Source organism: Salminus brasiliensis, chromosome 7 (assembly GCF_030463535.1).
Source record: "Salminus brasiliensis chromosome 7, fSalBra1.hap2, whole genome shotgun sequence".
Taxonomy (NCBI): Eukaryota; Metazoa; Chordata; class Actinopteri; order Characiformes; family Bryconidae; genus Salminus; species Salminus brasiliensis.
Window position 1 is genome coordinate 32,722,583 of NC_132884.1, and position 72,089 is coordinate 32,794,671.

A 72,089-nucleotide genomic window follows, 5' to 3' on the forward strand; every position below is an offset into this window, starting at 1 on the left:
AAGCATACATGTTTATTGCGAGCAGAATCCCTTCATCAGTGTATAACACATGCCTAGTAAGACATAACGACTGAGTGTAGTCACAGCCAGACCAAACTCAAAAATATCTTGAAACATTCTTGCAGTCTTCAGGCTTGTCATTTTTCCATAGATGTTCTCCTTGGTTTTTTCAGATTCCTGCTTTTGCCCTTTCCCTCTCTCTCTGCTCTGTGCTTTCCTCCTTTGCCTCATGCACTCCATTTAAACCCTCTTCCTCTCCTCTGTCTTGCTTTGCACTCTGTGCCACGGTGCCTCTCGGCCTCAACTTTGAAGGAGCAATCACAATCCGGCAAGCACAGGCAGCTCCTCCAACTGTCTACCGCCGACTACTCCTCTATTCAACCCCCCAAACCTGCAACCTTTGCCTTCCTCTTCAACCTTGAGCTAGAAGTTGACTGCCATTGTCAAGCAAACAGGTTATGTGACTGAACACCTTCCTCCAACCACTGAGCTTCAAGTAGGTCAGAATGGGACACTGCATTCGTTTGAGTGGTAATCACAGTGTTATGTTGAAATCCTGCTTCACCTGTGTTACCTAATACACCAAAGGAAAGCCGCAGCACTGTCTGTTATTTACCAGCATTCCTGAGGGCTTACATTATTTGCCTTAACACTTATTTTGCCTTTTGTTCCTTCCTTTAAGGGAGGCCTATTACCTAAGACCCAGCTTTAGTGTGATGATAAACCATTTCCTTGAGTCATTTTTGGCCGGCTATCTTCAGTTGATGATATTAATAAACAGAGTATTTTCAAATGGAAAAACTGCCAAGAAATGTAATAAACATGTAGAAAAATATATTTATTAGTAATCTTTCATTGTCATTACATTGTGTACGCCTGCATACACACTTGTAGCATATTCTGTAATTGTTCAAAAGCTTGACACTTGATATTTTTTGACAAGATGTTAAAAGCATTTGTTTATGGTAGAATTCTTTGGCTGTGAGAGTTTTGGTGAAAGCTTTTACTGGCTGTGTCACAGTGTTGTTTTTTTTTATATTTCTCCAAAAGCTACACACTACATACAGTCATATACACTTAAATACATTAAATTATTACATTAAATTAAATTAATACATTAAATTGGCTTCTGCTCAGGTTTCGTGGGAACACAACACCTTGCAATAATGACAGTTTGCACAGTAGCCTTAGTTAAGCATCTGTATGTTCCATACACTAGGCAATAAATAGTTAACATTATAGTTAATGTAGCAAATATCTGTCTTAAATAATTAAACTTTACACCCTTCTCTCACAGACTTATTCTAATATCAAGTTTTCAAACAGTCAGATCTCACTGCATCTTCTCCAATCCCGTGATGATGTCATTGATTATCACCCCTCCATCAGTTCTCCCCAGTATTATGGCTTCTGAAAGGGAAAGAGATACACAGATAGAACGATCTTTAAGTCAATATGTTTATATATATATATATAGTTAGTTTTGCATAATAACTGAATAATACCCTCAGGGTTCAAAAGAGTAAATTAAAACTGTTGTTGACTAATCCACTCACTTTTAATGGTACTGTAATAAAGCACTCAAGAAAAGTGTTTAAAACCATACTAGAATAAATATAAATAAACATAAATAGAGTATAAAGTATAAAGAATGTATTGTTGTGAGTGATGAAGCACATCTGACCTCATTAAGTATTGACTAGATACACTAGATACTGAATGGTAACTGTCAATGAGATTCCTCATTAGAGGTAACAGTTTAGAACACACACACACACTGCAATTACAAGATACTGTTTACCTTTACATCTCAGGAACCATCTCTGACTTACCTGGCTCCTTCTTCGTCAGAGCGCTCCCCTTACTTCTGTTTCTATTTTGTCATGTCACTGTTGTGAGGCTGGCTCTCACTCATGTAAGTAAACCGATCCTTCAGGTACTGGTTCCCGAAGCCAAGGATGTGTCCAGAAGTATGGCGAGAGAGACTGGCCACTCTGGCTGTGAAGTCCAGTGTGAAGGCAAACTTCACGAGCTCTGGAGCTGCCACAGAAGGCTGGGTTTTCTTTTGCTTGGGGAGTTCAGACTGCACATACTGGTCTGCCAATTGCTGGAAGGAGCCATAGGAGAGCATGCTGAAGAATGACCTAATGGTTGGATTCTCCTTTAGCTGTGGGGGAAAGTGAACAGAGAGGGTTAATTAAGTGACTTTACTTGAAATAATGTGTTCAGACTTTCTTCTAAATGCTAAATGCTCTTTTAAAGTTGAGTGAAAAAAAACATCACCTTTGGATCCATGATGTCTCCTTCCTGCTTAATCAGAGCACTGATCCTCTCAATTACTTCCTCTTTAGACACTGACAAGGCAAGGAATGTACATAAAATATGAGCAATTGCAAAATCAGGTTTCTTTTTATTTTGGAACTGTCCAGTATTGCATAATCAGACTGAATATATTCCCTGAGAAATTAAGTTTAACACAGCTTACGTCTAGGTCAGTAAGAAGTACTCACTGGATAAGCCATTCATGGCTGTGGGTTGAGGGAGGAAAGTCCTGTTCTCCTCTGTCGGGCTGTTTTTAATTTCATGCACAATGTTCTCCAGCACCTCTGCCATTTTCTCATAATATGAGCTAGTGGGCTCAACCTCCTCAATTGCTGCCAAAATAATAAACATTCTGTTAAAAACTACAAATCTACAGAAAGATAACATGACAAAAATGTAGCAGATGTTTTAAAGGAAATAAAATGTAAAGAACATGTATATATACCAAAACATATAAACATGTAATAACCGAAAGTTATGCTAGTAACTGAAACATATAACAATAAAAATGATTTGATAAAACATACTAAAATATTTAACATATTAATAAGCATAATATTTATTATTCATTTACTTTCGAAATGTAAAACTTGCTCATAATGAAGGCTAATGTTCTTGTGTGAACATGTATGAACTGGGTTTTTTTGGAACGGAAACAGGGATTTAAATATAGTTATATGCTGTTAAAAGAATACGATCCTTGAGGAACTTTTAGAGAGTATTTTACCTGCATGTTCTCTAATTTTGTTGTATTGGTGTTTGGAACTGATTTGTTTTGGGTATTTTACCTGTAGATCCTCACTAAGTTAATAGATTACGTCTTGTGTGTTGGTTGTGCTTTAGTCGACTAGTTTACTAGTACACTCTCAACTCAGTTTTCAGGAAAGGGGATCTCTGGTGTTGGGGTTTGCTTAGGTTTGGTCAATTTTGCCAGCACACTCTAACTGTGTTTTTACAGGAGATTATTTGTTCCACCAGGATTTTCACACAGGTAAGAGAAGTGCACCTATACATTTCATACGACATAGGACTGTTTAGTTCCTTAGGCCAGAGGGAGTATTGTTGATTACTGGCCTGGGAAGTTAAGTTTAGTATTCAGCTTTTCATTTAATTTATACTGTACCTACATACATTTAGACACAAAATAGGGAAGTGTGTTTTTGGCTTTGTGCTGTTTCCTTCTTAAGAATTGCCCACAAGTTGATTTTTCCAGTGTGGTACTAGATAACAAAGCATTTTTTGTTAATACAAGCTCTCTTTTCTGTTGTTCTCTGACTTCAGTGGTTCTAACTTATAAAATGCCATGATGTTACTGATTTCACAGAGCCCTGGCTGCAAGATGGGATTGTAACATTAGACTATTACATTCGTTTTCTGACCCATATGTAAGATACCTACATTTTACTGTAGTTTCATGGTTAGCAGAAGACAGGTCTAGATTACACGGTCTCCCAGTGGCCTTATCTAGTCCCATGTCCCTGCTGCGTCTCTTTAGTGACGACTTCCTCTGGGACCGTCGTCTGGAAGGTTTGCGACGCAGGATGACGGCATCACCGTTGGAGAGAACATCGGGGAAAGGCAGGCAGGAGACTGGGGGACTTGAGGGCTCTATAGGAGGGATGTCTTCTTCAGTTCTCACAGCTTCTTTTTCTTTTTCCTCCTGCTTTTCACTGTTCCCTCTAGAGAACCACCCCAGAACAGTTTTCCATACTGAAGACTTCTTACTCTTCTTGCTGTCTTTGGGCTTCTTTGCCTCTGTTGAGCTCTCCAGCTCGTCAGCGAGAGAGGGTTGTGGTAAAGCCTCATCCCTAAAGTCATCTGACTCCTGTTTTTTGTTTGGTTGTTTAACATCTCGCTTGTCTTTTGGTAAAAACCACTTCTTGGGCTTCCCGTCAGATTTGTGAGATGCGGACGATCCGTCATTTCTTTTGAGGGTGGCTCTTTTCCTCCACCGCTTCGATTTGTGCTCTGGCTTTTCTGCTGTTTCCTGGAGCTTCCCTGTTTCCGGCTCTGAGAACGCCTCATCTTTACCAAGGTCCTCCTCTGAATCTGAGATATTGAGGTGAAGGGAAGTGTCACTGGAATGTTTCCGGTCCTTCTTATTCTTCTCAGCAAGGGTGACCCATTTGTTTGTCCTACGCTCTCGCCGATGTGGATGCTGTGCCCCATCATTAAGGCTCAGGCTTCTCTTTACATAGACCTCCAGGAGCCGCTTGCTGTCCTTCTCACCCACCAACAGCACCTGGGGACCGGACTGTGCAGTCTGTTCAGTCAAAGGCATTCTGGACACCATGTGTGTTCCTAGTGGAAAAGAAAAGTTTAGTTAAACTTAGGTTTATTAAAGAGAAACTTGAATCTAAATTGAATTTCTTTACAGTGGTGGTGACAGGGAAACATGGCTGTAATGCAAACCGTTTACCATTTAAAAGTACATGTTAACTTTAATACGTTTTATATGTAATGATAGATATTTTTGGGTGACATCATAAAAAACACATTGTCCTATCAGCCAACACATTTGCTATTACTGATTTTTACTTTTTACTAATTCTGTGATTTAGTGTAGATTTAGTGTTAAACTCTTCAGACGTCCGCTTCCATTCATCACTACTGAACATTTCTGACTTGGAAAGTTTTCCAAGATCCACTTTGTTTACATCTTAATAATTTTATCATGCAACACATTAATAAAATAAATAAATAAACAAAAGGTTTAAAAAAGATTTTTTACAAAAAGGTTTTTACCACAATAGTTAACCAGTGATATTCTAATACTGTGAAATATTAAATAATGGATATGTTTAAGAGTGCAGGTACATTTTAATGGACTTTTAAAAGCTTGGGTTTTTCTAAATTATGTTCTAGACGAGTTTAAAAATGGAGGAATTCTGCTTCTTACGACTATTATCAATTCTGAACGCACCTTTACACGATTTAATGACCGCAGGTAAGAACTCTTTCATTCCTGACGTGCATCTACACGTAGGTTACTCTGCGGTTACCAGGCAGTCTACACCCAGCATGAGCGCCTGTGACACTTCCCCAACTGCTATTTCTTTTAGTAAAGTAAAAAAACAAGAGCTATAAATGCGAACTGGTTTTATGTAAATTAGGCAGAATACTTACCTTCCTCTGAAGTCTGAAGTCTTGTGCTTGTTAATCGTTCAGAATTTAAATGGACTTGAAACCAGACAGCAGGTTTCAGCTGTGTGTAGACATGCCTTCGTGTGGCCACGCCCCCTGTAGAGCCCGACCAATCGCCAATTGACTAACGTCACGGTTGTCCAGGTAAGTCAGGTGATGGGGGATTTCTGTAGCTTTGCTGTTTACCGTATCGGTGCGCGCTTCTGTACGAGGAAGTGCCCTTGCATTTAAGAAGACCAGTCATTTTTATAACCCAGTAGGTAAACTGTAAACAGGTGGTTCCAGACTGCCCTGCTGACTTTTCTGGTGTCTCTATTCCACTACGTCTTTTACAGCTCTTGCCCAGTCTAAGCGAAGGCTAATGGTATATAGAGTAAATCATTCGTACAACATACAGCACAATATAATAACAAAAACAGCACAATATAATAACAAAAACAGCACAATATAATAAAAAAAGCAGCACAATATAATAACAAAAACAGCACAATATAATAACAAAAGCAGCACAATATAATAACAAAAACAGCACAATATAATAACAAAAGCAGCACAATATAATAACAAAAACAGCACAATATAATAACAAAAGCAGCACAATATAATAACAAAAACAGCACAATATAATAACAAAAGCAGCACAATATAATAACAAAAGCAGCACAATATAATAACAGGGATATTATTTAGACTCAAAGTCTCAGAGTTGAAAAACCTGTTGGGTTGATTGGCTTGGTCATTGTTTTCCTGTGTGCTTCTCAGAAGAACCCAACAGGTCACATGTCTAGCTCTGACCCTGCAGATTAGTAAATGACATGACATGACATGACATGACTCTTGAGGGTCAGAAATAAACCCTTAATACTACTAGGAAAACTCAATTCAGTGTTTAATAGCAAATAATAGAGAATAACAGAGTCTGTATAAAATGTTTATTAAGCAAAATCAACTAAAGGTGATTATGATTTCAGTAACATAGCCAGTCTAGATTCATCATGTACTGGTAACGGGGATAGCAAAGTAATTCATGTATTTTGCTAGCTGACTGATGAGCTTTGCTGGCACCTGAAAGTGACACACCATGAATCTTAAGCCTTGTCTGTTCTCTAAGAAGAAAATCCAGCATGACCGAAACAGAGCTGTAAAACAAATTTTGACAAACAAATCTGTGACAAGATAAAATGCAACGGCTACTTCAAGAGAATATGTAAATATGTTGCTTGTCAAACTGTAAAGTTCAAACTTATGCAAAAAATAGAAGAAACAAGTAGATTAAATTGACTTGTATTTTTTTTTCTCTCAGAGGAGGACCGTGGTAAAGATGAGGCGTTCTCAGAGCTGGAAACAGGGAGGAAGCTCCAGGAAACAGCAGAAAAGCCAGAGAACAAATCTAAACAGTGGAAGAAAAGAGCCACCCTCAAAAAAATCTGAGGGAAAGCCCAAGAAATGATTTTTACACTTTGATAAAGACAAGCGGGATGGTAAACAACCAACCAGAGCCTTAAAACAAGAGTCAGATGACTTTAGGGATAACACTTCACCCCAATTGTAATAAATCCTACGTCTATACTTAACTTAAGGTAGACATACATTATACATGCTGTATACACATGTTTATAATCATAGACATACAAACCTGGTGATACAGCTGAACCCGAACAGTTGGGCACTAGAGGGCACTAAAAGACATCTAAAGTAGCAGAGGCTGATTCAAGTCTGAATCATTGCAGTTACTCAGCCTTATTCCTAATTGGGGATTGTCTACCTGGCTGACTGGCTGATCACACTGACCTGTGATCACTGACCTACTGAACTGAGTAAAAGTATGCAGGTGATTGATGCCTACGATTTACTTTACCTCCAAACACAGGAAGAAGTCTCAGCTGAAGGTGGATGCAATGTGAAACCATCCCCTATTGTAAAACTGCTATTCATCTGTCCATCCTTTTTGGATACATGTGTAAAAGTAATTCCATTCATATTTATATTTTATATTATATTTACATTCATAGGTTTAAAATTATTATTAAGAAGAAATGTGAATACAATAAGGCGATGGCCTCAATACCCCTTTAAAATGTTGTACATTTCACCCACTGCTGACAAGTAAAGCTTTAGTATTGTGTTTGAGTCAATATTTAAATCAATATAAAAAATAATTTGCACTTAATTTGCAGAGAAACATTGGCACATGCTAACGTCACATGCAGACGTCATTTCGATATTGACATTGACTCTTAATCTCGTTCACTCTCATCATGACATTCTAACATCATCAGAAATTGATATTTCATGTGGTGTCAGGTGACCAAAATACAGCGTCTGTCTAACAGAGCTTCATGTCAAGCTGGCGTGTGATTTTCCGGCGGTGACCTAATTTTCATTTTCAACTAATTGTTATGCTTGTCTAACAGTCAGATGTCTATCTGACATCAAATTGACGTCCAGTGCCTGCTGGGTTGATTTAAACACAGTAAAAACACTATATGTCCAAATGTTTGTGGACACTCTATCTAATGAATGCATTAAGCCACTTTAAGTTCTACCCATTGCTGACACGTAAAAACACACACACACACACACACACACACTTTGTCTAGTCCCTGTAGAGAAGTACAATAGAATAGGACTCTCTGGAGCAGATAAACTCAAACCTATTGGCACCATGCCTAATGCCAGGCATGGGCTAGAGGGGTAAAGGGGTAAAGGGGTAAAGCCCTCCAGATTTGAGCTGTGGAGCAGTGAACCTGTGCTCTCTGGAATGATGGATGGTTCTCCATCCAGTATTTTTAGAATAAATTGGGTTGGGGATGAGGTGGGGTTTAGATCATCCAACATCCTGACCTCACTAATGCTCCTGTTGCTGAATGCAATCGAACATTTATCTGTGTGTCCTCTTATTAATGATGAGCATGGTCTATTTCTTGGAAACACCTCATTTCAGATAAAGCCCTGCATAAGGAAGTGTGACAAATGGGACTGAGTTTCAGTTTCACTTATGAGCATGTGATCATGGCAAAAAAACAAAAAGCAAAAAAACAGCCTTTACATCAAACGTATTATAAGAAATGTGAGCAATTGTTTACTACACCAGGTATTCACCTGGAAAGACTGAAAGAGCCTCTAGACTATTGAAGAGTTATTTGGAGGCAGACAGTGTGACATTCCAGTCAGGCTGGCCTCAGGATGAGGAATGATCGTCTGGGGTTAAATGAAGCAAAGCGAGAGGAGAGTAGAGCATTTATTTGTCTTAGACAAGTGGAATTATGATTTATTACCATGTGCTGTAAGAGTGTGGGGATAAGCAGGAGCATATTCTAGCAGGAAGACGATCACAGTCATCACCCCTGGGATCTGCTCTGACTCCCTAGACACACACTGGCCTTTATCAGGCCTTACTGTAAGATTATGTGTATTTAGTGTGTTTGAACTGCTTTCTAATTAATACACCAAACCAGAAATATGACACAAATTAGACATTAAATTAGTATTACTATTAAATCTAGTATTAAATGAGGATTAAATCTATGACTATGCCCGTCTGCCAGCCTTAAACCCCTTAATGCAGAGAGGCTTATTACACACTAAGGTGTATTACTCAGTAACTGTACATATTGGTGGGGCTATTATTTGGTAATAGCATAGAACACCTCCGGCCCACCGGCAGGCCATTGGCTGTTAAGACTGTAAAATAGGTAGTAACCTAGGTAGTTTTAATATTACATTGTGGAACACAAGACACAATCCTCTGTGCAATAATACAGCATATAAAATGCTTTCAGACATTTTCAGACTTTGGGATGACGTTATAACAACAACAAACTGAGAAAATAAACTGTAGAAAAGCTTATGAACAGAAACTCACAACACCACAGGGAATGCTGGGAAGTTCTGCTCACAGTGCAGCAATATTCCGATTCAGGATGTTCATTAAAACTTCACAAATTAATGGTCACTTACCCAATAGGCTCTTTAAATAGCAGTAAAAATTGTAAGTTGGTGTAGTGAATAGTGGCTAATGGCACTGCCTTTCCCATGGCATACAAAGGTTAGATTCATTGACTGGGCAAGCACACCACACTACACCAATCGAGTCCTTTGGCAAGACTCCTGTGTAACATAATTCAAATGTGAGTGACTCTGGATAAGAGTTTTAGCCAAATGCTGTTAATGTAAATAACAGTTAATTACTTTAAATAAAATCTCACATGTATTTATTTATGTATCCTAATAGTGATTGGGAAAAAATTGGAATGAAATGAATGTATTATGTATAATACTGGAATACTTTTAGATATATCTCAGAACTGGGGCTCATTTCCTTTGTAATACTTAATTGAATTGTTAGACATGAGTGCAGATGACATGGTTTTTGAAGCGCTTATGGAAATTTGTGATGCAGGCTTCCAGTCAAATGTTTATGGCATTAGACAGGGGGAACTGGTTTTGTGACTCACTGGATTGCTCATGTCTTTACGGAAGCTACTGACTACAAACAAATGCAATATTTTGTCACAAAAAGGACAAAATGTAAGCTCATGGGATTTGTCTCCACTGGACACAAGAGTCACTTGGGTGTGGTCATGATGGTTTCCGTTTCATTTGTATCCAAGTAATGAATTAATCAACACGTTTTGGTACACACTTTTCCCCAAAATGAAAGCAGTCATCTCATGGTTGTTTTTGCTGTGTATTTGGTTTCTATTTTGGGAAACATGCAGGAAATGAGGTTCAACACCTGCCTCAGTTTGCTCCTAATATCCCTGACTATTTTTCTCTGAGGTGTATTGACTTGTAATAGGGACTTAGTCATCAGATCAGCCTGTGACCATTTGAATTATTGAGCAAGACCAAAACGTCAGCTAAATAATTAACAAACTGGGTGTAACAAAGGTAGGTGAGAGAGAGAGAGCGAGGGAGGGAGCAGGAAAAGGGAGCGTGGTGGAGGGGAAACCGCTGAGTGAAGCAACAGTAGAAATCCTTCATGACATCAGTACTTAATCTTCCAATTTCTCGTCTCTCTGCAAGAAAGCCAGATAAGAACCTTGCATGAGTCAAGACCACAAGCAATAGAATGTGGACCATTTCACTTACTGCTTTGTCTTTAAATTACACTGCAATTATTTGAATGGGGTTAATGAAGAACGCTTCATCTAGGTTGATATTGTAATTTGTGTAATTTAAATTAAAGAGCTAAAGATGCTGTCACTTTAAACTCTTGTTTCTTCATGTTTTGGTAACGTTTTGACATGAATGAATCTGGTAGTTGTTATTTATTTTGTTTCAGATTTGCATGATAAATTGACAGATAGACATTCTGCAAAATTACTTCCATTGTAAGCAAAGAAGGTTTTTCCTTCTGTAAAATTGCTGTTTTGGAGAAATGAGGTGTTTGCATGACAGCAACATCGTAAGACTTGAATAAAACAAGGTAAACTGCTTGTTACCATGTGGATAGAGGTTGAAGGGTAAAATGTGTGTTTTATACTGTATATAGGAACAAAGCTCTTCTTAAGTTTATTGAAGGAACAATTTCCCATGGTATATAATCCACACTACTGCTGGGACTGCATAATGTAGAGCAGATTCCTCCTCTGTTAACTGAGGGAGTGTTCCTCATGAGCCCATGTAGCTTCCATATAAAAAATGCCTTATGGTCGCCCTTTCACTTTTTTCCCATCTGACTCACCTTACAGTGATTACAGAGGGAACTAACACAACTGTAAATAAAGAAAAATTGGATGGCATCTGCTAAAAATGTAACCATTAAAGGACCAGAAAAGAAGCAATTTTCAGACACTCTTGTGCTTCACAAATATACATCAGATTTACTTCAGTTTACTTTCTTTTGGCAGTTAATGGCTCAGGATATTTAATGTATGTGAAAATGTAAAAATGGGAATCAGGTAGGCCTTAATGACAGATTTTTCAAATCAACTATATTAGGCCAGGGAACACACAACGCAAATGTGTAGTTAGAGCAAAAAGCCATAGAAGAACCATATTTGGTTCCATAAGCAAAAAAAAAAAAAATAGGATTTTGTTCAATATCCACACCTGTGATATGCCAGTTGTCTTTACATTGTGTCAGAATTTTGTAATGAATGGACCAATAGAAATGCTCCACAATGACATGGGATTGAATTTTACATTTACAATGTATGACCATGATCATTTAAGTAGATTTCTTTGAGATTTGAGGTTTTTGCATGAAAGTGACTGTATACTGTATGCATAACTGACATCAGTGGTGTAGAACTTAATGACACCTTCGTTTTAATTTGACTTGAAAGTTTTTTCAACGTGACTGACTTGATGTGTTACTTTAGCCTATGTAAATGTCTCTTGAAATAAGTGTGTGGTTACATTAGTGTTTTCATGAATATTCATTTCATGCATAAATGTATTATGTATGTCCAGATGGTGTCCTTTTAGTACAAGATTAGGCTTACAAAATGGCCAGTTTAGTCTTATTTAGTCTTAATTAGAGGTATGTGGAGTAAAATGTATTTTTTATGCAGCATCTTCTTGGTCTAGTGTTGTGAAGGACAGGGTTTTTAAGGGAAAGCAGCTTGCTGTGTCACCGGCTATTAGTCTCTGAGAGAGCCTGGCATAAACAAATGAACAGAGAGAGCTGGGGAGAGTCCACCTGTCACTCAGGAGATGTGTAGCTAACAGAACAGATGGAGGGCCCCTTACACATACACACACACACACACACACACACACTGGAGTCTTCATGGAGATATCACATGCACACACCTTCAAACTGCCCTCCAATGTCACACAGGTAATTGAGAACAGAAAGACCTTAGAGGACGAAATGAACATTTCAAAACACTCTGTTTAACCCATTCATGACCAACAGCTATGTGTAGTATGATGAGTGAAAATGGCCATGTTCTGATTGGTCAAAAGTGATTAATGTTTTTGTATTTGTCTCTTGAATAACCTTATAGCCATATTCAGTTTTATTACAGGCACTTTTTATACAGTGTTCACAATAAATTGTCTTATATTTAATCAAGTGTATTATACAAACATAGATCAGTTCCATAAGTATTTAGACAGTCACTCAATGTTTGTTTTTTATATTACATATTGTATCATTACATACAGCGTCCCTCTAAGAATTAAGAATCCAAGGGTTAATTTGCATTTGGAAGAGGTTCAAACTCTCAGTACGGGGTCCAAAGAGATCATTAGGCCAAAAAAAACCCCGAAACCTAGCTGAGACAAAGCAGAAACCTTAAGTGTTTCCTCAAAAAGAAGGAATGCAGACAAAGACCACCACATATACATTGAATTTGGCCTCCGCCTTTAACCCATTCGTGCAGTGACCACATGCATACACATTAGAGAGCAAACACACACAGTGGACATTAAGCATGTGTGCCCGGAGTGGTGGGCAGCCATCACAGCAGCACCCGGGGAGCCTTTGTCAATTTAAATTTAACATCGAGGTGCAAACCACTGGCATCACTCAAGAACAGAAAGGCCAGATTAGACAGCAAGAAATCATCTAAAAAACCTGCCCAGCTCGAAACTTATTTGCATCAATAAAGCCAAGAATAGCTTGAGCACGGAGGAGGAAAGAAATGGTTCATGATTAATGCATAACACCTTATCTGTCAAACACGGTGGAGGCACTGTTATTGCGTAGGGATGTATGGCTACCAGTGGGACTTATGTGTGTTTATTGTGACTGGTGTTACTATGTACAAGTAGATATTGACCCAACACATACTACAAAAGCAACCCCAGGGTTGCTGTTAAGGCAAAGTCAGTCAGGCAAAGATATGGACTGTTCTTAAATGGCAAAGTCTGTCTCCTGACCATTTTCACAATTGAGCCTGCTTTTCATGTACTGAAGACAAAACACGAACAAGTAGCAACTAAAGGAGTCTCGGTAAAGGCCTGGCAAAGCATCTCAAAGGAGTAAACTTATTTGGAGTTTAGTATTTAAAGTACTTATAACTATGTCAGTTGGTCTGTTCTTTTTTCTGTAACATCTAAAAATGGTAGAGAAACAAGGTTCTGCCCTAACAGTGATGGCATGCAGAGTTGGAAAGTACTAACTGAATTCCAAATTGCAGACATTAAGCAAAAGTTATATTTTTAAGCACTATTTAAACATTTTTTGAAAGGTACCATTTGAATACCAACTAAATATAAAAATACAGTCTTCTAAAGAAACAATGTATATAAAATGTAACTATTATGTCATGTAAAAAAGAGTTGCTGGTGCTTTAATGCTATTTTTATCATCTTGGATAGTTGAATCAATATATACATTCACATAAGACAAATTCCTAAACCTCTTTTTACCCATGTGCCATACCTGTATGATGTCATATGCCTCAATATGCAATATGCCTCTGAGTAAGTGGGACTGAATAGACTAAATCTCTGATCACCCTTACACAGTGCCAAGTTAGCACACTTCAGTTACTTCAGTAATGAGGATTGCGTGAAAGAACAAATTGCACCATGTCAGGGTTATAAAGGCCAGTATCTGTCACTTTCTGCCTCTTGTAGATGTAATCAGTCTTTCTGCGCCCTTAATGAGAGAGTAAAGTATTCCAGACGCAGAACTAGACAGACCCGGCCGCCCTAAACACTGCAAGACTAGAACAAAATGGCTGGTCATTAATTGTTGATAGCTGCGTCTCTCCGTCCCGAGTCTGACCCTGTGGTGCACCTGGCCAGTTAAGTATATGAGAAGGAGGAGTGTGGCGGTAGCGTATTAAAGTGATTACGTGTGCTTGTGCGCCTTTTTTTCTTTTCTCCACTTTCCTAATTGGCCCTAACAGGGGCTATCAGCTCAGTGTCGGGTTCTAGAGATAAAGCTCAGCGCGCCTAGCAAAGGCTAAAGGGTCAGCATAGAGCCATTTCATTGCCCCCTATTCACATACATCCCTTTTGGAACACATTATGTGTTGTTTGGAGACAAAAAACCTGTACACCATTAACTCCTTTTTATCGTTTACATAGTGAGATACTGTTAGAAAGATGGGATTGATTTTGAGGTTAAATAAAGAAAGACACATTCATAAAATTAATAAATATATGAAACATGAGACTTCTGTAAAAACTGGTGGGGCTCAGAAGCCAGAGGTCCATTGGCTTCTTAAGGGGTTAAAGGAATATGCCACTATTTATCAACCTCATCTGTAAAATGCAGTTGAATACCTCAGACAATAATTTCAAATATTGCTCTGCCCTCATAGAAGAGGAGAAACTTGGTTAATGTGAAGTCAATGAGTAGTTGCTGAAATGACACTGCTCAAATGTCTGTCACTCATTGACTGCCCACTCAAATGACTGCCTGCCTACAAACCGGCTTACATAACCAAAATATTCTAGCAGCATTCTCTTACATATCATATAAATACTGTGGGGTAGCATTGCTGTCTCAGTGGTCAGTTTTTCATTACCTGTGCTGCACTTTCACCTTCAGACAGGGTGGTCCTCAAGAGTGAATGTCAAACTGACTCAGACTGTATGTTAATGTTATGGTAACATCTGAAAACAACTTTTGTACACTGTTTAAAATGAAGCTGCTATAAAGGATTCTTTGAGTAATACTATAGTCGTCCCAACTCACCCAGTACCAGAAGTCAAATGGACATTGTTTTTAGGCCCATTTTGGACCATTATTTAGCCTTAAAAGAGATGTTGAATATTGGGCTATGTTTAGCCTGTCTGATTGGGTCCAAATTTAGCCTATAGTGGACATCCTTTCTGGACCACATATAGCCTTAATAATTTGATATAAATGTTGTCTTTGGAGAGAGTGTAGGGGGATACCGCAGGAGGTTTGAGGTTGGGTTGAAGTTGCTGAAAACTGTCTTTTATCATTTTCAACCTTGTAAAGAAGAAGAACCTTTCATAGCACCTTCATTTTTAAGAGTGTAACCTGTTGAAGGACAATGGGTCTTAATCACCAATCGTTCTGTTTCAAATGTTGTAACCGTCACTGCCCACAGATTTCCATGCATCCTTTATATAGATAGTGATGTTAAGCAATACATCCACTGAAGGGCAATTCAGTGTCAGAAAGTCCTGACAACAACAAACATTGCGTGGCAGTAATGGAGGAGTTCGGGACAATGTACATACTACAATAGATGAAAGCGGCAGCGGGGTAAACAGCTGTAAGTAGTCTAAAAATGTTCCACCATAAGTTTCTTTTCTGACAGGGTTTCTTCTTCGTCATGTTCATATGGCAGTGGCCAAGTCTCGAACTTGAACTGTTGGCTACACTGCCCCCACGATTTCCAGAGCTACTATTCTGTTCCATCCATATCCGTAAGCTTTTAGAGAACGTACACATACACGGACAGAGTACAGACAGAAAGCTTCGTCTGTATCCGTATTGAGCATAAATTAGCAATTACACAGCTTTCACGAAGAGTGACATTAAGCAGTGTTTTCTTGGGATTTGGGATTATGTTTTATACTTATGATGGCAATGGGATCTATCAAGAGTATAGCTGTTAATAATTCTATTGTTTAAAACACATCATGAATCTGATGTAGAACAGATGTGATCTGATGTAGAACTAATTCTTAAGAAAATGCTTAGGAAGATGAATGAGATGAAGGAGATAAATGAGGTCAATGAGGCCCAATGCTCTTATACAATATGGGTAATCTGGGACATTAAAAAACATAATTGAATTTACTTCACATGAGTGAGGGACGTTGTCTGCACATTAATAAAACAGCTCACATCACCACAGTTACTTTGTTTCATCTTACTTACATTTTTTGCAATATCTTTGTTGATGTAATATTGTTTATTGATGTGAAATGAATGTACACATATGAATATGTATGTGTATGTGTATATAATATAAGTCAAAACTCACAAACTGTCACAATGTCTTAATATTCATTTATTTATTAATTCATTCACCATTTCATCAACATATCATGACCATTCTATTCAAAGTCGAGTTTTTCATCTTTCTCCTGAAAAGGAAGAAGGTACGGTAAGGAAGGTAAACCTTGCAAATGACTGAATTTGATTCATCTGTGGGTCAGTTGGGGACCGTCATAAATGTAATGCAAAACCCAGATCGAAATGTACTGCCTCAGCAAAGTCACACAGTCTAAGTCAATGGCCGAAGGCTATACATGCAATAAAGGCCAGCACTGCGCCCCAATCAAAATAGGGTTCAGGAAGAAAAAGCTGCCGTGTCAGCTGCTGGGTAAGTTCGGATGTGGGTTTTCTATTTCACTCGCACCAGGAAAATTCAAGACAGCTTGAGAGAAAGCCAGTGAGAGCATTTAGCTGAACTCGATAGACATGCCACTCAAACAGTGCCAGTTGGGAAGAGTTTTCATGCTTCTGTAGAAACATTTTTTTTTTCATTCATGTTGATTCAGGTACTCCGTCCACAGAATGGCATTCAAAACCTGCTGACCTTTACCAGCAATGCTTCTCTGTCACAATGAGCTCTCTGGGACTAATTCACACACACACTCGGGCATACAGAGATGCACAATGTGTAATAAAAGATTAATGCTCACTCATTGTACACCAAAGCTGTGTTTTGTCTCTGTCACTGATAAAATCCACACACCGTGCCAAAAAATCGTAGACCCTGGTGCCAGTCTCTCTCACAGCAAGAAGACGTGGCTAGTTATGTTTATTTAGTACAAAAGTAGCTGATGCACTAGGATATGATATGATATATGATTGATTTTCCTTAAAAATCCAACAAGAACACTTTAACTTGTGTTAAAGTGTTTTCTCAATCAACTTTTAATTAAAATAGTGTTCTCAGGAGTGATGGCATTAATAGAACCGTTGAACGACCTGAAGTGAGCAAACGATTTAAAAAGGCTCTACACCAATTTAAGGTTTTTGCAAGATCTGCTCTGTTGGTTTAGCACCTGGACTGCATTGCAGTTGCTCACATGTTTTATTGCTGAGCTTTAGCATTTTATTTTAGACTGAAAGAATCCCTGAAGATTTTGACCTGGTATTTTTATACTCCCTTACTTTTACTTCTACTGGAGTAAATATTCCATTGAGGTGATTGGTTACTGATTACTGATACCCACTGAATTACTGATACCCAATACCTCTCTCTTGTCAATTATATGTAAAATATATGTACATTTCTAAAAACAGCAACTTAAAACCTTAACTTTCAATGTAAGTCAATGTAAAAAGACTTTATTCCAAGCCATACTGAAGCATTACTATTGGTCCATTAATCATGACATTTTGACAACATGTAAAGAATAGAGTTCATAAAATCCATACATACACCACTGAAATAAACTCCAAGAAATGTGTAAAATTTGCACAAGCTCCCATCCTATATGTTGTATTTTATATATTTTTTTACAATTCACATGGACCTTGCATCCACTGGTAGCGCTGTTTTGCCAAATACCCATGAGTCACCCTGTCATGTACTCGAAGAAGAGTTGAAAAAACAGTGATGCCACTATATTCTGTGTGGGTTAAGTGTGGGAGAATTGATGATTTTGGATTGATTACCCTAGAGTGATTGATTATTTTAGTCTTCATGTAAAAGGCGTTTAAGTTTAATAAAACAAAGAAGTGATTCTTAACTGTGCTGAATTAGGCCATGCTCTCACTCTCTGTGTGTGTGTCAGACCATCTGGTGTGAGTTAATCTTGAGTCTGTTACATTGTTTCAGGTAAAGGCTTTTCAGGGTCTGGGAAGCCATCTGAGGCTGCACATACAGAGAGAGAAGGACAAGGACAGTGATTCTGGGCCTGGGAAATAGCCTTAGCCGTTAGTTTTTAAAATATGATACTTTTTGGTTTGTATGAGTGGAACTGTCTGCCAATTTATGTACGACATAGGTTTATGCTATAGTTAAGGGTAAGGTTTAAAGGTACAGGCTACATTTAAGTTAAGGTTAAGGCGTCAGTATTTTGTGCATTTGGACAATGGCATACTATATTCACTAAACTATGAAAAAAACTCTTTGGAACAGATTAACATTAACCTAATGCCAGGCTTGAGCTGTGGAGCAGGGGACCCGGGTTCTCTGGAATGATAGTCCTTCATCCAACACTTTAGGATGAGCTGGGGAGTTGGGGGATGAGGTGGGGTGGTGATTATCCAATACCCTAACCTCACTAATGACTACTGTCATTGAATGCAATCATAGCAGTGCTCCAAACTGTATTAGAAAGCTTTCTTATCCTGCAGTCCAACAAAAGCAGGATAAACACTTTTTTAAAAACCCTTGATTTTAAAAGAAACAATAAATGAGCAGGTGTCCCAATACTTTTGTCTATATAGTGTATGTGCCGCTCCTTTTACACAGCAGTTTTCTTCTGAATCAATAAAGTACTTACTTAGTAACAGTAAGTACTGTGGCCTTTATCACTGCCTCCCATCGATTTGTCCTTAAAATGATCTAAATGACCTGCTTTCCACACCTTCTTCACTGCTGTCCACAGACCTCCTGCAGCAAATGTTTTTTTGTTGTTTTTGTAACCATCTCCCGAAACAATCTTACACATTTTCTATGGTACAGTATGTTTAAATCTGGTGAACCATGATATCGCCTGACCTTCCTCCCTCCTCAACCCACTCTATCTCTTCATAGTGTGACATTTTGATGTCTTATTATTAATTATTATAGTTGTCAACAACACCTGCTAAACATCAGTGCATTGCATTCTCAGATCTAAACAATCACTTGCACCAAAATGACTGAATATGAGAAACAGTCACAAAGGACCTCTGTAACACTTTACATAAAAAACAAACAAGGAGCCTTCTAAACAGGATAAATGTTTAATAAAAGGCACTCAGAATATAATGAATAAAATATATATGATCATATCAGTATATGATCAAATTTATACAGCCATTGCATACATTCATGAGACACTAAATGCTATTATGACTTCAAGGCCCTAAACTACCATAATATTGTGTCATTTGTGTTACTGGACTCAATTAAAAATTCAAAGGCATCTCCCCAAGGCTTGCAAAAATATGGAATGGTTATTAATACATTTGTAGATATTGACACATTTTGACATAAAATGCATGCATGAGTATTTCGCCCTGTATTATGCAGAGACGATTTTGCTGAATTAACCCATGTTTTGTCATGCATTTTATTATTCATTTTATCATTTTTTTAAAGTTATGTACTGTAGTACTGTACTTATGAATGTATTATTATGTGCTGGTATAAATGAGCCAGTTATTAGTGGAAAATGTTCATTCTAGCCCTTGAAAGTGCTTTGTTGTATTGCTTTCATCGGCAACTGGTATGCATGTAAATGCTTGAATATTATTTTTTTAAAACATACTATTTACAAAAATGTGCAAGTGTGAGAATATATGCAATAATTAAAAAGGAGTTCCAGTTACTGGTAAGTGCATAGTTAAAAGTCATAAAGTAGTTTAAAAGGTATTGGAGCCTATGCATAACCAACCATGTAGCTTAGTGTGAGCACAAACCACAATAAGTATTTAAGGAAGTAACACTTGCCGTCTTTAAAAAAATAGGAAGTGGGACAACTGTAAAATGACACTTGTGTAGTGTCTGTAACTGTTATTGTCTGTGTCTGTTGTCTATACTTTATAACAAATGCACAATGAAAAGTAATTACTTAGGCTGAAATAGATTTTATAAAATACAGATAATGTTTTTCTCTCTTTAGTATTTACATTTTTGTAATGGCCTTGGCTTGGTTTGTCATCTCAGTACATCAGAACATGCACAGCGCTACCATGCTGTCTGTCATAAGAATGTCTACTCAGATCAGCTAACCTACAATGCAGCAAGGCAGTAGATAGATGCTACCTGTCCCTTCCATGTAACATGCCTAAATAAACCTATTCTAAGATACAGTATCTACATATTAGAGCTAGTGCTAAGAGGTATTTCTGTAAGCATATCACTAACGGAGATAACCTCATGCAAGCTGTGTGTTATTCAGCCATAACTATCCTCTGTGTGCATAATTGGAGGCCAGTGTACTATTAACTAATATGTGTGTACTGTATTGCTAGTGATCTACCATAAATACCAAACCTTACATTCATTTAATTACATGTAATTAACTTTTTAGTGCTTGTTTAGACAGTATATACTGTGTCTTTAAGTTGAGATAAGCAAAAGGAGAGAGTCTATGGTGCATGATCCAGCTCAAGCAGTAGCTGAGACCTGAGTTATATTAAAAACTCTTCATTGTGTGCAATTAACGCTAGGTACTGGAAATTATGCAAAGTATATTTTGAAGCCTTTAAGGCTACAGGCCACTCTACACATTTAAGTAAATGTTGATATGAATAGCAACACCTGTGTATATGTGGGCCAACCAGCAGATGCTGCTGTGACATAGTGGGCCATGTAAATATAGCACAGCAGCATGCTTTGGATACAGTATTTAAAAGCAGGCCTGACTACGTATGATGATAACTACCAGGGCAGACATCGTAAAGGACGCATTTAGTGACATTGAACGATGGACGGTACTTCGAGGTAAGCTTTTTCTTTCCACAAGCAGCAATGTCAATGGTGTTGTCAGCATGAAACTCTAAAGGAGTGACATGTTCAGCAAAGTGCAGTGTTGGGAGGAGGCTCAAATGTGTGCAGTGCAGAATGCAGAATCATGCTTCCTTGTTGCTCAATTGAGGGGATTTGCAAAACTAGCACCTGATGTCTGCTAAATTAAACGCTGCAGTCAATCGCAAGCAGGTTCCTTACAAAATGTTATGTAAGTGACTTTATACTTCCGACTGTTGTGTTTTTTTCCCCTCGGCATTTAGTTTCTTTTGCTGTCAAACTGTGTAAAACTCCACTTAGAAGTATTTGACAGTATTTACAGACCCTTCATGTGGCTGAGCTACTTAAGATCTACTCAAGGTTTCGATGTGCAGCATAGTTACGTTTCTGAGGTGCTTCTTGCTGCCTTTGGCCTGATCTGCATCCTTTGTGAGGTTTCTTAATAAGACAGCACTTACCACAAAGGTACTGTCATCATGTGCATAGCATTAAATACATAAATCGAAATCTAAATTACAACTAGTCCGTCCGAAAAAGTCCGCTTTTTAAGTGCATTGTTGTTCAGTCTTCTTATTGCTAGTCATGCTAGGTTTAGCAGCACTGCATTTCTCAAGGAATGCCATTTTTTTCAGTCTGCCAATTTCCGTTGCTCTTGTCCAGAGAGTAGTTGCTCTCATATTTCTCATCCGAATTTTTCTGGTTTGCGGCAGCCTCAGCAGCTGCCTCCATGACTTGCTTCTCTGCCTGCTCTGTTTCACGGTGGTAGAAATAGTTGAAATTGGAAACAATGACAGGAACAGGAAGAGCAATGGTCAGCACTCCAGCAATGGCACAGAGGATGCCCACCATCTTACCCCCTAAGGTGACTGGGCACATATCACCATAGCCAACTGTCGTCATGGTAACCACAGCCCACCAGAAACCCTCTGGGATGCTCACAAATTGTGTTTCAGGTTCATCAACCTCAGCAAAGTAAATGGCACTGGAGAAGAGGATGACTCCGATGAAGAGGAAGAAGATGAGCAAGCCGAGCTCCCTCATACTGGCCTTCAGGGTCTGGCCCAGAATCTGCAGTCCCTTGGAGTGACGTGAGAGCTTAAAGATCCTGAAGACTCTCACCAACCTGATGACACGCAAAGTGGCAAGAGACATGTTCTGCTGAGCCGCTCCATCATCATTTTCTTGAGTGGCCATCAACTCTGTGATCACAGTGATGAAGTAGGGCATGATGGAGACGATGTCGATCATGTTCATGATGTTACTGAAGAACTCACTTTTGCTGGGGCACACGACGAAGCGCACTCCCACTTCAAAGCAGAACCAGATTATACAGATACTTTCTACTACAAAAAAGGGGTCTGTGAAGACAGATTCCCGGGTCTTAGGCAGAGGGCTTGGGGACAAGAGTGTGCCATTAACATTACGGGTCAAGTTAACAATTTCATGAGTGAATTCTTGATCATCGCGGAACTCTGGGAGAGTCTCTAGGCAGAAGATACAGATGGAGATGGTGATGACAAGAACAGACACTACTGCCACGGATCTTGCGGCACTAGAGCTCTCAGGGTACTCGAACAGAAGCCAGAACTGACGGTGGAGCTCACTTGTCGGTAACTGAGGCTCAGGCTCTTTAATGAAACCTTCATCCTCTCTGAACTGTTCCATCACCTCATGACCCAGCCTGTAGAACACAATCTCATCTGCAAAAACATCCAGCGGCACATTTGCTGGTCTGCGGATCTTTCCCCCGGACTGATAGAAGTACAGGATTCCATCAAAACTGGGGCGATTGCGATCAAAGAAATACTCATTCTTCATTGGATCAAAATAGTCGATCCGCCTCTTAGGGTCCCCGAGCAGGGTGTCAGGGAACTGGTTAAGGGTTTTGAGTGTCGTCTCATACATCATTCCTGAGACGTTGATGACTACCCTCTGGTCACCCTCCTCAAGTTTCTGCTTTTCCCCAAACAAGTCCTCACAGTAGTCTTTAGCCACCTTGCCTAAAAGAGCCTCACTGGGACTACCTTCACTGTTCACAAGTACCTTCCAGTTAGAGATGAGACTGTTGCAGCTTGATGTCCCTTTCTTTGTGAGTGTCGTGGGAGAAGTGGGTGCGTTACCAGGGTGTCTGTGCCTCTGTGGGGAATGTGTTGGAGAATTCATGCCAGGTGTCATCTGAATTGCTTCCGGTGCCTCCGAAATTGGTGAGGTGGGATATCCTGAATCACTGGGGTCTCCCAGGTTGATTCCGATATCATCCAGGTTCTCAAAGTTGACAAGAGGTACCTCCATTGCCTCCTTCCCCTCCACGGGGTACTAACCCAGGGGAACTGTCTAACCCAGGGTGAATGACCAAGGGGTAACCACGAACAAAGACCAGCCTGATCACTGTACAGTTGAGATCGCAGCAGGCTCAGGGAGGGATCCAGGCTTGTTCTGACTTGTTCTGTGGCAGAGAGATGATTCCCAAGACACCGTCACCTGATCTGCAGACAAAAACAAAGAGAAGAGAACAGCCGTGTTACTGCCCAGCTGGTATAGGTGGACGTCCTAGTGGAGTTCAAATCGAACATGTTAAGTCAGTCCAAACTCTTCTGTGTGACTCTTCATGTATGAAGACCAAATCAGCATAAACATACAGGTGTGTGGTACTTCCAGGTGGAACAGCTTATTTTATTTAGTTAAATAAATGAACCAAACAAACTTAACCAAAACTGTTTTACTCAGTTTCCTGCCAGACACAGTAGGGGGCCCTGGTAATTTCAGGAATACAGAGATATACCCCTGAGGACTAAAATGAGCTGCAAAGCAGGCAGTTATATGTATGCCATAGGATTCCACATAAAACTGGTGAAATGGTAAAGTCCTTCAAATATTTGGGATTTGGGACTTGCTTTCAAAAACAGAAAAGCTGCTGTATTACTTAATTCAAAGGAAAGTGAAGCACCAGGTTCTTTTTTGTTCTTTTTGTTTTTATAAGCACTTTGTAGTCTATTTTTAGTGCTATATGCATAATGTTACTTACTTTCATACCTACACCCTGAATTTTTTGTTATCATGACATTTCAAGTCAAGTCAAGTCAAGTCAAGTGGGTTTATTGTCATTTCAACTACATACAGAGTACACAGTGAAACGAAACAACGTTCCTCCAGGACCATGGTGCAACATAGACAGTGCATACAAGACACAAGTGCAACACAAACAAACAAGTGCGGACTTATTTGTCCTAGAGAGGATTTTTTTTTAAATTCTTGGACCATTAGCCAAACATATCCATAACATACATGGATAACATATTTGTTTTCAACAGTTATGTATTCATTTGGATTATGGCATCACTGTATTCCTGACCAGTTACCGTATTCTGTTTGCCCTCTTCTTGAAAACTCAGTCATCAATAATGCATTAAAAATACAACGCATGTATTTCTTCTCTCTTAGTCCACAGATGAAGCAGCCTGCAAACTGATAATGCAATTCCAACTGTCTCATACCTTTTCACATGCATGCACCTTTACCGTATCCACCCTGAACACACGTTCACACACACTCACAGCTCATAGCACCACAAGAGCCTAGCACAGCTGTTCAACCTGACTTAGCATATGTGGCTAATGGGAGTCATCACTCAACAGAAAGAGCCCCTGATAGATACACTGTGTGAGTCATAACTAAATAGAGGAGCAAATCTCAAGTGATCACTCCTCTACAGCCATAATGAGCAAAAAACACATACAGTCATTCACATACTCCCATCATTTTCATACATTTCAGTGCATATAAATATCAGCACTTTACTAATAGTACCTTGTTCCTTCCTCAGAATATGAAGACAACAATGAAACAGAGGTGTGGACACTTCTCTAACGCTTTCCCAGTTGGGGTCCACCTCCAGCCAAAGTCAAAGGTAAGAGTACAAGCTGAAAGTCCAGTTCAGGTGCCTTATCATCAGCCATCAATTTTCCAGAGAGTTTAGTGTAGACAGGTAACCATAGCCTAAACAGAAGACTTAAACAGCAAGCCTGCTCACCATTTGACACCGCAAAACCAGCGGCAACTAAAGAGAAAAGCCACTGGCTCCATGACAACTTGTGCAGAGACACTGCACAGCACTGCACCTGACACCTCTCACCTTCGCTCTGTGTGATATTCCACTGACCCTATTGGTATACAGCAGGACCTGTCCTTTCCACTGTAGTAGTCTGATAGGTGAGTTACACAGACGTTGTAGTTTCATGGGATCATGTGGTTTTTATTTTGAGCGTTGGCAAAAACATTTACCTTCGTTTATTTGTTGTTAGCAAAAATGCATGTCCATTCATTCGTGGTGTACAATTGCTCAGAATGTCCTGAGCTTGCTTTTTAAGGCAAAACACAACAGACTGAAAAAAGGTGTGTGTTACAGTTGCATAAACTAATTTCACGGTGCCCCACAGCTATGGGAAATCAATTTAGGAATGCATTATATTGCCATCTATACAAAACTCCTCATACATTAGGTACAATATTTGTTACTAATATTATATTGGTGTTAGACATTACAAAAAAATATTAAATAAACAATGTGTTTTATCAGTCTGTTTGTGGTTTGTAGCATGCAGTGTATAACAGACTATTTTGCACATGAATATCTCAACCAATGTCAGGAACTCATTTATCATTATTATCATTTAAAGTCTTTAACCAATTAGCAGCAACCTTTCAACAATACATTAACATTTAAATCTGCTGACTGGTTCATTTTGTTCATGATGCTTATTTTTAGTCTCTGTTCATACACACTGAGAGTGCATTAAATAGAGCACAGATAGCTTGTCTGTTTCAGGGAACATAACCTAATTGTGGACGTTTCTGGGTGTTCTTAGTTTGGCTAGGTTATTTAAGGCAGGCATTGGTGCAGGTTTTTGCAGAATGCTAAGTATTGCTTAGAAAACATTGCTTGTAAAAATAGTTTGGAGAGTTGCTGCAAACCTTTTTAAACCCATAAAGTGAAGAATCTTTTCTTTACCCAGTTTAGGTTTTTTTTCACTCGCATCTCTTTTTAAAAAATGTTTAATGGAAGCAAAAATGGTTCTTCTGTGGCATCACTTAAAGAACCATTTGAAGCACCTTTGTTTTTAAGAGTGTATTTGCAAATCTGAGGGCAGCATAGCTGGTCTGCTTATCTTGAGAAATCATCAGACCTCACTTTTGGATTATGTAAGTAACATCTATACTCCATTCTACTCAGAATTCAAATGTGAAGCTGGTGTAAACCATTCTACTGGTCACCCTCACATGTAGAGTTCACCAGGTTTGAGAAATAACAGGGCGAGGAAGGTGATGGGAGCATCTATCTTTATCCTGCTGAGCGCCTGGTCTGGAAAAATGCTGAAGAGGTGAAAAACATATAGGGAAATACTATCTATACCCCTTTGTGGAATGGATGTGTGTGTGTGTGTGTGTGTGTGTGTGTATGTGTGTGCATGTCAAGGAGAAACAACCATAAAAGGTAAGGAAAGTTTCCCTAGATACAGCACAAGGATAAAGCTATTGTTTTTATACTGGTCACATCTGGTATTATTTGCTGACTACACACTCACTGCTGCACCACAGAGGACAGTTAGAACTTGCATGCTGTTACATCATTTGTCATGTTCATCATTTGTGCTAAAGGCCAGGGTTTCGGTCAAAAAGAAGAAAGCTCAGAAATCAGAAAAGGGTGTAAAGGGTGATTTTAAAATCTAGAATTTAATCTTGTTAGGGATCAAACTAAGACTACTAAGCAAATGATCTAAAACATTCTACAACACACTGTAGATTAGATTAGATTTGATTTGTCATTGAGAAAGTACAATTACAAGCCAATGAAATGCATGAAGCATCTAACCAGAAGAGCAAACAAGCAAATATACCCAAAAAAGTGTAATATACACAATAAGACAAAAGCATGTTTGTTCCCATGTCTTAATAAACATCCGAAGAGAGTGACAAAAGTATTTATGCAGGTTCTTTGGCAGCTGTCTTAAGAAACAGAGCTTTCATCAGAAAAATACCCTTACTGTCACACAGAAATACTTTGCATCTCCAAAATGACAACTTTGCAGGAGAAGAAAAAAATGTCCCGTTCAATGGAAGACAAAGGAGCATTTCTATTGGTCTGTTCATTATGACATTTTGACACAATATAAGGAATAACTGCCAGATTTAAAATGTCAAAAATAATAATAAGTAATAATAAGTAATAATAAGTTAACATGTAAACATTAGCTTTTTAAAACAAGCTTCCAAGCTTTAGGTAGACATCCACATTCTACGACTGATTCAGTAACTACATGCAGAAGAATGTAGTCCATCCAGGATGAACAAATACCTAATTATATGAAGCATTACAACAAGCCAACATTCAGAAACATACTAAATCATCCAAGCTGCCCCCCCAAAAAACATGAATCTCCATATTCTGCTACATAATGTGAACATTTTATGACGAATGGACCAACAAAAGAGCTCCAAAATGACTCGGAATGATAGCTCTTATCATTAGCTTATGTTAAAAGTTAGGAGCTTTTTTGCTGTCTCTTGTAAAGTTACCCTTCTGGAGATGCATGTGTTTGTTTTGGGACAGCGACGATATGCAAACCAGCGCACTCACACACTTTCGGCCAGGGTGGGGTCTGAAGAATACTCACCGGGGCGTCCCCTGGTCTGAGCGCTTCTGTACAAGCTTGTAGCTCCAGGTGGCTTGGGTCTCTCTCACTCTCTCGATCTCTGTCTCTCTCTCCCTTGCTCTCTCCTTTTCTCCCCTCAGCCTGCCTTACAATCAGATCCCTGCAGCCCTGGGATCGGTTAAAGCTCTCCCTCAGTAATCTTATGCCTCCTGAGTAACCTGAGAGCCATGGCTTCCACACACAGTCTTACCTCTTGCATTATGCTCTGTTTGAAAGTTGCTGTGTGTAGAGGTCACCTGGTCTGGTGTCCCCCCTCTGCCTCTGTTTGTCCCAGGGCAGAGGGCTGGTGGGGGGACTGGAAGAGAGACCCTCAGCACTGGAGCTGGCTCCTTGGCAGCATGGAGAGGAAAGAAAGGACGGAGAGACCTGAGCTCTTGCAGAGTAAGCAAACAGTGTACCATCTCCAGGGTGCACACACACACACACACACACACCACAGCCTTACACACAGACACATTCATCTAACCCACCCCACCTCATACACACTTCCACCCACCACCCCCCATTCCCAACCCAGGGGATCTGACTCGGCACCCAACATCCCTGTCAGGCACATACGCTTGTGCGCACACACACACACACACACACACACACACACATACACACACACACACACACACATCTGCAGCAGTGCTCAGCAGCTACTAAAACACAGCCAAAGGTTTCAAACTGCTTAGTCTGTGCAGTGCCATTCTGTTTAACTGAGTTAAGAATGGAAAGTGCCATTTGTCAATGCTTCGCTCAGCTTCTTGCCAATGCCCAGAAATCAGCACTTTCAACCCTATATATTCTAGACTTATTACTCAGTTATTAATCTTAGAATTTATAATTCGTAATCCAGTCTCCGATTTGTAATACATAGAATAATTGAATATACATTTTAATCCTTAAATTTAACTTGCAGTAATAAGCCATTAAGCTATCAGTTAGTATGCAACATTGGGTCTCGTTTCTTCTTAAAAGAATTCTAACAAAAAGTCTATGTCAGATTCATGATGTGTTTTTAAACAGCAGAATTGCTCACAGCTCTGCTATAATGATGGATCCTCCATTGTCCTTGTAAACTGTAAACACACACACAGCTTGTCCTGTCATGTAGAGAACTATTGCAAACAGAATATGAACCCTGCAGCATATAAACATTAACCTATTGGCACCAGCAATAATGTCAGGCATGGGCTAGAGGGGTAGAGCCCCCTAGCATTGAGCTGTGGAGCAGTGGAACTGTGGAACTCTGGAATGATAGTGCTTCATCCACTACTTCTGAATCAACTCTTTCTTAATACCCTTGATCTCAGATGGATCAATGAATAAGCAGGTGTCCTAATCATTTTGTTCACATAGTTTTTATAGTTTTTTCATGAGAGTGAGGAAATGGAGGTCTTTAGAGTTAGTTAGTTAGGGGTTAATGAAGAAATTATTCAGTTGAACCCAGGCATGTGACATTGATATGACCATGCCATAACCATGTAATGACAGATGTTATGTTATCATGAATTGACATGATACATTTTGTCATGAAATGTTTAAAGACTCTACTATATCATTTGGAATAATCTGCCATGACAACTTGTGGCATATTACTCTGCCTTGACATGTTAAAAGCATGGTTGTCAGTGTTATGTTTCAAGTAAGATGTTAGCAGAAAGAGTAAATTAATAAAAAAGAATGAACATACATTGTCAAGATCCTTAAATACCTCTTCATGTATTCCTTAAACACTCAGTCAAGGTTTTGACCAGGTCGTAGAACTGCTGACGTGCACACAGTGAATCTCTCATAATATGAGGAGGACTTGAAAGTCACCCAAATATTGATTAGCCTGTGGGAGGATGAGAGGGTGTGTTCGAAGCAGCAGTCTGGATTAAAGGGATATCTGTTACTGATTCTCTTTGTCACATCTTGAAAGAGAAGAACAAACACCACACATTACTGTGGCTGCAACCGCCTTATCACCAAACTGAACAGTCACAAGGTAGAACTCTTCCAGTTACACTGACCATAACTTTACTTCATTCAAATGTACCATCATTTCCATACCAATAAAAAAACTTACAATGACAAATGGCTCATACATTGTACATTGAAAATGCTCATTGTGTTCTCTGTTTCGCTTTGTCAGAATGGCCGCAATGTTCTCTCCCAGACGATCACAAGCACTGAACTTAACATTTCAGTAAAGCTGTCTGGAACTCATACCTTCATGCTTGTGGACACCCCTTCTAATGAATGCATTCAGCTACTTTACGTTGCACCCAATGCTTACACAGATGTGCAAATGCACACGGTATTGTCAATAGAATAGGACTCTCTGGAGCAGATAAATATAAACCTATTGTGACCATGCTGTTGGATATCTACGTTAAGGCCAAATGCTAAACATGGGCTGGAGGGGTATAAAGCCCCTCCTCCTCAGCATTGAGATGTGGAGCAGTCAAACTATGCTTTCTGGAATAATGGTGCTTCATTCTGTAATTTTAGGATGAGTTGGGGATGTCACTGACTATCTTGTCACAGAATGCAATCAAATCCTCACAGCAATGCTATGAGGATGCTAAATCTAGTAGAAAGCCTGCTTCCCACAGTAGAGACAGTAACTCCAACAAAAGCAGGATAAACTCCTTTTTACACTTTTTAAAATATCCTTGAATTGGAAGAAGCAATAAATGAGTAGAAGTCTCAATACTTTTGTCCAATTTCAATCAATTACTTCAGCTGATACAACCAAAGTTAGCAGTTTTCTAGTATCAAATAATGAGGCAACAGAGTGTTTATTTAAGCCTATTTATGCACTTCAAACTAAAACCCAAGGGAGCGTGTGGGTGTCAATTAATGCAATGTCATATTCTAATGGATAGAAATCACTCAGTCTAAGGCTGAAATTTCATGAGCTTAGGGTGCCTGACAGTATCTCAATCCTAATGCCCTTGCCAACTCAAGCAGAACTTGTGCCAGGAGGATAGGGTTTGTCAGATTAACAGAATGGCTCAGTCACGAATTCACATAGAGAGCCAAAGACAGAGAGAGAGAGAGAGAGAGAGAGAGAGCCCTAAATCCATTCTGCAGCCTTACTTGGTCTCTATCTTGCTGAATCGTTAAAGAAAGAAGATGTAGAGGCAGAAAATCTCTGACTGATCCTCGTTCTGTAAATGACTTCCAATGTGAGAAAGGGGAGTGGACAAAAGTGTTTCAGGACGGTTTTAAGACAAGGATAAAATGCATTCTTTTTTTTCTTACATCTGCTCAGCTGATGAACTATTCTCTTTGCATCCCCATCAACGCAACAGGAACAAAAAGTGCAAAAGTAGGTGGAGCAGAGGACTGGCAATGGAGTCATGTTGACAGCTTCTGTCAGTGGGCCTCTTCACACATGACACAAAATTTGCTAGTTAATTCTCAGCGGCCACAGAAGTGTACATGCTTGAGTTAAACAAGAGACAGAAATCCATATGAGAGTGCCACATTATCGTTGCTGTCCCACTGACAATAATTTTTTATTATGTTTCATCTATTTTACATCCTCATAAACAGCAGGTTTGGGGTTCCTCAAGGGTCAATACTTGGACCACAATCTAATTGGGTATTTTTTGTTCTTTTGCAGTTTCACCAAATCAATCTTTTCCTTTTCACATTCCTATCCCTTGTGCTAAACATGTATTTAAACATGAGAAAAGAACAACTTGACAAACTAATGGTGAGACTTTGATGAACAACCAAATACCATCTTTTTTTTAACATTCCTCATTAAGCAAAGGGGAGCTGGCTCCAGATGCCCTGCAGCGTTGCATCCATTAATGAGATTACTCTGCGGGTTTCAGAGAGAAGGTCCACTCCCCTTCATGGCGACGATCATCTTAGCAGAGCATCAGAGCATCACTCTGAATGTGTGGAAGGCTCTTCATGGTCCCCTGACAGAATCCTCTGGGAGATGAATTTTATGTATTACTTTCTTCAACATGATATTTCTGTGGCTATTCTGTGGTTTTCTCCATATTGGAGTTTTTTTTTTAAGCAATGATACACAAATCTTGTATTTGAGTAAATGTATAGATAAGAAAACCCTTCTTAGATAAAATAAAAGTCCTCTATTTATATTTCTATGCTTGAATTAAAGTACAAAAGTACTTTATGTTAAATGTATTTAGTATTACAAGCACAAGTACTGAATTATTATTTTTTGAATACTAATATTTTTGAGACCTGTCAGGCTGCACATATGAAAAATATAATTTAATAGTTTATTAAGTCAGTGTCGTGCCTATTAAAAGGGCATTCATCTGAAGCAAGTAATGTTACCAGTATTTCCCAGTATAACCCAGTAAAGCTCCTGTTACTATACGTGGTATTTAAGGGGAAGGGCTTAGTGAAAGGTTACTTATGATTGGTTGGCTTTATTTTGTAAGAATATCATTCATTTCTTTGGTCCAGTTCCGTCCACTTTAGAATAGCAAGCAGTGTTACAATGCAGAATATATAGAATGAACTGAGGGTAGTTTAATTAGAAATGCAGTGGAGTGAAAGTAAAAGGAATAAATTAAATAAATTCAACTCATTTAGCATGATTGGGGATTGCCAACACCTGCCTATATTAGGTCCCACAGTGCATGCCAGAGCAAACTCCAAGCCATGGGGTCAAAGGAATTATCTGAAGACCCCAGAAACTGGATTGTGTCAAGGCATGGATCTGGAGAAGGGTACAGTAAAATTGCTGCAGCTTTACCAAAGTACCAAAGAGCATAGTGGTCACAGTCACAGAAAATCTCTGACTGATCCTCGTTCTGTAAATGACTTCCAATGTGAGAAAGGGGAGTGGACAAAAGTGTTTCAGGACGGTTTTAAGACAAGGATAAAATGCATTCTTTTTTTCTTACATCTGCTCAGCTGATTAATAATGGAACTATTCTCTTTGCATCCCCATCAATGCAACAGGAACAAAAAGTGCAAAAATAGGCGGAGCAGAGGACTGGCAATGGAGTCATGTTGACAGCCTCTGTGAGTGGGCCTCTTCACACATGACACACAATTCGCTACTTAATTCTCAGCGGCCACAGAAGTGTATATTTTAAACAGTAGGTTTAAGTCTCTTGAGATAAACAACAGACAAAAATCCATATGAGATATACTGTCATACTAGCAGGCAGGGTAATCCTATAGCTTCATTCTGGAGTGCCACATCATCGTTGTTGTCCCAAAATAGAACCCACTGACAATAAATATTTATTATGCTTCTTCTATTTCAAATCCTCATAAACAGGTCTGGGGTTCATCAGGGGTCAATACTTAGACCACAATCTAATTGGGTATTGTTTGTTCTTTTGCAATTTCACCAAAATCAAACCTTTCATATTCCTATTCATTGTGCTAAACATGTATTTAAACATGAGAAAAATTAAAACCAGAATAACATGACAAATTAATGGTGAGACTTTGATGAACAACCAAATACCATCTTTTTTAACATTCCTCATTAAGCAAAGGGGAGCTGGCTCCAGATGCCCTGCAGCGTTGCATCCATTAATGAGATTACTCTGCGGGTTTCTGAAGAGGTCCACTCCCCTTCATGGCAACGATCATCTTAGCAGAGCAATAGAGATACTTGGACTTTGTCCAGAGCATCACTCTGAATGTGTGGAAGACTCCTCATGGTCCCCTGACAGAATCCTCTGGGAGATGAATTTTATGTATTATTTTCTGCAACATGATATTGTGAAAATCTTTATACAGTTAAAAATTCTGTTTTTAGCAATAGTACACAAATCCCGTATTTGAGTAAAAGTAATAAAAGTCCTTATTTATATTTTCATGCTTGAATTAAAGTACAAAAGTACTTTATGTTAAATGTATTTAGTATTACAAGCACTGAATTATTATTTTATTAAATTATGATTTTTTTTTACCTGTGAGGCTGCACATATAAGAAAATAACAAATATATAATATAATATATAATATAATAGTACAATATAAAAATATAATTTAATAGTTTATTAAGTCAGTGTCCCGCCTATTAAAAGGGCATTCATCTGAAGCAATGTTACCAGTATTTTCCAGTATAACCCAGTAAAGCCCATGTTACTATAAGTGGCATTTAAGGGCAGGGCTTAGTGAAAGGTTACTTATGATTGGTTGGCTTCATTTTGTAAGGACATTAATTTTTTTTATTAATAATGCAGTGGAGTAAAGATAAAATGAATAAATTAAATAAACTCAACTCATTGAGCATGATTGGGGATTGCCAACACCTGCCTATATTAGGTCCCACAGTTGACAATGCATGCCAGAGCAAACTCCAAGCCATGAGGTCAAAGGAATTATCTGAAGACCCCAGAAACTGGGAAAATGGGCCAGGGAGGTGAGCAGGAACCCAAGGGACACTCTGACAGAGCTCCAGTGCATCCTTGTGGATATGGGAGAACATTTCAGAAGAGCAACCATCCAGGCAGCACTCCACAAATCATACCTTCATGGTAGAGTGGCTAGACGGAGGCCACTCCTTAATAACAGGCACATGACAGCACAAGTTTGCCAAAAGGCACCTAGAGAACTCTCAAACCATGAGAAACACGATTCTCTGGTCTGATGAAACCAAAATTGCACTTTTTGTCCTGAATACTAGCATCACGTCTGGAGGAAACCAGACAGTGCTCATCACCTGGCTAATGCCATCCCTACAGTGAAGCATGACGGTGGCACCAACATGATGTGGGCATGTTTTTCAGCAGCAGGACCAGGGCGACTAATGCTGATAGGTGAAGTGCTTGAAGGAAACCTGTTCCAGAGAGCTCTGGACCTCAGACAGCTTCAAAGTCTGTGAATGTCCTTGAGTAGCCCAGTCTGAGCCTATACCTGAATCCAGTTGAATATCTGTGGAAGGAACTGAAAATGTCTGTTTACAGACGCTCCCCATCCAACCTGTCAAAGCTTGCAAGAATATACCAAAAAGAATGGGCAAAAATGTTCAGAAACAAGCGTGCCAAGCTTATAGCCTCTTTCCCAGGTGCATCAGGTGCATCAACCTAGTGTTAGGCTGAGGGTGCGTACAGATATGTTACCCCTAAATAATCTATTTTTGTTTTGTTGTTTTGCTTTTGTGTTATTTTTCAAATAAAACTGCATTTTATGCAGTTTATACTACAATCTATTGTAGAATAGGTCTGTAACAATAAAACCTAGAAAAGATGAAAGGGGATTGCAGACTTTCTTGCATAACTGTATTTGTTTATTTATTTATTTATTTATGTATTTATTTTTACACCATTTAAAAACAGCATAACCTCTTTGTATTATGCACAAATTTCCTGACAAACAGAACATTAGAAATGGTCAAAATTGTTGTTACCTCAGTTCGTATAAGGATCAGGAACTGTATTCCATTCTCCTATAAATGCACTGTTTCGAGAACCAACATTTAGCTGCAAAGGTGAAAATGTGCTGCCACAGAGTGGCAGACATAAGTCAGACCTCGCAGAAGTCTGGCAACCCTATTCCTTCCCCCCACCGTTCTTAATTAGAGTTCCATGCGGCATGGCCAATCCCACAGCACCTCTCACAGGCACTGGGCAGCTCGCCTCAGCCTCTCCACCTCCATACCTACTTCCCACTGTGGCACCATCTGCCTAGCCTATGGTCCAGCATAACTCTATTGGCTGTGCACACCCATGCTGTGTGTGCTGTGTAAATGAAGTCGCGCATGTTACGCATGGAAAGTCCCTGGTAGAATCACTCCCAGGTTTAGGTAGAGGGGTCTCTTGGAAGCGGGAACTGCAGTTCCCCTCTCGCTGTTTTTTCCTGCTTGTGAGTATGAATATGGGCTGATATTCTTAGGTTTCACTGAACGGCAAGCTGTTTCACACCAGCTGTTGCTGCCAGCAGCACAAAGGTTTCCTTTTTTCTGCTTGGAATAACTTTATTGCACACTTGTGCTTTTGTGCTCTGAGTGGAAGGAATTCTTAAATAATTGTAAGGCTAAACACGACCCATGTGGAGAAGAAGGCCCCTCAGGACAGGTGGTAATGCAGTGCATTAAAGGCCCATATTCTTTCATTACATAACTGCAGTCCTTTTCTAATGTTTTTATGAATGTATGTTTTTAAAAACAATCAGAACATATTCTTCAAAAAGCAGTCTCTAAGTGGACGACACATCAAATTCCTCCTTCTGGTCCTAAAGCCCCATTTATACCTGTGCTTCTTAGTTCAACTCATGTCGGACAAACTTTCTCACACACCTCCACTCCATCTCCTTCCTTTCCTCCACCAATCACCCCTTCAGCGGCGTTCCCTGGCTTCACGCACAGATCACAGGAACGCAGAAAATTATTCTCTGGGTCACCCTTCCATCTCAGAGGGTGGTCTGCACTAGCAAAATGCTGCTTATCACTTAGAACAGGCCGTTTTAGTTACTGTGCCTTTAAGACTGATATATGTAAATGACATTTGTTTTGGTTCTGATTGTCAGTGTGAAGTCACACACATCACAAACATGCTTCTTTGTGGAACCAAAGATAGTTCCTCCATGCCATCACTCAAAGAACTACTTAAAGCACCTTCATTTTTAAGAGTCTAGGGAGAAAAAAAATATCAGTCCATTATTTTGGACGTCTGGATGTTTGGAAGGCTGCAATGACCCATTTATTTTTGATAGCCAAGAACAGCAAAATGGTTAATATTGCTTTCTTCACAACTTTCACTGTAATAACTCCAGACTGCCTGAAGAAACATCACTCCTTACCATTTTAGTCTGAATGAGAGGGCAAAACTGCTTAAGGCTGAATGGATGGATGCTGTGCAAATGTGCTCATGGTTGTGACATCACAAAAAGGGGCTGTTTCAGAAGGTTAGTTTCCATTTATGAACCATATGGACTATTATGGAGTGAAAGACATATTTGTAATAATAATTAACTTTATTCAGTATATCAAACTTTTTATATAAAAGACAAAAGATGAATGAGTGTAGCAACTGTTCTGTGTTGTGACATCTTACTGATGACTCAAACAAGTGATAGTCTATTGTCTGTTGGGCCTGTTTATAGTATTTTACCTCCCTATCACCAAAGGTATGTGCTCGGGGGCTTGGGGACTCGTCATTTAACCTGGGCCATCTTGCCCTTCTCAGCTACACGATCGATGGGGCTGACTAGGGCTGAAGGTAATAAAATGGAGTATTGATTTTATCCAGGCCAATTCACTTACAGAAGGTTAAGGTACTCTATCAACAAACGAGTATGAGAATTTGACACCGTATGTTTTTTTCTGTTAACTGTGCTCCGTAGTGTGGCTGCGTCCTCAAAGAGTGACAGTTTAACAGCTTATTGTTAAATTTTCTGAGGTATAATGGCTACATTATTTACTCGCCATTGTAAAATTGTTCCTAAGGTTGCATAATTCATTTAATAGGCTGCCATAAATAAGAATTAAATACATAATTCATCAAAATGATAATTAAAGTGACATTTAAATAATTGAATTAACATCTTAAACCTGACACTGAGCAAATTCAAATGGCCTGAGCAGCCATGGAATTAATCCTTTCCCATTTCTCTAGCTCACTGTTTCTTAATCCTGCTTCTGGGGACCCACTGCCTTGCCCTCAACTATTCCCTGCACCAACACACCTGATCAGCTCATGTAGGGCTTGATAATCAGTTGATGAGATGGATCAGGTGTAACTGTACAGTACAGCGGGTTCCCAGAAGCAGGACTAAGAAACAGATCCATGGCTAAAAATTTTCATTTTAGCCATTTGTTTTGAAATGACTATAGTATTTTATGCTTTATTATTATTATTATTATTATTATTATCATAATCATCATCATCATCATTATTCTTATATGACACTTCTCTTAAACTAATAAGATAATTTGCATTGGCAACACAAATGATGACACAATGATCAAAATAGAAAATCAGCCACAATGCACACACATAGTTTCCCAGCAGGTGGGGGAAAAACTCCCCAGTAAAGTCACTTAGCTGGCCCAGACAGAATCCACATCATTGCTGCAATGAAGGGTCACTCCAATGACAGAATGTGATCTGAGCTGCAAGGTGAAGTCATTCTAGTGGTAGTCTGTGGAAACATCCCAGCCGCAATGTAGAGTCATCCCGGCAACGGGCTGCGAAAACATCTGTGCTGCAAGGTATCGCAGTAATAGGCTGTGATAGGCTGTGGAAACAGCCTCCAGTGATAGGCTGTGGAAACATCTGACCCTCGATGTGAGACGCTCTGCCAGCAGGACATTTAAAACAATGTACTGCCGAAGTAGAGGTGCTGTGGCGGCTGGGTGTGGAAATATTCGAACCACAATGTGGAATCATTCCGGCAGCCAGCCTAGGAAAACATCAGACCTGCTATGTAGAGTCACTCTGGTGACCTGCTCGCCTGGGATGCCATAGCTGCAATGTAGAAACATTCAGGTGGGAAATTGCAGAGCCATGCAGGAAAGTGACGGTTGGTCAATGGGGAAACAACAGATAAACACACAAACAATATGAAACTAAACTACGGTTATGAGACCAATGATGTGTGGCAGACAGTTGGTACCAGTGTACTCCCACCTGAAACACTGATGATGTGTAGTGTACCATCAAAGCTGTGGTACAGTAGTACTGGAATATCTCTCTCTTGTATCTGCTGCCCTTCACAGCCTCTCCTGACCTCTTTGACACATTCTCTTTTATTGGCTTATAAAATATTTCTGCCCTCATCACTCACTTCATCCCCAGTGTGGATTCTGGTTCCTACTGCAGCAGACATGACACACACACACTCATATACACACACACACACACACAGTATAGTGAGGAAACCCGATCTGAAGCACAGAACAGTCTGAGTAGCCTTAGTAACAGTACATCTTGTGTATAAGAGAGGAACTGCACAAGCTGATAAGTCTACTGATGTAATGTATGTTATAGGGTAATTTGGTTTATACTCAGTAATTTAGTAATGATGTTCTTCTGTATATGGTCATATATAGTTACTGTCATATCAGAAGCTTGTAATTCATGTCTTTTAAGCAACTTTGAAAATCAAAAACTCTTATCTGGACAGTAAATGCTGATTTACTCAGTAAAAAACTAAGATTATAAAAAATACATATAACATTCATACAGAAAGTTGTGGTGTATCATCACTGTGTTTATTAAAACATATCCAAAGCTCTTCTCATGGGGCCCAGTATTATGTATACTTATTATTATTATATATTTGTTATTATTTATCCAACACTTGGTTTGGTAAATCTGAGCTTAATGATGTTAAATCAGGTGAGCTGGTGATGGAATTGAACACCTCCACGCTGTACTGGCTGAGGGCATCCAGAAGAAATCTGGAACCAAGCTTTGTTTTTCAGACCAGCTCAAAAGATCTCAACTACTTTCTTCCAAATGAATATTGTTACTTGTTACTGTATTAGTGTTACTTTAATGATTTATGATGTTTTTACAAGCAAAAGCACTGCTACTGAAAACTTAAATGATTTTAAATCATGAGCCTACAATGCCATAAACTTGCACAGTAGTTCATCTTATTGTTTGTATATTTACAAACCATGTCTTTGCATTTTTATTATTAGTTATTCCATCCCTTTACATCAAAATATATACATATATACAAATACATATAACATAGATGCATCCATACAAATCAAACCCCATAACAAGTCCCATAACATTCCCACCCCCCTTATCACTCAACCCATGTTGTGTTATACAAACAACAAAAACAGCGCTCACAGAGCAGGTCTAGCATAGACACAGAAAAATAACACAGAACAATGAATTAATTTTATTACTTAATATTTTTTTTTTTAAATGATACATTTAAAAAATATAGGAATTTTTACCTTGTTTCTTTTTCGACATAATTCAAATCCGGAGGATATCCTTTCACACTGAATGGACCAATAGAAATGCTTCCAAACGACCTGGAATAAAATGTCTTTCCTTGAAAGTCAAGATTTATTTTCTTTCACCTGCAAAGTTGGAATTTTGTGTGGGGTTTTGTGTGACAGTGGTGATATACTGTGTAAACTTACGCTATACATGGAGTCAATATCTGAATATATCACATATTGTTGCTGCTTTACAACAATTTCTTGATACATGAATCCTGTGGGACGGGTTTGAAAAAAGGTAGCTTACACCCAGGAAAGAAGAGGAGTCTGTAACAGCTCAGTGACCGGGCATATGATTGGTTAACACTCTGACATCGCTGTTGAAAAGGATAGTTAAAGGTTAGTACAGTCTAAAGTCTAAAGTTAAAGTCTAAAGGATGGTAATGAGCTGCTGAGGCTTCACAGGCTGATCTCAGCAGAAGACGCACTGAGACGGTTTCACCAACAACAACGATTAATAAAAACGTTTCTGGGTTGGAGTCTCTGCTTCTGTGACTAAATTTAGTTACTGATCCACTTTCACCCCCTTTTTTCACTTTCTTTTTCTTCTTCTTCTTTCCTTGCTAGGTTTTTATACAGTCTGGACATGGGGCAAAACATTTGCCCCATATGTATGATATTTATATTTATACATTATATGGACAAAAGTATTGGGACACCTGCTATTTAAATACCTGGTATTTAAAATAGTGTATCCTGCTTTTGTTGGCGTAATTGTCCAGGGATACTGTCCTTATGTTGGACAAATTGTTGTGGGGATTTGATTGCTTTCAGGAATCAGTGTGTTAGTGAGGTCAGGATGTTGGATGATCACCAGCCCACCTCATCCCAGTGTATTAAATGGAGCTCCATCATTCCAGAGAACACAGTACCACTGCTCCACAGCTCAGTGCTGAGTGGCTTTAGTAGCTGAATGCATTTTAATTAGAAGGGGTGTCCTATGTAATGTGAATTGACTAAGCGTCACCATGAAACCTAAGTCTAATCTTTTATAAAATGTTTATTATGGAAACATATGGCCCTTTTTCCTCTGGTTTGTCCTGAACATGTATGAAAAACAGACAAACAGACTCACACACAGACATAAGCACTACTGTATAATGTGGCCCGTGTGTGTGTGTATGACCAGTAGTCCAGCCCTTTTTTCGAGAACCCTGCATTATGCATTAACATGAAAGACTGCCTCAGAAGCCTGTCATACATCCAAGCAGCTCATTTCTCACCCCTTCTCACCTCACACCTCTCTCCATCTCTCAAATTCTCCCCCTCGCTCTCTCTTTCACACACATGCCTGGCGGGTGGGGTTCTACTCAGAGCTAAGCCATCAGTGCTCTGTTTGAGCCCTCTGTAGGCCTTCCTTCTCACTGCACATCAGCTGTGCTCTCGGATGACGGGAAAATCCTACACTGCTGGCCGTGTTTCTTTTCTGTGTGATGTCTCTCCATTTCTTTCCTATTGGCCCAATTTCTCACGCTTTGCACTAAGCGAGATTGTGAAGCTAAGCGTGCGGCTAGTGATGAAATATTAATTCATCTGGGATATTTTAAGCCTTCTTGTCTCACGGCTTGGAATGGAGCTATGGTGCCTCCCATTACATCAGGATCTTATACCTCTTTCATAGTGCAAACTGGAGGGCCCTCACTGCCTTTTCTGTTGGATGCCATGGAAAAATTAAACTAAATGTGACCATGTGAATCAGTCACCACTTCATAAAACCATATTTAGTTTAGAATTTTGATCTCTACCCAAAAATCCAAAAAAAGACAGGCCGAAACATTTGTCATTTTTTTGCTTTTTGGTTTTTCTCACTAGTTTATTTTTTGTCTATTGTCTCTTCTCAAATCAAGTGTATAAGAAAATAGTTTATTCTGCTTTTGGTGGAGTAACTGTGTCTACTCTCCAGGGAAGGCTTTTTTACTAGCATTACTTTGGAGCATTACTGTATGAGTTTGATTGCATTCAGCAACAAAAGTATTAGTGAGGTCAGGATGTTAGATGATCACCACCCCACCTCATCCCCAACTCCCCAAACCATCCCAAAAGTACTGGATTAAGAACAATCATTCCAGTAAACAGTTCCACAGTTCCGCTGCTCCACAGCTTAATACTAGGGAGCTTTATACCCCTCTAGCCCTAGCCTGGCATTACTCATGGTGCCAATAGGTTCATGTTTTTCTGCTCCAGAGAGTCCTATTCTATTGGTTCTCTACAAGGATCAGGCAAGCTGAGTGTGCATTTACACATCTGTGTCAGCAATGGGTGCAACAAAAGTAGCTGAATGCATTATAATTAGAAGGGATGTCCACAAATATTTGGACATATAGTGTACACTCACTAAATTACTCTTTACATCAGCTTCACTATTGCAGTTCTACAGCATTGGTGCCGGACATTTTGGTTCTGCTGTTTAGGTGTTAGAGAATCAAGAAAATGGTTCCTAGAACCAACACAAATGTATCTAGCACATTTATTAGATTCAGTATCAATGTTCTGTTTTTAATTACATCTTATATTAACATTCATTACTGACAAAATATGCAACCACTTTGAATTCACTGTACAGGCTTTGGTTGCTTGTGGGTTATTTAGTACACTCTTAGAAAACTGCCTCAATCTGAATGGTTAATCTCTACACTCGAGACACTGTATATGGTTCTTTAAAAGAAAGAACAACTTAAAAATTGTTCTCTATAACACCAAAATAGGTTCCATTATTGTCACAAGCCAAAGAACCTTTTTTTGGCAATACAGAGAACCTTTTCTGCTAAGAGCTTACCCAAGGTGTTAATTTAGCATCCACAAGTACATTCTAATAAAGGTGCTGAAGCCACAAGTTCAGGTTTAGTTTGTATCTGATTGGTCGGAGTATCTAGAATGTTCTCCTTCACTCACTCTGGTTCATTTGACTTGTCAGTTCTTTTCCGGACTTTCTAAAGACAACTGTAAACATTAGCATGCTGGAGTTTGTTGCAGGATGTTTGGGATGCTGAGGCTGAATGGATGGTTCCTTCAAGAACCGTTTTTATAAATGAGATTTGCTTATTTCTAAGAGTGTCAAATAGCAAATAAATGAAAGCAGCCAAAATGTTTCTTGCCATGTGTGTCTGGGTGGATTTCTCCTTTAAGAACAGTATGTGTGCTGTGCGCTCAGTGTCCCCTGGGTCACTGTTTTCCACCACACCCATCACTGAGTGAGGAAGGTGTGGTGTATGGAGCCTGTGTTCTTGGATCAAAAACATGACCATATGGCACTTGAGGCATCACGGGGGGAAAGGAGATCAATGAAAGCTTATAGCCTCACAGCTCCAGTTTCACCATACGCCATACATGCTGCCTATGAGAGGTTTACACTGCACAAATTGTTTGCAGATGTTATACTGATCTGAAAACCGATCTATTAGGATAAGAATGGCTTCCTGCACTTCAGAAAAGAAAGAGATCAAAGAGACTAGAATAGATTATACTTTTGGACACCTCTAGGGGGCACTAAAGGCGAGCCAATGGAAAGGTTGCTCTAAGCATCCCTCAGTAGCAGCAGGGTTCCCTCTGCTTTGTCTGAAAAGCAGCTCAGAGAACATACTGGAACCTGAAGCAGACCTGTTATGTTTTCTGCTATGACTGTGAAAAGTACAAATAGATTATTTAACAGAAGCATTATAGGAACATTATAGGGAGAATTGCTATGAGGATTTTAAAAGAAGGTGACTTTTAAACATGGAAAATTCCATATTTCAGTTTTTAACTTACCTGCCACTTGTGACTCATATGCCAACCTGCCATTACAGTAAAACCAGTGACAGGTGAATAACTTAGATTATCTTGTTACAATGACGTCTGCCAAGAGGTGTGATATATCAGGAAGCAAATGAACAGTCAGTTTTTGAAGTTGATGTGCTGAAAGCAGGAAAATCTTTTTGAGAATATGAGCCACTTTGACAAGGACCTAATTGTGATGCTAAAAGACTGGGTCAGAACATCTCCAAAACATCAGGCAGGATTTTTCTGCTATGCAGTGGTCAGTACCTACCAAAAGTGATCCAAGGAAGGACAACTGGAGGACTAGTGGCAAGGTCATGGGTGCCGAAGTCTCATTTATAGTCTATGGAAGCTCCACCTCACAACTTACTGTACTTAAAGGTTTTGCCGCTAACATCTTAGCGGTGGATAGAACAGGACACCTTCAGGGTTCTTGAGAAGTCCATGCGCTGATGGACCAGAAGTGTGTTGGCGACACATGGGGGACCTACACAATATTAGGCTGGTGGTTTTAATGATTGATTGGTGACCACAGACAATCATTTCCCCTTCCGTACACTCTGTGCTTGAGCGATGCCATAGAAAAAACACTTTTGTGGGTATGGAGAACCTTTTAAAGCAGCATTATGTAGCATTTTTACCTTAAAATTACAGCATTAAAATCATATTGATGTATCACTGACCTGTAGTAGGGAGAGTAGCACTGTTCTCGCTGGTTTTCCAGGCTCAGCGTGCCAGAAACTGCAGTATGTAACTTTGGCAAAGTAACGCTTGCGAGAACTCTGGAATGCTGTGTTAAAGCCTGTAATCTTACTCTACTGCATCAGTCTACATGTTTCTTTCACTTTCAGTGACGGTTCTGTATCTCTCATCTTGTAAAATGCATGTGAAAGTGTTTCCTTTAGTGGCGGCTCAAATTACAGTGCAAATTACAAATTAAGAGCATGAAATGCCAGTTCTTACACAATGCTGCTTTAAAGGTTTAAAGAAGTCCATGTAATATTCTTTACCAATTGAAAGTTCCTTACACTCACATCTCTTTAAAAACCAGTTCTGAAACCAACAATGGTTCCTCTCTGGCATTGCTCAAATAACCATTTATTTTTAAGAGAGTACAACTGAGCAGTCAAAGAGAAACACCATTAAATTACTGTCCATAGTAACTGACTATATGATGAAAATTCAGTAGCTTCATCATCTTCCTTTTAAAATCCTCCAAGGTCTTCACTTTCACCAGTTCTCATCACAAGCTACAAGAAAAAATAATCTAGCCAAACAGGAAGCATCATCATTAATACATGAATAGGTGTTCGCTGTATGTACACAACACAAAAAGAGGATTATCCAATCAATAATGCCCGGAAGAAGCAAAATTTATAGTGTGGTGGTAACATCATTTATAGCATGGTGCCAACACTGCCTGATGATGAACGATGCACGGAGGTGTCATATTCTTTTCCACACCTCATTCCCTCCCCCTGTCTCGCTCTTTCATCAATTCCTGTCTTCCCTGAATATTCCATCAACACCCCCTACCACTCTCTCTCTCTCTCTCCCCCATTTTCTCTCTTTCTCTCGCTCCACCTCTCATCTCCTCAAAGCATGCCTTTGAACATCTCTCTCTCTCTCTTCTCCTCTTCCTCCTCTACACACCCCCTTTCCCTTCTCTCTGTCTTTCTTGTTCTGCTCAATGAAGGCTCTATTTATAGCCCACACCGCCCCCCCCTTCATGAAAGTACACAGGGACACATACTGCGCACTTAAAGCTGAGAAAGATGCCAAAAGGCTTTCGAACAGGCATCTTCTCCTGAACAGATCAGCCACTACAAAAGCTTCCCACTGGAGGCTCTAATAATAACGAAGGCGAAGAAGCTCTCTGGATTGTCTTGGAGTGCTGTGAAACAGTGCGGCCGATTCCTTTTCTAAAATTATCTAAATGATAGTTCAAAGCTTGCTCTGAGCAGCGCTGTGACATTCAGACAATGCACGACAATACAGAGGGACAATGTTCTGCTGGGTGTTTAGCACACACTTTTACACACTCTCAGTCTCTCTCTCACACACACACTGGTTGTTGGTTTAAAACAATGTCAGGACACAGGGTCACTTTGTTGGTGGCTGTTTTTAAAACTTGCTTCTCAGTTTGTCCCGTCTTTCACTTTTTGACATAGTGTGAACTTGGCAGTTGCCATTTACATTGTGTCAAAGGCCTCTTTTCCACTGCAAGGCCAAATGGTTAGTCCATTAGCTGTGTTGCTAAATCAGGACCAGGAAGTGCACAACATCTCATAATAATTATGTGATAATTTTCTTCTTTAGTCTGTGTGCTACAACTACAAAGCTAATGTAGCTAGCTAACGTAACTTCCTCAAGCTGTGGTTCATCTGTTAGCATTGTGTAATTTGCCTGTATAAATCACTTTGGTTTCAAACCATGCCTTGCAGGCTATTTTATAGATGTAATATGTTAAATAATGTTGGAATCCCCCTAAACAAGTATGTTTAAGCTTTGAAAAGTGTAGTTTGACACTAGCTCAATGACCAATAGCCATGGTACTGGCATAAAATCTGATCTGACTTTTTTTTTTTTTTGCTTGTTTCCACTAAGTGAGTTGGCTCATGCTAATGCCACGGTAACGATGTTGAACGAGCCCCTAGCCAGGCCGTGATAACGTCATGATAGCGAAGTTGGATGAGCCCAGTAGTCTGGCCTCACTAAGGTCATGGTACAGATGTTGGACAAGGCCCGCAGCCAACTAATATATGCATGTGCACATTTTCTGTACTTGAAATATAAAGACCCAGGATCTAACGGAACAAAGGTGATGTGAAAAGCAACCAGACAGGTTACCCTCCAGACTGTTCTCTCTTGTTTCTCATGTACTCGCCTACAGAATCCCAAAACACACACACACATACACACACATTTTTAAGAGATGGAAAATAAATGCAAACACAAGTTTGAGGTTTCTTTCCATTTTCATTGTTGATGTTGATTTAAGACAGTAATGAACATCTGGAAAAGTTATATGCACAGAACCTTCAGTCATTAGATTGTCCACTTATTGTACTATTAAAGTGCATCTCATTCAGGGACATAGATGGTATTTAATTTCTTCATTAGTCTTCCACACCCCATAGTCTTTTTGTGTATTTTCTGATTGTAAAAAAAAGAAATCTGTATTTGTAGGCTATACTATAGTGGCTAGTTCTCACAGATGGTAAGAATGGAATGTAGGAGCTACATGTCAGAGGATGCCTATGCGTATGGCCTAAAGCCTATCTCTGCAGTCTATCTAGTCTAAGAAAGTGAGACAGTGTGTTTGAGTAACAGATTTCCCACAGATTCTCCGCAAACTCTTATGCATATGAGTTAGGTAGGGTATCTGCCAGAAATCCAGATTATTTTGAACACACGTCCAGGCTGGAGTTGTAGAAATCTAAGCTGGTTGTGTTACCTCAGGAACACAGTTGGCTAAGAGTTCTGAAAGTTTTCAGTCAAGCAGTGAAACACTACACAGATACACAGTTTACAACGCATGCCGAACACACACGCACACAAAACACACAGTGCGTAATAGAGCAATGGGATACGTTAACTTTGCAGGTTCTGCTAGCAATGTAGGAACAGCCTAAAACAGCCTAAATAGACTCTGGGCCACAGTAAGTGGTTATGTAATGACTTTGGCAGCTTGTGCTCAATCACATATTTGCATACTCAATCAAAGTCAATCCCTAAGTATTACTCTGGATATCATTGCATGGTCGTAACAATTAATGTCTACATAGATTTTCTGTTTGGCCTGCCAACAACCAGTTCCAAGAAGGTGCAACAAACAGAACAGTGTAAATGTGTGAAGCACTTCAGTTTCATAGGATATAAAGTTGGAATTAGTTTGATGTTAATGTCTTAGACTGAACAAGCCTTTTCTCTCCAATTTTGGACCAACACTTTGTACATGTAGATCTCAAACATGTAGAAATGCACTGATATGGTAATGCAAAATGGGCAGATGATGATATTGGTTATTTTTCATATATAGATCTGCTGGTGCAGATTTATCAAATGCACAAAAATGGGACTATGTCAACCTGGAAAAGCATTACAGATGCTTTAAAGCAGCTTTATGAAGCATGTTTACCTTAAAATAACAGCTTCAAAATCATGCTGATGCTGCAGTGACTTGTAATAGGGAGAACAGTGTCTCTATTGTTGCTACTCCAGGCTCCATAACGCTGCTTTATACATAGCATTTACATTATTTCTGCAGGGATATAATTGCAGTAAAATTATAACATTCTAAATTTGGCATCATTTGGAATCATGGCCCATCATCACATCAGTGCTATTCCAGAGTATCATAAAGGCATTATCAAATATTGACTTTAAATAGAAGTCAAATCTGATTTTTTTTGCTTTTCGCATCCAATAAAGATTCGATTCCGATATCACTGTGCATCTCTAAACAACAGTACATTTAAATACACAGCAGGACAAAAAGTAAATCTTTTTGTTGACAGGCATCCTTCCAGTCCTTGGCAATGGGAATGATCATAAGATGCTTTAACAACAATGCCTTCAGACACTCATTCAGTGCTCCAAAGGATAATATAAATAAAACAATAAATAAATGAATAAAGCATACAAAACCTAAATAAGCTCCTGCAACTAACGTGACGACCCTGTTCTGTGAATCCTCCATTCATAAAAGTGCTAAATGTGCAATGAAAAACAAACAAACAAAAACTGTTATTCACAGAGGTTCCACTGTTACACCGGACACATGACGCTTCCAGGTGGACCTACTCTGTCACACGAACATTCCCAAATAACAGCAGTGATATAATAAAACATGCAAGTGCATGTGCAAGTTGCGCCAAAGTGGGGATGATACATCCTTCTCATGTACATTTCTGTACATTTCTATGCATAGAGTAAAGCTCCCTGTCTGCTTGCATTTTTATTATTATAAGTCATTCCTGTCTATAGGCACTGGCTATGCACAGCGCGAGCAACAGTTTCAGCCAATCTGGCTTTTAACCTCTACCTTTGATCTTGGCCAAAGCAAATCAAGGAAACAAGAAAAACACAACAAAATAAAACAGCAGCAACAACCAAAAACCCAGTAACTCTATGGCAATGCCCTTCTAGCCTGAGTGAGAAGCATGACTGACAGCTAACAGCTGTGATGAATTTCACTGTCTCTATTGGAGCAATTTCGGCACGTACAGTCTGTAGACAAACAAACAAGCAACCAAAAGCGTGGAGACATCTGAAACACTGGAAAAAAAACAGCATGAAAGCCAAAACAAACAGAAAATAGACACGCTGTCTCGTCCGCAGACGCAGTGCGAAGGTCAAGCGATGCTAGGAGAACCGGTACCCTGCATTCGCTGCTACTGCGGTGTGCGGCATTAACTCACTGCAGCTGTGGGCTGTTGCACTGCCTCTGCTTATGGAACTGTGCGTATCTCAATGTCTTTAGCACCCAAAGACAAAACCAACTAACTAAAAAAACTGAAATCAGCAGCACCAGTGCTCAGGTTCATCACTTACAGTACATACAGTAGTCGTGTAATGCAGATAAAAAAAATCTATGCATATACAGTATACACACACACACATATATGTGTGTGTGTGTGTATATATGAAAAAACTTGGAATGGAATTTCTGGAGAAACAAAACTAGCTAGGTATTACAGGTTACATCTCTATCTGCAAACACACATATATGTGTGTGTGTGCAGATAGAGCTGTAACCTGTAATACCTAGCTAGTTTTGTTTCTCCAGAAATTCCATTCCAAGTTTTTTCGAGCTTGTGCAACACTAGACAATCAACCGTTTCCATTTTTTTTCTTATTTAAAGGCAAAAAAATGGAGATGTAATTTCAAAGCTGTTTCAATATATTGAAGAGGATTGGCAAAGCTACAACTACAAACTATTCCTATTGTATGGATTACCTAATCATTGTCTAGGGTAGATCACAAAGTAAAGTATGTATGGCTTATTTAGCTGCAAGACACTCAAAATATCAAGCATATCTCAACCATATATCAACCAAAGTTGCTAATAGACATATATGCTGAGCAGAATGCCATGAAATGCAACACTAATCTACAAGCTCATTTCTGAAGCAAAAAAACCCTCAACTTTCACATGACTTACATTTCCCTTTGATATCACTGGTACAGTCAGTTAGTCTATGATATTCGAGAATAGTTCTGTGAAATCTCATTATGGAAGTTCTCAACATCAGTATTGCATTGTGCAATTGTGTAACTGTATTTCTAGAACATTGTGGTAAACTGTGTAGTGTGACAGTTGTTGCAAGACTAGGTTAATGTTTCTTCCAAAAATGCTCAGAGTTGACAATGACCTGAAGATAATCAGCAAGTAAGGATAAGGTCTTAGCAAACAACAGTGTAATCTAGCCATTATTGCTAGATTGTGCCATTACAAAAGGTGAAAAGCTGTGTGTTGAAAGCAAACGACATCACCATGAACATAAATGATGGCACCAAAACATTCAGTCTGTCTTAAAAGCTTTTCTATAAGACTTGCATTCGTGAGAGCATAAATGTTAATGTGGTCTATTTAGGCTACTGTGAAAAACAACAGTTAAAAACATAAGCAGACACTTATAAGGGACATTCTCAGTCTGGAGGCAAGTATCGTAATGATGGCATAACAGAAAATCACTTGCTATAAGCTAAACAAACTTTGATCTGAGTGCATTGTGAGAATGATCATGTTCAATTATCCTTTTTTTATCAGACATCTATTAAAAGCAGCAGCAGTAATGCAGGACGTTCTTGTATCGCTGTTATTTTACCCCCCATGAGGCCTCATGTTACAGCAGAAGAAGCGCACAAATAACAGTTTCTTTGGAGAAGCAAGGAGATGTAGCTGGACTTTGAGGGGAGGTTACTTGAGTGATGATGCATACATAGTTTAAAGTTGTGTTTGGAGGTGCAAAGTCTGGAACCCTTGTAGTGAGGTTGTATTTTCATCCTCCACTAGTTTCTACTGTTTGGCTACTATTGTGAGATGTTTGGGATTTTTGAACGAGAGTTGCAAAGATGAAAAGCTAACCGCATGCAGACTCTGATCACTATTTGGATATGGATCTTATATAGATGGCTGGTCTGTTTTTGAGGTCTCTGAATGGAATAGGAAATCTCATGTTAATAGCAGAGGTTCTGACACTTCAGGATCCTCTTTAGTGCATTGCTTTACAGTTTGAGAATGTCTGTAGTCTGAGGCTGCCACCTCATTTTCCGTTTATGTAATCCCAGCTGATTACACGTCTGTCAGCATTTTTTTGATATTGACATAGTTTGTGTTGGCCAGAGTGCAATTGCCTTTTTTAAGGTCCTCTTCCTGAAGGTCCTCGTTGCTGTTGTTCACCCCTTCTTGGATCTCCATATAGTCACTTTTGCTGATGGTAGAACCGCTGCGACTTCTTTTCAGCTCCTCTTGGGAATCAGCTTTGGGCACGTTAACCTGAAGATACTGGGCCTGCTCCTCACCCTCTGTCTCCCGATGGTAGAAGTAATTGAAATTTGAGACAATAACAGGGACAGGCAAGGCAATGGTCAGCACACCAGCGATGGCACAGAGAGAACCCACAATCTTCCCACCAATTGTAGTCGGTACCATGTCTCCATAGCCAACAGTCGTCATGGAAACCACAGCCCACCAGAAGGCATCAGGGATGCTGTAGAACTGGGACTCGGGTTCGTCCGCCTCAGCAAAGTAGACGGCACTGGAGAAGAGGATGACTCCGATGAAGAGGAAGAAGATCAGCAAGCCAAGCTCCCTCATACTGGCCTTCAGAGTCTGGCCCAGAATCTGAAGTCCCTTGGAGTGACGAGACAGCTTGAAGATTCTGAAGACCCTCACCAGCCTGATGACTCGCAAGATGGCTAAAGACATGGCCTGCTGCCCTTGCTGACCATCCTCTGCTTTCTCTGCCAGTTCTGTTCCTAGTGTGATGAAATAGGGGATGATGGCCACCACGTCGATCATATTCATTATATTCACGAAGAAACTAGCTTTGCTGGGGCAGGCGAAGAAACGAACCAGGAACTCGAAGGAGAACCAGATTATGCAGAGTGTCTCCAGGATGAAGAAAGGGTCAGTGAAATAGGTGGACGTGTAGCTGGTGGTAGAGTTGGAGTTGTAAGTATGGACTTTATGCATCTCCTCCTCATCGCTACGGAAGATAGGCAGAGTCTCTAAGCAGAAGCTGACTATAGATATAAGAATCACCATGACAGATATAATGGCTATAATCCTTGCTGGTCCTGAACTTTCTGGATACTCAAACAGCAGCCACACCTGCTTCTGGAACTCATTATCGGGCAATGGCCTCTCCTCTTCTTTGATGAAACCTTCATCCTCCCGAAACATCTCGATAGCCTCCTCTCCAAGCTCATAAAACCGAATTTCCTCTGAGAATATATCCAGAGTCACGTTCACAGGGCGTCGCAGCCTTCCTCCGGACTGGTAATAGTAGAGGATGGCGTCGAAGCTCGGCCGGTTTCTGTCAAAGAAGTACTCATTCCTTAAAGGGTCAAAGTATCGCATCCGTTTTTTGGGGTCCCCGAGCAAAGTCTCTGGAAACTGTGAGAGGGTCTTGAGCTGTGTCTCGAAGCGCAGGCCAGAAATGTTGATGACGACCCTCTCGCAGCATTCCTGCTCGGCCTCAGCGTCATAGTCTTGAGGGTGGCCCGGGTGCGCTGCCGCCTCGTCCGAGGGGTCGCCCGTGGCCACCGTCATTATGCAGGAGGGTGAGGCCTGCACTTTTCACCTGAGCCAGGCACCGCAGGATGGGAAAACGGAGGGGGGAAGTGTGAGAGGAAGGGAAGGAGGGGGCTCAACACTGTATAGAGCTGAGGGCCACAGCGTGTCACCGCAGGATTCACTGAAATACAGCAAGCAGAGAGACAGTTGAAAGCTGCACTGTACTTCACAAATACATTTCACCTGCAAGACGTCTGTGAGGAAAATGGCCTTATCAGATACTTTGAAATCATGCTGGATCAATAATTATGTCTTGTGCAGTCTCACATTTAAACAGCTGATTCATACAGTATCTGTAGTTACATGTGTGAAGGATCCACAAATGCATCCTCTTGTCACTCAGAGGGATTGATGTGAAATGCTCCATAGGGATACTAAATCTACACTCTATGTCCAAATGTTTGTGGACAGCCCTTCTAATGAAAGCATTTAGCTAGTTTAAGTTACTTTAAGTACCCATTGTTGACACGAATGTGCACCTGCACACACACACCTTGTCTAGTATAAAAGTAGTGCCAATAGAATAAGACTAAAGCAGATAAACATAAACCTATTGGCACCTCATGCCAGGCATGGACTAGAGGAGTATAAAGCACTCCAGCATTGATTTGTGAAGCAGTGGAACTGTGTCCTCTGTAATAATGGTGCTCATTCCAGAGAACTTATGGTGCCCCTGGTGCTGGGATATCACTAAATGCAATCAAATCCTCACAGCAGTGCTCCAAGATCTAGTAGAAATCCTTCTCTGGACAGCAGAGACGGTAACTCCAACAAACGCAGGACAAACACTTTTTAAAATACATTTAATTTTAGAAGACACAATGAATGAGCAGGTGTCCCAATACTTTTGTTCATATAGCGTATGTAACCATTCTGTGAAATAACATTATGTAGCCTTTAACTTATCAGACATCTGGTTTCCATCACTGCCACTGCCAAATACTCATGTGTTAAGGCCTAAAGAGTTAAATGACTAAAAGCTTTAGCACAGAATGCTATTCCACAAACTTTGCCTGAGCATGATGCCTGATGCCTGAGACAAATTTTCTCTCACTGAATTCTAAGGGGTTACGCTTCTCCTCAACTCACCATTTCACATCAAATCACTTTGAATGACTTTGTTCACATCTCATGATTAGAATATGCAGAAAGTTGGGGGAAAAAAAACAGGCAGACTGGAAATCTGGTCAAATGCAGTAAACAGTAAGGCATCATGCAGCAGAGCAGCACTATCACTCATGTGTGCGAGCCTTGTCAGTTCATTCTCTGCTGTACTGCACTGGATGATCTCCATTCATGTAACACTGCGGCTCTCACAGTGCAGTCATGCGAAAGAGGCCCATCTCTACGACACACACAGTCATGCACCCCCCAGCCCCCCCCCCCCCCACCTCCGCCCCCCCAACCACTCAGCTCTACCGATTTATCTCTTTCCGTGGATTTTTCTGAATTTTTCAAATATTGTGGAGCCCACATACAGCATTGACATTCACACACACACACACACACACACATATTCTTGGGCCGGTTTTCATGGATGCAGGTCCCAAATGGTCCAAGCCGGCTCTAAAATATTCAACAGCAGCAGGCGATGAAATATTAAACTGTAGGAAAATAGATTTCAAGCATATCAAGACCATGCAGTCGTAGCTCCCTCCTCAGAAACACACACACACACACACACGCTCGCGCGCGCATGCATGCATGCATACATACATACATGCTTTGGTTCTGTACGTGCAAACACTGTTACGAAAGGGCAACTTACACGAGACTCAGAAACTCTACCCAGTCTCTTAAAGCGCCGTTTACAGTCCTGGACTCGTAGTCACTGTTGTACCGTACCTCTGTGGGCAAACTTCTGCAGCCGCGAGCCCGCTTCTTCTGCACGAGGACGGCGGCGCGAGGCTCCGAGACGCGAAACGCCGAACACTCGTGCAGCGGCGTCAATCCAGGCAATGCCCGGGCGGTGGGCGCGTGGTGCAAAGGGAGGGGAGGTGGAGAGGGAGGACGAGAAGGTGGAAGAGGAGGGCAGAGAGGGGGGCAGCAAACGGGTGTGTCCTTACCTCCGTCTCGCTCTACACGGCAGGTTTGTCTGAAGGGTGGGGATTGAAGTATGGAGGGGGTGGGGTGGGGGAGAAGAACGCAGAGCGGGAAAATAAGGGGGCAAATAAGGAGCGCGCACTTCACATCGGTTAATATGGGCGCGTGCACGAGCCCGGCTTCAGGTGGCCACAACGGGAGCGAGAAAAGCGTGACACGGCACTGGTTAATGGGCACGCTAGAGGCGCGCTCTCGGTGATCGTGAGGAGAGACATTAGGTTAGTTGACTGGGACTCGCAGCTTTGCACAGCAGAATGCACAGCAAGATGCAGCCTGGATGCCGGTTGGGGTGGGTTGCTGGTAATTTTTTAGCCACCTTTCTAACTTCACAGACGCTCTACCAAGCTCGTTTTCCCTCTGTTCCTCTTATTTGAGCATCTCCGTCCAAACGCAGCACTCACGAGCTACTAATCTGCTACAAGTGACAGCCAATCCATGCACAAACCAAAGTGAATGGTCGCGCGCGTCTGCAAACGAGCCAAATAAGCCACAAAATCGGAAGCAGCATGCATGAAGGAGAGTTTCTGTAAAGCCTCAACAGACAATGCATCAGTTCTCAGCATTGCGTCTCAGCTCCCTGGTACCCTACCTGTCTACCCTCCAGGTAAATCGCAGTGGGTTTTGTAAAAAGAAGGGCCTAGATCTTTTTTTCTTTCTCAGTCTTTGTCGCAATATGACGCCTCTGACTTATCGCGAACAGCCATTAGGCACATAGTTAACGCGTTCAATCGAATCTGCAGTCAAGCAATGCTGTGCATACCAACAAGGACCAGGGTGCAGACGCCTGAGCTGAAGATACACGCTTTTCAACCGCACTGTACCGCGTTATTTTCCCCCCCACCCGTATTCAGGAAAGCCCTCACTGCTCGCGCTTGGATTGGCTGGTGGTATCCCAGCTCCTGGGCCAGGGGTGGCTGGAGGTTCCTATTCACAAGCAGTCCGTCCATTGAGCATGCACTACTTCTAGCCAACCCTAGCACGAGGGGCGGGGTCATCCGGAGTACGGGTGTGGAAAAAAACACGCCACTATACCACTCCTTACTTTTCCGCAGAGTGGGCAGTTTTAAAGGGGACGCGCTTCAAGTGTGCGAGCAGGGTGTCCTCATAACCTGCTTGAGAGTGTGTCTTTGACGTTTTTGCAGAGAGAAAACAAAACAGCAAATGCTCTCCCAGCAAGTTGAATCAGATCTATCAAATACGTTAGGCAAAATGATTTGCTTAGTTGGACAGAAACATATTGATTAGGCTGATTAGTGGACAGCACTGGACAAATACATCATCCATATTTCAGCCTCATATCATGTGTTGTCATTTAATGCTGAAGGAATTACTGCTAAACCAACATTCATAGCCCCACATTTACTCACAGAGGTCATGGTGCACATTCATTAGGGGCATTGTTCTGGTAGCACTTAAACCTGGACATCGTCTTGTAGCGAGCCCCTAAGAATTCCACTAAAACCAGTTAGAAGAATCTCCACATAGTATAATAGCTTCAGGAATGGGCTCTGAGTGGCAAAATGAGTTCAAATCCTAAACCATGCCATGGGTAGATGGCTCTCGACCCCCTCATCGCTCTTAAGCAATGTTGGCCAGCACAGACATCTGTTAGAAGTTGTGGTGGAGCTGGGGACCCAACACTTTCCTCAAAGTGTGCTGGCTGCCCAGCGATGCAACATGGATGTATTGGAGAAGACATGCCTAGTCCTTCATCGTTCTGGTGTTGAGAGCATTGCTAGTGCTAGGGGAATCCACAGACAAGTGGGTTAATTGGCAGTACCAAATTTGAGAGGTTTTCAGGTCTGCTCCTGGAGACCCGCTGTCCTGCATAGTTTCAAAGATTGCCTGCCCCAACACACCAGGTCTAGCTTGTTATTATTATTAAGACGGAGATGGGATCAAGTGGACATGAGCTGGATCAAGTGGACAGAGAATTCCTGCAACTCTGCAGAGTAGCAGGTGCCCGTGACTGGACTTGGCATCATTCGAAGAACCCTCTGTGGAGTGTAGGTGGTTCAGTCTGCTTGTGGACTGAATTGACCGATTTATAGTACAGACCCAGACAGAGACAATTCAGGTAAAACACAGAATAAAGAAGCACTGCCCTTTTTCAGTTCAACGACAGAAACACTCATCCACTTGTCAGACACTCAGCAGCAGAACACTCTGTAAATCTTTGGACAAGCTGCCAAAATTCCCTCCAGCTGATGAGTCATATGCACTAGTTTTGCCCTAACTTATTACTCTGGGTCTGGCTGCTGCTGTACAACTTCCGTAGATTTCAACTCGTGTTGTCACCCCTGATTCCATTCATTAGAAACGCATTAAGCCCCTTATTAATCAATTTAGAATTGATGGGTGGCGAATGTGAGAGAGCAGTGTTCTCTCTTGTTCTTTCAATGAATAGAATAAAGAACAGAATGCAGCACAATGGCTGTGCTCTGTGCAGTTACAAATGTTTTATTCAATTGACAGCCTTCATTTAACATGAGAGCTCAGTAGTTGAAGAACACGTTCATCGTCTCTTCTTCTCAGAGAGAGAGGCATTGAGAAGAATTGAGTTCTAAGCCAGTTTCTTATGATTTGAGACACAAGTTTTGCTGTAATTCTACAGTAGACATAACATAGTGTATCTGCCAGTCACCACTGATACCCATACCTTCCATGGGCAGAACAGCTCAGACATTATTTACAAGAAGGAAGGCTATTAACGGCTTGTTAATACAGTCTCAGGGACTGGGTTCACATTGCATTAGCCTTTATACTTTAATTAAAACTGAAAGGCTTATAGCAGCACACAATGAGCCAAGTGACTCTGTGTGGGGAGTGCAATAGAGCTATGGGGTATGTGTTGTAGTGTGGTGAAAGAGGAACAATGCAAACATGAAGCAAGGGATATTGATTCCAGATCAGTCTAGGATGACCACCCAAACGGACATTCTGTGCACCAGTGGATTATAGTCAATATATGTCAATATGCTTAGCAATGTCACCAAACCCTTCAGATCAGGATTGCCCTTAAATTGTCATTTACCCTTTCTGCATTACTATACATACTGCAATGATAGTGATCACATCTATTTGAACTATAAATAAAACAGAATCTAATCAATTAAATACACAAATAATCCAACTATAGATCATGAATAGATCGATCATGCTCAGTGTTATTCAAACATACCATAATCACTTTACTTCAGCAGAATCATCTGAAGTCGAGTCCTAGCAATGACTCCATCCCAGATTTGTTCAGTCTGGCTTGAAAGCGGGGAGAGTGAGGAAGGTGCAGACAGTGGCATTATGCCAGGCCCCAGGAGATACTCAAGGTCACTTATCCACCCACTGCTGCGGCACTTGCACTAGCAGAACCTGTCTACACAACGAAGGACAGACACAAGCTCCTCCCACACACAAACACAAGAGAGCCCAATGAGTACACAACTAATAGCAGTGTTACTTTTTTACGAGGAGTGTGATTGTGATATATGGTAAGCTGCTGAAGAGGTGGTTTTCTCTGTGCATTTACGTTTATGGCCTTTGGCAGAAGCTCTTATACAGAGGGACGTACAGTTTAATCATTCCACACAGGTATTCGAATGCAGTGCCAGGAGTCTTACCCAAGGACTCCCACTGGCATAATGTGTGTGTTTGTCTGGGCGGGGAGTCAAACCCCAGTGCACCTCGAGGACACGCTATGCTACTGGTTTATTCCCTCCATACACGCAACCTGGGACACTGTTGAGTTATAAGGCAATTATTGTGATGAAGTTCTCCTAAATATATAAGTCCACTCTTAAGAGGAACCACTTTTGGATCTATAAAGAACCATGTTTGTTGTTTATAGAGGTGTGTAAGGAATGTTTCACTTGGTAAAGAACCTTCAAGTGATGCTTCTTCAGACCTTGAAAAGGTTCCTCACACTCACACATTTCTTTCACATTTCTCACACCTTTATTTCAAAGAGTATATATATATATATATATATATATATATATATATATATATATATATTGCACACATTTTGAATGGTAGTACATATATATATATATCTATACTGAATGTCTTTTGGTCAGCTTAGTGTTACTGCTATGGTTTGTATAATCTAAAAACAAACAGGTTGGAGTTCCTCATTCTAAGCAATAGAAAGAATTACAAGGCAATTATGCCACATGCCCAATCCTCACCATTTTCATCATGTCATGATCAGTGTATGTATGATATTATCCCGTAGATAAAACTTAACCAGAGTGCAGGTACACAAACTGCTGTTGTCATTGGTTGGTGCTCGCCTTGTTACTATGGTGACAAGCACTGGGAGCCCTTCTGCAGGCAATGTGAAGGGAAAGAGTGCAGCAGTGACATCACGCAGGACGAGGAAATGCTGGCACTGAGCCCAAAATGCTGTGTCATGCCTGCAGCTTTTCTGATGGATCCATCACTGAGGTGGAGGGAAAGGGCCACTAGTCAGCATTTTATTTTCCCAATGATGTTAATGTATGAATGATCATTTTAGATTATTGTGTGTGATCTCTTCATGGAGGGGTTTGGTGATTATATGAGCTCTACGAAGTATTGTTAATGATTACAATCTTGGCAGAAAGCTACCTTGATTACTTTAAAAGAAATGCCAACTTGTGGATCTTTTGCACATGTTCTCCACACCACTGCCATTCTGAATAAGCTGTAAATATTTAGCTTGATACCTGCACTTAATATTCCAGTTCACAATCCGGGATTAAGTTTTATCCCACTGCATATCACAATCCATTTTTGCCACTGTACTTGAAACCTATTCCTTAAAGAGCCATGTTTGGAAAACAGATCTGTGAATTTGAGTTTTACAAATTGTAAAGGATTTAGCAGTTATAGCAGTTTTCATCTCTTTAGCTCTATGGAACCGCTGGTGGTCATTGTCTTGCTGCATGATCACTGTTGCAATATAGATCTCTCTGATCCAATATCAGTGATGTTCCTGGGGTCAACGGGGGTTTCAGGTCTTTCAACATCAGACCCCCTTTCGCCCAGGTGACCCATCCAGGGTTGATCAAGTCAAAATTAAGATTGCGTCCCAGCAGCAGCAGTCCACAAGCTCACCTTCCTTATCCAAAACCACAGAGTGGCTTTCTGTGCAGCTTCGGAGATAGATCGAATGGCCCTCGTCCTCACTGTTTGAGTTACCCTAGGCCTGCCAGTGGTGAGTGAGCACCCAGCAAACCCTCGACAGCCCACTTAAATCAGCTCACAGAGACCCCACCAACCTCTAGATAAAATGCATCTCTCTAAAAACTGGCAGGCAGAATATTATACTGTATTCATTCTTCTGCCATCATGAGTTACATCATCAATAAAGATTAGTGTGCCCATTCCAGAAGCAGCCATGCAAGCCCAAGCAATTACTGTACCTCCATCTTGCTTGACAGATGAAGGTGTAAATTTTGTATCACGAACAGATTCTTTCTTTCTCCAGACTTTGGCATTTCCATCACTCTGGCAGATGTTAATCTTGGTCTCATCAGTCCATAAAACTTTCTGAACATTTGTGGCTTATTTCTGTACAGATCAATAGTTTACATATTATGGTATCATCTCTATGTCTTGTGATACCTTCTGTGAGACCCCTGCCATATGTTTTTTGCTTCCCAGCTCTCACAACGTCTCTGTCATCAACTTCTATTGTTTTCTTTAGCTTTCTTGTTCAATGTCTAATTGTCACATTTTATTTGAGGACATTTGTTTCTCAGCTTCAAAATGGCTTCAAAACTCTGGTTTTCATGTTGGTTTATGCTTTTTAACTGCAAATTTTGTCTTCATTGCTGAAACCTAGTTTCGATGTTAAATGTCTTTCTTACTTCAACCTGTTTGATTATTGTATTGCTCAGATGAGATATCAGAAAATTCTCTTAAAGTAATGGTTGATCCAAAAGTTAAATGTACACAATTGTCACATTATCCTACATATAACTTTGCAACTGGTGGCTTGAATCATTACACAGTTGCCTCATCAAGTTGAGTAACATATATGTTACATTTATGAGGTTCCTGGCATTCTAAGATATACACAATGGTCCAAATGTTTGTGGACACACCTTCTAATGAATGCATTTAGCCACTTTACGCTGCATCCATTGCTGACACAGATGTGCAAATGTGTGCACACATAGCTTGTCTAGTCCCTCTAGAGAAGTATCACCAATGGAATAGGACTCTCTGGAGCAGATAAACATGAAGCTATTTTGGCATGTTTGTCATGGACTATTGGCACCATGCCTAATGCCAGGTGTGGGGTATAGAGGGGTATAAAGCCCCCCAGCTTTGAGCTCTGGAATGATGGGATGGTGCTCTGTCTAGTACTTTTGGGATAAGCAGGGGAGTTGGGGATTAGTTGGGGTGGTGATCATCCAACATCCTAATCTCACTAAAGCTCTTGTCGATTAATTCAATCAAAACATCACAGCAATGGACAGTAGAGACAGTTACTGCAACAAAAGCAGAATAAACTCATTCTTAATTCCCTTGATTTAAGATGAAACAATGAATGAGAAGGCGTCCCAATACTTTTTTCAATATTGTGTACTATTGTCTATATACAAATGAACAAAGGTACAGAATGCTACAGATTGTAGTTTTCTTTTGTCAGTTTTGAAGGATTTGGTGCAGTTGATTAGCTGTCATGTAAGATCTACACCGTCTTTATCCCTGTCTAATCAGCTTTGACCTCCGGTGCCAATGTTGCTACTAAAATACTTTTTCCTATTTCTAACCCTCAGGTCATCCGACTCAGCTTACTCCTGAGTAGTCTTCTGAGAGCTACTGTATCCGTGTGGATGATAGTGCCTCTGTAGCTTCAAGGACAAAACCTCCATCTCTCTGCTTGTCCTCTGGATGTGTCAATGTGAGCAGTTCCTACAAAGCACTGGCTGAGTCTTCAGTTTCACACTTCATTTCCCATAGAGCCGCAGTCCATAAATACTATGCCTGGAACAATTTGACGCAACAGCAGTAAAGAAGACCTATTTTGGACAAAACTTAAATAACATATCATTAACATAAGCTAAAGTTGAACTGCGAGTCACATGTTGGACATATGGCAGCAACTGTAACCTCTTTAACCTCTACTTGAGATATTAGAAGTGGTGGATACTTTACTGTGACTGATTCACACCAAAGGTCCTTTGCTAGGACTCAACAACGCCAAACCAGCCTGTCTCAAGTTGAATTCATACATATGTGACTAAAAGATCATTTCAGAGTTTGTAAAATGTGTATTAAATATAGTTAGACCATTGTATACATGCACAAACCTTACCCTAAACTTAATCATAACCTTAATTGAACCCGCACCCTAACCCTAAACGTATGCATAGTAGAATAAAAAAGCAAACAGTTTTAGGAGTTTCTGTCCAATAATTCCTGTTTAATATCGCCATAACATAGGAAAGAAGCATACCTCTGGCAACACTGTTTTCTCAATTCTTCTTCAAGAACATGCCAGGCGGAGTGCCACCAGTGCATGAGAGCTCCCAGTGAATCGTAAAATATGTACTAAATATCTTTGTGCAAGTGATATGAATTCCTTAGTAGTATATGTGCAATTTTTATAAGATCTTATTGGCCAAACATGCTGAAATCTGAAATGATAATGTTTAAGAATACCAACATTCTTAATGTAAATGCTTACTAGAAAAAGCTAGACTCCATAAAAAGCAGATAAACCAGTTATTTATTATTTGCTCAATGACCCCAGTGAAATCTCAAGTGTTTTCTTCGTAGAGCAATACCTACCTTGATGCTGTGAAGTCTGCTTTGGCAGCATCTGAGGTATGGATCCAATCTTAGTGCACTCAATACCTTAATGGCTGACTTTCCAGCAGTCAAAGGCCACAGAAGGTGAAAGACAGAGAGAGAGAGAGAGAGAGAGAGAGAGAGAGAGAGAGACTTCTAACAAAATGTTATTTTCTATTAATAAGTTTGCAGTGGAAGGCAGTACAGAAGAATTGCACCACATTCCTAAGTGTGAAATGTAGCTACATTCATACACTACATGGACAAAAGTATTGAGACAATTACACATTACTACAGGAACTTTTATGCCATCCCATTTCAAATTAATAGGCATTAATATGGAATCGTTCCCTTCTTTGTTGCTCTAACAGCAGATTTGGAACTTGCCAACTTTTATGCTCCTTGAGCCTCAGCAGTTGACGACCCCTTACGTGGTCTGACACTTCCTAGCCGAGTTGCTGTAGTTCCTAAACGCTTCCACTTTTCAATAATACCACTCTGCGTTAATAGTGGGACATTAGGAGGGAAGAAAATTCACCAACTAACTTTTAGCAATGGTGGGATCCTGTTATAGTACCACACTGGCATTCAGTGAGCTCTTTACTGTGGTTGGTGTGGCGCAACAGATAACACCACCACCTACCATTGCGTTACAACAACACCATGTGGGAGACCAGGGTTCGATTCCCTGTCTGGGTGACTATGCTGCGCTACACCAATAAGAGTCCCTGGGCAAGACTCCTAACACTACATTGGCCCACCTCTGTAATACGAGTAACCTTGTAAGTCGCTCTGAATAAGAGCGTCTGCTAAATGCCATAAATGTAAATGTCTTTAGAACAACCCATTCTATCCCTAATGCCAGGCAGATTGCATGGCTAGGTGCTCTGAGTTTATACAGCTGTGGCAATAGGACTGAATGAAACACTTCATTCAATTCTACAACTAAGAGGTATGTCCAAATATTTTGTCCATAGTGTATATAAACCAATGCTTGAAGTAATTTTAGATGTTTTTTTGGTCCATTCATCATGAAATGTGTACTTGATGTAAAAAGCATTTGGCATTTCCAAATAGTGAAAACTGGGACACATAGTGTCAATGATGCAAAGCAAAGTATTATTAGGACACCATTGTGAAGAATATTTAGCCGACTAACCATTACTTTCATTAAAAGTATTATACAAAGTGTTGACATGTGAAGTCGTCACTGAAGTACATATTTACTTACAATACAATGTCAGACATACAATGACAAAACAACCAATCCATTTCATTTACTGGAGTCTATTTTGTAAATATACATTTTTATATCACAGTTATTACAAACTTGTCTGGCCCTACAGAGTGTTATTATACTGGAAAATCCTTGCAAGTCTCTCCCGCAGCTTCACGGCTAGTCAGTGATGGAGACAGCGGCACAGCGGTAGCAGCAGCATCATCGCTGTGCAATGTGATGAGTTTGGTTTGCGTTGTCGACCCAGCCTCACACTGAAGGGGAGAGCGAGAGGATGGGGAAGCCCTGGGCCTTAACGGGAATCCTGCAGAATGTACATAATTGCAAACCCCCCCTATATTCACACACACATGGCTTGCTCATGCCCAGTGAGCTGTGCTGGGGCTCAGCTGTTCCAACCAAGCAGCAGAGGGGTTCCTCATTATCGCGCACACACATACACATGCATACACACTCACATGGAGCTAGAGGTCCCTTGTCTCTCATTCTCTCTGCTCTGCCAGAGCCTCTCCTGGGACTGGGCCAAATATACACAGCAATAATGGCTTGTATTACACCACTTACTGAAGCACTATTGAACAAAGCATTAATCATTGTCAGTGTACAGTCTAAGAAATTTGGGCTCAGGATTTGGTCCACATACAGTGCCAATGTGTGAGGTTACAAGTCAACAAGTAAGTGTAGATGTGGAATTCAGTGAAAATGACACATTTGCTTGGAGTCTAGCAGATTTGCAAAGCATGATGCCAAGCTAGGGCCTTTAAAATCATTTGTGGTACGTGAAGCATACAGCACAGTACTAACAGGAAACATATGCCCATGCACATGCATATGATAAATACCTTAGTTGTTCAGTGTTGGGACAATCAGGCATGACAAACAGCTCATCACTGCACTGTTCATGTATACGTTATGTAAGACACAGAGAGCTCTAGGTCATTCAGAACTATATTTACTCACTCCTCTTGAAAATGAATAATGCAAGGCTGTATAGACGCTTTGCCATTTATATCACAGCTATTAGAGGGATCATAAACGGTTAGATGATGTGTATAAAGTTACCTAAAATGACCTTTCTCAGCATCTCCCAGGCTTATTAGTTACAGCATCCTATGTTCTGCATAAGAATCTGGTCGTTCTTCTTGGCAAGGCTAAGAATAGTGTGCTGGGATGTCTGCTAGAATGATCTGGGTGCAGGAAGTGCTGTATCTTGCACTGAGACAAAATTAGAACAGGGTGACTCGGCAGTTTAGAAAACACCTGCTTCGGCCTTGTCTGGGATGAAGAAGTTTAAACATCTGGAACCTACTTTCAGGTGACCTACAGGCCATACAGGTGCAGCAAGGTGCAGCTGGTTTTTAGCAGTCATTTCATTGCCATATGCTGATGAGAAATTAGGGTAAGCACCAAAAACACTCTACTCACCTGGCAGAGTTCCGGGAACCAAAGCAGTGATCTGCAACCTTTATTTATTTACCACACCTGATCCACCACAACAATGGTGTCAGTGTGTAAACTATAGAGGTAGATGTTAAAGCTAGGTTTAGGACTTTGAGGAGCATGTAATGTACAAAAGTATTTGGACACCTGCTCATTCATTGTTTCTTTCAAAATCCAGGGTATTAAGAAAGGGTGTATCCTGCTTTTGTCCTGTCCAAGGAAGGCTTTCTACTAGATTTTAGAGCATTGCTGTGAGGATTTGATTGCATTTAGTGACAAGAGCATCAGTGAGGTCAAAATGTTGGATGATCACCACATCACCTCATCCCCAACTCTCCAACTCATCCCAAAAGTGCTGGATACCATCCAGAGATTCCAGAGATCACAGTTCCACTGCTCCACTGCTCAATGCTGGGGGGCTTTATAACCCTCTAGGCCACGCCTGGCATTAGGCATAGTGGCAATAGATTCATGTTTATCTGCTCCAGAGAGTCCTATTCTACTGGCAATGCTTCTCTACAGGGACAAGACAAGCTGTGTGCCAGCAATGGATGCAACTTAAAGTAGCTGAATGCATTCATTAGATGGGGCGTCCACAAACATTTGGACACATCGTGTATGCAGTGTTGTACAGTTTTGGAGTGTTTACAGGAAGGACCAGACTGCTTGAACGGTAAATAAAACAGTGAATATTGATTACCTTAATGACCTCGCTGAATCTCAAGGGACTTTTTAACAGAGTAATTCCTACCTTGATGCTGTGAACTTTGTTTTGGCAGCATCAGAGGTACAGATCCAATCTTAGCGCGCTCAATACTGTAATGACTTAACAGTCAAAGGCCCGAGAAGTGAAGGAGAGGAAAGCAGAGAAAAACAGAGCACAAAGTGTATCATAATAAACTTTAATATTCTGAATTATTCAGTGATTGGAATGTCTAATATAGTCATTAAGTAGGCAGTGATTTATATAGTCAATAAGTAGGCAGTGTCTTAATATTGATGACAAATTTATATGCAGACATCTGATTTGATAACAGCACAAACTCTGAATACATGAAGGACACATCAAAAACCTCAGCAATATATGTCCCACGGCAGTGGACAGTTATGTCAAAGATGGTCAGCTTCTGTCCCACTTTCACAAGTCCCAAGTTTCACAGCTGCCATCTTGAGTGGTTCGCAGATATCTTCTAGCTAATCTAGATTCGGCCTGGCAGTGTATCCCTAGAAAAAGGCCACTTCTAGAGTGTTGATCTGGCAGAGAGGACGATATGGAGCGATGTGGACATCATTCCTCTGTCCTCGGATGTGTTTTGTCCTGTGCTTTGAAAACCTTCTTCTCAGTGGAATGGTTGATGAACAGTCCTAGGCACGGTGTGGATCTACCTCGAAGGTCTGCAGAAACAAAGCACATGACGAGTAGATGTAACCTGACATTTGGGACTTTATGAAAGACAGTTGGCCTCCACTTCCCATATAGGAGCACTTTGTAGTTATTGTAGTAATAACAGTCTGTAGTCCATCTGTTTCTCTGCATACTTTCTTAGCCTCCTTTCACCCTGCTCGTCAATGGTGAGGACCACAGTAGACCACCACAGAGCAGGCATTATTTGGGTGGAGGGTCATTCTTAGCACTGCAGTGACACTGACATGATGGCGCTGTGTTAGTATGCTAGGTTTATACTCAATGCATTGCAAGTAGCATGAGGGTTTGTGTGCCATAAATTACACAATTGCTGTGCTTGAGCCCTGTGTGTTGACTGCATGCCCTGTTAGGTACTTTCCCAGGAGTATTTCTTTGCACTGCTACCTGTAATTTCTGAGAACGCTAAAACAACGGAGCATCAGGTATAAATCTGTATTGCATTCGCAACAGTTCGATCACCGTTAGCAGGGTTGTGAGCGTTAGCATGCCACCACCTTGTCAGTGTTACTGCAGTGCAGAGAATAACCCACCACTATCTGCTCTGTGGTGGTCCTGTGGGGTCCTGACCACTGAAGAACAGGGTGAAAGGAGTATAACAAAGTATGCAGAGAAACAGATGGACTACAGACTGTTATTATATAACTACAAAGTGCCCCTTTATAATTCCACAGCTGATAAACTGTAAATGTAAATCAAATGCATCCCATTAGCCATAACTCAGTAAGAGTTAAGCACCGCAAAATGAGTCTTTTCAGTTCTGTAATAAACAACATCAGCTCCACTCAGTCATACGACGGTCAGATCTGGCAGCAGTAATGAATGGTTGGGAACTTATGCATCGTTCTCCAAAAATCCTCTTCATCTCTCCCTCCCTCTCCCTCTCCTCATACTGAGCTCTCTCTCTGTTTAACTAATGAACTGAAGCAGATACATCACCTCCAGTGCCATAACACCCAGAGTGAGTGTGAAATGACTACCGGAGTCTATCATCACACTGAGGCCCCTAGTGGTGGAACAAGCACACTCAAATGCACGAAGACGCACAGATGCACACAAATGCACAGTACATGCCCAGATGCACACACAAACGCTCGCACATGCATGTCTCTGTGCAGACAACCTCTCAAGTATAGAAATACACACACATGCATGTTCATAAGTATCAGTGGTAACCCAGTAATGTGAGAACATTTCCGGATCAAATGAAAAAATGTTAAAGCTTAACTAATATGATGTGCTCCAGTTCCCCTCAGCTCCAGGGTCAAACACAAACAAAACTTTAGTGCCTCAGTAATCAGCTGTACAAATATGAGCTTCTGTGCCTTCGGTTCACACACTGATTCTCTGCTGGAAGGAACAAAGCTGGTCCAATTTCTGTTATTTCTAGGTGGTAAAGTATTTAAAATACTCATATCCTATTTATATTTTCATTAAACAGAGAAACACAGCTCTTTCTAGCCCTTTAAAACCAAGTATATTATATCTGCTACATATTTAAGTTACTGAGAGCTTTGCAACATCAGTGTGATGATTAAATAATATATTATATTTAATAATTAATAAAATATATACAGTTAATTGCAACTATAAATAATACATTGAGTAACTAAGAATTAATAATATAAATAAGCAAATAAAATTAGATACACATTTTATGCCCCCTGGTGGATTTTATGTGCACTGCATGCATTAGAAAAAGACATACAGATGCTGTGCTTACATAAAGAAATCACTTGAGTAAAACTTTAAAGGTAAAGAGTATAAGGGGTGAACAGTATTGTGTTGTGGGCTCTGTGATTGGCTCAGTGCCTAATGCACTGCCTCTATGGCCTGGGGATCATAGGAACCCTTTAAAGCATCTTTAAAGCATCTTCATATTTAAGAGTGTATCGTTTGGGGCTCTGAGTGGTCCAGAGGACTAATGTGCTGTCCCTATGACCTGAGTATTGCTAGTTTAAATCCATTATCACAAATCCATGCTACCTGCCATCAGCGGCCGGAGTCTGAGAGAGCACAGTTGGCCGTGCTTTCTACTGGTGGCCAGATGGCTCTCTCTTGGTGGATCCTGTGACCTGGCGCTTTACCAACGCTTTGCCTGGCAATGCTGCAGGTGCAGCAGTTCGAAAACAGGTGGTGGCTGGCTTTGCATGTATTGGAGGAGACATCCCTACCCTCCCAGTGTTGGAAGAATTGCTAGTACTAGGGGGAGTTACGAAGGGATGGGCAGTGCCCTATGGGCAACAAACAAAGTATTTGTTTTGTTTGACAATTCTGGATGCAAAATTATACAAAATAAAAGTTAAAAGTGCAAAGTGTTTTTTTTTATTAATTAGTCAAAAGGTCAAATAAATACTACAGTTTAAAAGAATGTTCTGGCAATAATTTGAGCTAGTTAAAATCTAGTATTCTTCTAGTGTCTTTAGATCTTGTTTGTGTCAACAAATCTGAAAATAAAATGACTTATAACTTATCCTATAATCGTCTGTTATACATCAGCTGTAATATAGCACGTCAGCAGCTATAAACGTAGTGGCTTTAGTACAATAAAGTGACAATGTATTGGATTATACTATGCATGTGATTCTTTTTATATTCTATAGTCTTACATCTTTCTTATATCTTACATCTTGGATTATTTCAGTACTGAAGTAGCTGTGAAACCAGCTCAGCTATGCTGTGTGAGAGGCATTACAATAGGTGTCTCTGTTCACCCAGAGGGAGAGCGCTCAGATGGATCATGTGATAATAGACTGTGCGTCTCTCTCTCATGCTCTCTCTCTCTCTCTCTTTCTTTCTATCTCTCTGTCTCTCTCTCTCCCTGTCTGTCTCTCTGTCTAACTCACACACCCATACGTGCACACAAACAGGCACAAACAAACAGGCCATGTGAAATACTGGGTCAGTATTATCAGTTGTAGCTTTAGGTGCAATGGCCCATTTCTTGTTTTCATGAGAGTAAAATAGATCATATCCACATAATTATTGCCAAACATAAAGGGAGAGACAAAGTTGTGTTGGTGTAATAAAGGTTAAATATGTGGGAATGTTTGCATTTAAATCAAATAAACATTAAACATTTTTTGTGCGGATATTTTTAAAATCCAAAAGGCCTATAAATATCTTCACTGTCTTTAAATGATTGTGAACACGTCTTCTAATGAATGCATTCACCTACTCCAAGTTGCACCGATTGCTGACACAGATGTGCAAATGCACACACACAGCTTGTCTAGTCCCCTAGAGAAGTACTGTCAATAAAATATGTCTTTTTGGACCTATTGCCATGCTTAATGGCAGGTGTGGGCAAGATTAATATAAAGCTCTCCACTACTGAGCTATGGAACTTTGTTGGGGGTGTGGTGGAGTGGTGATTATCCAACATCCTGACCTCAGTATTACTCTTGTCGCTGAATGCAAACAAATACTCACAGCAAAGCTCCAAAATTTAGTAGAAAGCCCTCTTTGGACAATAGAGACAAAAGCAGGAGACACTGTTTTTTTAGAAACCCCTGATTTCAAAAGAAACAATGAATGATGTCCCAATACTTTTGTCCATGCAGTGTAAATGATCTTAACTGGTTTTCCCTGTTTACCACAGTAACTACAGCAAATATGCATTATCTGAGAGTGTTCCAGAAGCCAGGTTGCAGCTTGTGGCGCATGTGTGAAAAAACAGCAGCACAGACTGCAAAAGGGAGGCTTGTGATCGTTGACTACTTTACACAGAAACTCAAATCAATAGACTTTTCTTGTTCCTGTTAGGCTGAACATTCAAAGAAACTCATTCTTGCCAAATGTAAAATGGAAACAAGGGTTAAAAGACATGTGTTATACGCATGTGATGCATGTTCCTTACCTTTAAAACTGTGTTGCTTTGACCGTTTGGATTAGGGTCACAGGTCAGTTGATTATGTGATATTGACGCCCATCAGCAGAACCCTCCATGCGTTCCTTGCTTCCTGGTGTGAAACAAAAAGGAAAGGTAAACAGAAGAATTCAGCGCTCACTCCTTTTATTGACTAAAGCCAACCAAGGCCTTCTTTGATTATGTGTGAAAAGGGGCTCATGAGTCCAAGGGCCTTGGAGGCAGAATGAAAGCAGCAGCTTATATCACACGTTATCAGCTGACAGCTTGAATTTCCAGAGACGTCAGACAGCTCACTTCACACCTCGCACATCTCAGCTCTGTGCCATGAAACGTCATGCAGCAGCTGGGGCCTGTGACTGTCAGTGCAGGAGCCAAACGTCTCCCACCAAAAATAGAATTCTAAACATCGAAAAAGGCACAACTGGTCTAAAATCAGCAGCATCATACAGACACTATAGACAGGCATGCAGTTCTTCTTGTTATGGGACTGAATGCAGAAATAAAAAGAAAGCATAGCTACAGTAGAAGCATTTTCATAAGGTAAACAGAGCTTTCATGAAACTCCAAGTCTGTCATACAGAGGTTTTCTCAGTTTACTGAGATGAACAGTTCCAATTATTGAGACATCTGAGGTGGAATCCTACCCCACACTGAAGCTAGAACATCCAACCCACGTTTATTCCTAGAGATCATACTATCATTGAGGCACTGAAGGCACATTTCATTCACTTTTTTAAAGATTTGTGTCTTGCATGGCCCCAAGCGAATCACTGGATGGCAGCACTGAGCAGTTTTTGAGTTTTTCTTCATGCAAACAAAATACATAAACTAGACCAAACAAAAAAAAGAGTAAAGAATGGGGTCAAATCTGTTAACATCATGTCCCACCCCTTTAAGGCAAACCATTGCAACAGAGCGGACTACATGCTGACAGCTGCTGTTGTCATGACAAGACTAAAGTTGCTCATAACTGACACTCTGCCTTTAATCACTTCATGTAAATCTACAGTAAAAGTGATCCAAACTAAAAATGCCAAATACTGAAAGGACAAAGGAAGTGTATTCTGATGCTGATGATACGGATACACAACGGGCAGAAACACAACTGCACACTCATGCAAAGGCATTGTCACATTGTACACATAATGTGCATGCACTTATACAACTCCATGGATGGTTCACAGTGCTCTGACTGGCATTTTGGACAATGCTGGACAGTGTGGTGGTCTATTCAGCACCCTTTAACAGCAGTCAATGGCAGAGGCAGTGTGCGAGACTGTGTAATCAGCTTGCTCAGTCAGGCAGTGCCTAGCTTCCTCAAACTGACAGCTACAGGAAATAAGCCTTTGCCAGATGCTCTGATAGCAGTGGCCTTACTGCATGGTCCTGATGTGGGTCCAGTCTGCTGTGGCTCAATAATGTCAGGACTGGAATTCAGACTTGTTGGCTTAGTTGTGCATTACTCTAAAAACGACAGAACAGCTGCAGAGCGATGGCCAGGAGGACATAGAGAAGGAGTGAAACACAGCTGGTTAACATGATAACTTGTGTAAACCTGTAGCATGAAAGCCTAATGAAAGACCAAGACATGACCTCAGGAGCGCTAAACACGGGGATACCAGAACAAATTCTGTACCAAATCAGATTATTTGTGTTAAATTTGTAAAAGGCTGAGCTGATAAACAGTGGCCTGGAGAACACCCAGAAAGCGTGAACCACAGTCTGTGTGCATGCAAGCTTGTATAGACTTGTAGCATGGAAGGCACATGGCCAAGACATTACCTTAGGAGCACTAAACATGGGGACACCAAAACTAATTTCAGTCCACCAGAGCATAGGAGTAAAAAAACAGAAGGTACTGCACTGTGCTGCATGCATGCAGGCCGGGCAAGCTTCCATTTGCATGCATTTGTCTTATTAATAACGTTCATTTAATAAGACAGTTTATCAAATGAAGTCGTTTTCACTCCCTCTCTCTTCCAATTGCCATAGCCAGCCCCTGTCTCTCGCTCTATTTTGCCAGTCAAGCTTTCTGAACCATCTGGAGCGTTGCTGTAGCAACGAGGAAG

General features: G+C 40.4%; 5 protein-coding genes across 11 annotated transcripts in view; 1 reads left to right on the plus strand and 4 right to left on the minus strand.

Annotated features, from left to right (window-relative positions):
* Positions 1–835, plus strand: part of LOC140560298 (uncharacterized) — a 4,713-nt gene extending 3,878 nt beyond the window's left edge. The window contains exon 4 of the mRNA XM_072684650.1: positions 174–835. Coding sequence (XP_072540751.1) covers positions 174–468 — 295 coding nt within the window. The 3' untranslated portion in view covers positions 469–835. The remainder of the gene's footprint in view (positions 1–173) is intronic.
* Positions 836–855: 20 nt separating this feature from the next.
* Positions 856–5,534, minus strand: LOC140560297 (uncharacterized). Its single transcript, XM_072684648.1, has 6 exons — positions 5,449–5,534; positions 3,721–4,623; positions 2,511–2,654; positions 2,284–2,354; positions 1,833–2,167; positions 856–1,410 (listed from the first exon to the last, which is right to left on the minus strand). The coding sequence occupies exons 2-5, from the start codon at positions 4,613–4,615 to the stop codon at positions 1,874–1,876; spliced, it is 1,404 nt and encodes a 467-aa protein (XP_072540749.1). The 5' UTR covers positions 4,616–4,623; positions 5,449–5,534; the 3' UTR covers positions 856–1,410; positions 1,833–1,873.
* A 13,752-nt stretch (positions 5,535–19,286) lies between these two features.
* LOC140560299 (potassium voltage-gated channel subfamily A member 10) lies at positions 19,287–29,464 on the minus strand. 3 transcript variants are annotated; one of them, XM_072684651.1, is made up of 2 exons: positions 29,403–29,464; positions 19,287–23,479 (listed from the first exon to the last, which is right to left on the minus strand). In XM_072684651.1, the coding sequence occupies exon 2, from the start codon at positions 23,283–23,285 to the stop codon at positions 21,603–21,605; it is 1,683 nt and encodes a 560-aa protein (XP_072540752.1). In that variant the 5' UTR covers positions 23,286–23,479; positions 29,403–29,464; the 3' UTR covers positions 19,287–21,602. The 3 variants fall into 3 exon arrangements, with proteins under 3 accessions (XP_072540752.1, XP_072540753.1, XP_072540754.1); XM_072684652.1 differs by having other exon boundaries at positions 29,382–29,435; XM_072684653.1 differs by lacking the exon at positions 29,403–29,464 and adding an exon at positions 27,665–28,143.
* A 19,683-nt stretch (positions 29,465–49,147) lies between these two features.
* On the minus strand, positions 49,148–55,067 carry LOC140560300 (potassium voltage-gated channel subfamily A member 2-like). Of its 3 annotated transcripts, none has more exons than XM_072684656.1 (2): positions 54,857–55,067; positions 49,148–52,285 (listed from the first exon to the last, which is right to left on the minus strand). In XM_072684656.1, exon 2 carries the CDS (start codon positions 52,138–52,140, stop codon positions 50,659–50,661), a length of 1,482 nt encoding a protein of 493 aa, XP_072540757.1. In that variant the 5' UTR covers positions 52,141–52,285; positions 54,857–55,067; the 3' UTR covers positions 49,148–50,658. The 3 variants fall into 3 exon arrangements, with proteins under 3 accessions (XP_072540757.1, XP_072540756.1, XP_072540755.1); XM_072684655.1 differs by having other exon boundaries at positions 54,010–55,067; XM_072684654.1 differs by having other exon boundaries at positions 53,933–55,067.
* A 10,545-nt stretch (positions 55,068–65,612) lies between these two features.
* The window catches only part of LOC140560301 (potassium voltage-gated channel subfamily A member 3-like), a 9,419-nt gene continuing 2,942 nt past the window's right edge, over positions 65,613–72,089 (minus strand). For 2 of the 3 annotated variants that reach the window (XM_072684660.1, XM_072684657.1), the window contains exons 2-3: positions 70,009–70,111; positions 65,613–66,121 (exon numbers count right to left, since the gene is read on the minus strand). The gene's annotated coding sequence lies outside the window, so the exon portion shown is untranslated. The remainder of the gene's footprint in view (positions 66,122–70,008; positions 70,112–72,089) is intronic. The other variant, XM_072684658.1, reaches the window with a different exon arrangement.

Coding starts and splice junctions, on each gene's coding strand:
- LOC140560300 (XM_072684656.1), bottom strand. CDS start 52,140: ATGACGGTGGCCACGGGCGACCCCTCGGACGAGGCGGCAGCGCACCCG.
- LOC140560299 (XM_072684651.1), bottom strand. CDS start 23,285: ATGGAGGTACCTCTTGTCAACTTTGAGAACCTGGATGATATCGGAATC.
- LOC140560297 (XM_072684648.1), bottom strand. CDS start 4,615: ATGGTGTCCAGAATGCCTTTGACTGAACAGACTGCACAGTCCGGTCCC. Junction 2,655..3,720: donor CCATGAAACTACAGTAAAAT/GTAGGTATCTTA, acceptor TTATTTTGGCAG/CAATTGAGGAGGTTGAGCCC. Junction 2,168..2,283: donor GAGACATCATGGATCCAAAG/GTGATGTTTTTT, acceptor TTTCCCCCACAG/CTAAAGGAGAATCCAACCAT.